The sequence below is a fragment of the Lissotriton helveticus genome, chromosome 12, assembly GCF_964261635.1.
Source record: "Lissotriton helveticus chromosome 12, aLisHel1.1, whole genome shotgun sequence".
Taxonomy (NCBI): Eukaryota; Metazoa; Chordata; class Amphibia; order Caudata; family Salamandridae; genus Lissotriton; species Lissotriton helveticus.
The window spans coordinates 25,882,444-25,954,532 of NC_136073.1; the positions used below are offsets into that span (position 1 = coordinate 25,882,444).

General features: G+C 45.7%; 1 protein-coding gene across 1 annotated transcript; it reads left to right on the plus strand.

Moving 5' to 3' along the window:
• The first annotated feature begins 6,751 nt into the window (after positions 1-6,751).
• LOC144799138 (SURP and G-patch domain-containing protein 2-like) lies at positions 6,752-46,122 on the plus strand. The gene is made up of 11 exons (XM_078670348.1): positions 6,752-6,917; positions 23,633-23,761; positions 24,168-25,670; positions 26,336-26,441; positions 26,535-26,842; positions 27,574-27,685; positions 28,469-28,764; positions 32,815-32,873; positions 33,486-33,628; positions 34,026-34,140; positions 44,925-46,122. The coding sequence occupies exons 2-10, from the start codon at positions 23,641-23,643 to the stop codon at positions 34,138-34,140; spliced, it is 2,763 nt and encodes a 920-aa protein (XP_078526474.1). The 5' UTR covers positions 6,752-6,917; positions 23,633-23,640; the 3' UTR covers positions 44,925-46,122.
• The last annotated feature ends 25,967 nt before the right edge of the window (positions 46,123-72,089 follow it).

Sequence of the window (72,089 nt, forward strand, 5' to 3'; positions counted from 1 at the left end):
TGAGTTACCTTTCCGCAAAGCGTTGAAAACTTTCCTCTTTTGTTAACCACCCTTGGACAAGATCTAGTATGGGAGCAGGAGCGCCGGGACACCCCGTTGGGGTAGCTGCGCGTTATACAAAACACACAAAATAAATAAATAAATAAACAGTCCAGCCCGAACTGCCAAGCCAGATCCTCCCTGGACTGGAAACAAGCATCCTAGGACCGGTTTCGGGGTTTCACCCCTCCTCAGCCAGGATAGCTTGATTCCAATGGCATGGAGAGCACCGGACCCACGTCTGGGCATACCTGTCCCACTCGGGGTGACACATGCAAAAACAACAGTTGATGGACAGAATGCAGAACAATGTCACACATTCACCCCAGTACAGACGTGGATCCCTTGCTCACTTTGCCACTGAATTCAAGCTAGCCTGCCTGATGACAGCTGATTAGCCAAAAACCGGTCCCAGGATGCTTGTTTCCGGTCCGGGGAAGACATGGCTTGGCAGTTCGGGCTGGACTGTTCCCATGAGGCACAGGGTCAGACTGATTTGCATATGGCCATGTCTGAACTGGGGTGGCGGAGTGAGTTAAAGAATGATGATGGATTAAACCCAGATCAGTTGACTGGGGGTGAGTGTTTGATTTGCTCAAGCGCTCCGTGCATCATCCCCCTTTGGTATCGCTTTGTTTGCCTTAAGTTGGCAGTGTATGCCCAGACGTGGGTCCCTTGCTCACTTTGCCACTGGATTCAAGCTCGCCTGGCTGATGACGGCTGATTAGCCACAAACCTGTCCCAGGCTGCTTCTTTACGGTCCAGGGAAGACATGGCTTGGCAGTTCGGGCTGGACTGTTCCCATGAGACACAGAGTCAGATTGATTTGCATATGGCCATGTCTGAACTGGGGTGGCAGAGTGAGCTAAAGAATGATGATGGATTAAACCCAGATCAGTTGACTGGGGGCGAGTGTTTGATTTGCTCAAGCGCTCCGTCTATCATCCCTCTTTGGTAACATACACATACATGTCTGCAGTCAGCATGTATTAATCTTTACTTTGAAACAATGAGAATGATTGCAGCAGAGTATACGTTTCCCTTTGCTCTTATAGGGAGCGAGATTTTCATTAGGTTGCGTTTCAGAAATGCACCACTATTGTTTCTGGTGAAAACTTAACTTTCTTTCCGGAACTCCCCTTTTTTGCAGGGCCACTGCGTGTTAAAGCAGTATTATTAAAGGTTTAGGGCCGGCTCCAATGGGGAGAAACAGGGGAGGCCATGTTTATTCTGAATCAAAGGCCAATCAAGTCCGGGGTTGGCAGCGTGGCACTTAGGAACATGTGCATCATTATAAATTGTAATTAAATGGATTCCCGCTGCACCAGTAATGATGCTTTAATGAAGTTTTCTGCAAGAGCAATCGGTTTGAAAGGCAGGCTGCAGATGAATACGAAATTATAATATTTTTGATACGCCGTTCGGAGGTTGCTGTTTGTGGCGCACTGAAGGATGGCGCTCGCTGGCAGGCAGTGGTGCCCGTCTGCGAGGATATACTGTGGCTGAACTAGAAGGATGCTCTTACAGTGCTGGCACTAAATATGTGTTGCGTTATGTCAAAAAGAGCCTGGCCAATTCGATTCATGCAAGGGTTAACATATCTATGAAGAGTATGTAAAAACGATTCTGTTGAGACCGCGGTTCCATATCAGTCATTAGATAAAATACCAAACTATAAAGTAAAAAAAACTATCACAAGTGACTAAATAGGAACACAAAAAGCAGAAATTGTGAAATCATGCTGATCTTTGAAAAGAAAATGCAATGAGAAAATGTCACGTTGTTGTACAAGCGTGTGTGCCCCCAAATTGACATTGGTCGATGTGAGGGTAAATGGTGTCCTTTAAGGGTGGTGAATTATCTAATTCAGTTTTGAAGCACCAACCCATATGAGATGTCATTTTGAAAGCGAGCTATCTCGAGAACTCAGAGGAGATGGTTTGGGGGCGCGAGGTCTGGAGTGCTGGCGTGTCGCGTCATTGCTCATTTGCATGCAGCCCTTGTAAGAGCGGGAATGGAAAATTGGTCTGTGACTGCTTTAAAAGAGAAATGAATTACAATCTAGCTAGCATGTGTTGCAATCCCAGTCAACACTAGTCATTAATACCATGTAGAAAGACAACTACGTTCCAAAGTAGCAAGATACGAGTTTTTAAAGCATACAGTAAATGTAAAAAATGGAAATGTGCCAAAAGTAATTAGTTATAGTATATTTATTTCATATACTTGAAATAAATAACAATTTATGCATTTGAAAAGATACAAGGTTACATGAAAGGGGGAAATGAGGGATGTGTGTGCTTGTGATGGATAGGTAGAAGTCACTGGTTGAAGAATACACACTATTTCAATTATTACAAAAACAAACTAGTAAGAAAGACCAGTATAGAGGGAACTGTCCTTGCGAAAATATTTACATCATATTATACAGTTTTTAATGTATCAATGCAACTTCAGAAGATGGGGGAGGAATGCGTTACAGGCCTCGTGTTGGTGGAGAGCGTCGACATTTCGACTCACCTAGTGCATAGACGGTGACTTAAACCTCTGCTGTGAGTCTTCTTCTGGACGGAAAATGGGCAACCTAGGGGTAGAGAATTGTGTGTTACTTGGGCGCTAAAGAACCCGAAGACGGGATTGGAGATGAACGTAGTGGTAGTACTGACCTAATCCTGGTGCAGCCTAGGCACCATAGGTATGTCAAGGAGGAGTGAAAGATCCAAACCAGGTCGGTAATGTCTGTGGAAAACCGTACCAAAGGTTAGTGCAATTAAGACTTAAAATTGAAGCTACAGTGTGTAGTGTGGTTAGTGGAACACTCATCCCCAGGTTAAAGTTGAATTCCACTTAAGCGACCCTTGTAAGAGCGGAAGGTTCATGGTTGTTTTAAAAGTTGCCTCCCCTGTTCAGTAAAATTGTTATTCTCCTGTTTTCCTTCACTTTTGCCCTGAGAGTGCAATTAAGGAAACAAACGATTTGTCGAGATTAGCTGGCTGGCAGCTTTGCATATTAATGGAATAACACTTTGACTACTACTGGAGCGCCTTCTAATTAATGAAGCCTTCTACTTTCTGCATGCAGTGCCTGATTTCGGGGATTAGACCTCTGTGGATTGAAAAAATGCTTCCCGACATGGAAGGGAAAGAAACATTCAGTGTGATTCAAGTCCCGGCAGCTCTCCCCGCCTGTTAGGAATCAATAGCCTTGACATGCGAGGTTGTTGGGCTGTGGTCTTTTACCCAGGTCCCTACAAACAAACAGCCTGTTCTTTTTAGACGCTCCCTAACCAGTGAAAAGAGGCACAGCAGAACGTAGCCTTTGCTTGGCTTACTGTTCCGGTACCATGCCCCCTCTTCACTTCCTGGTTCCTAGCTCGAGGTTCGGTGGCGTCTTGGGGAACCTGCGAGTCTCCTTGGACCCTTCCCCGCTTCCTTGCCTTCATTCCCCTGTCCCTGCAGCCGCTGGATGGTTGTTTGAGAGTGAGAGCTTCTTTGCCGAGCTTCGGCATTTCTTGAATTCCTACGCGAGAGTTTTCTCGCGACTACCCTTGTTTTTCTCACGCATTTTGCGGGCGTCATTTCGCTCGGATTCTTTTTCTCGCTTCTGTTGTATGAATGAAATACATGGCGAGTTCTTTGTTTGTTTAAACCCCTTCCTGTGAGAGTGAGCGCTCCGCCCTTGTCTCCTTTGAGGGCCGGGTGTCTCTCCTCGTGTGTGTGTGTACTGCTCCGCTGTTTCAGTCCTCAACAGCCGGCCGGTGCTCCTCACATACACACCAGACCAACACAAAAACAAAAATGGGGTATGTCCCTCGAGAGCTCTATTCCTCATAGCCAGTGGCTCATTATCCTGGCTACCATTCCTAGAACTCCTCGAGAAAGCCTGCCTACTCTACAATTGGGGTAAGCACACCTGAATAATCACGCATGTCAATGACTCCTGCTTGAAGGTTAGTGAAGGAATGATATATTATGTGTACTGCCTATTTTGTTTTCTAGCCTGGACATCCACCTACGACTACTCCTGCTATACCCTGTTTACCCCCTCGTATGAGGAGAGTGGTGGACACCCCTAGGGTAATTCCCTCATACTTTTAGGGGACAGTAGACAGGAGTGTGTATTTTATTCGCATTCTTGCTTCTGTGCCTTGGAGGTGTGGGGATTCTTCTTCGCTCCCGTGGAACATTGGTTACTAACCTGACACCGCCGCTGCGCCGGCCATTGCCTGGTGCACAATGCCTGCTGAGCAGTCTGCGCTCGGGGGATGTCGACACCCTAGCGGCGGTGGAGAAAGACAGGGGAGGAAGGAGCGAAGGTGCCGCCTCCCGTACGCACCTCGCCTCCCTCTGGTCTGTCGGGGGTGGGTGAGGGGGTTCCCAGGGTGTGACTCTGCTGGCAGAGGATGAAGATGTGGCTTTCATGTGTTGCTGGTAACGGTCATTGTTGGTTGTCAGTAGTGTGTGTTGGTAGTACCTGTGTTCTCGAGTGGTTGTAGCTTGGCTGCCTGTGCACAAGTGTGGGTATGTGTGCACAGCGAGGGGCGTCTTTATGGATGGTAACTGAGTTGTTGTGTTTGGGTCGGCAGAGAACAAGTGTTCTCACATGTGTGTTTGGGTGTGTGAATGTCTATGTGTGGACATCCTTTGTAAAAAAAAATGTAGAGTTTGTATCTCGTGTGAAGTTGGGTTTGCATGTTGAAAGTAGCCGTAGTCAGGGCGTTATACATATTTGTTGTTCATGGCAACTATGCATGGCTTCGATATGCAGCTGCGCAAACTGTTCCTATAAATGTGGTCTGGTATGATTGGAGTTTTTCAGCTAGAGTTTTTTAGCTGTTGCACCCAAGGCCACACCTGTCTCTGGTCTACTGAGACAATGATGTGGGTGCTTGTGTGCAGTGCATTATCAGTTCGATTTTAAGCCATAAAGTGTTTTGTTTGTATTTATTGGCCATTCTCTTTCGCATGTCATTCTTTCATATTAACCTGTTGTTTTAATCAGGGTGCAGCTGATTTGCTTTGCACATTTCCCCCTTACCAAGTGTGTCAGTGTTTCCGAACGACACCATTTTATAAATACTAAAGAGAATAAGTAGAGGCCTGTCCAGGTATGTGAGAAAGGGCCCTCGTCACGACAGGTTGAAGGTATTTTGGCAGTTTTAATATTGTAGTTTCAGTCAGTGGCTTTGCAAGCGGATACTTTTCTGACGCCCTCTGGGCCACTGTGCCTTAAGCAAGACGCCAAGGCTGCGCGGATGTGTGCACGGGTCTCCGTGAGCGCATGAGGCCAGTTCAAGGATTTGCAACCCTCACACATCTTCTGCTTCCACATCAATGCCCCTTGGTTCGGCCCCCCCACTCCCCAGGGGGAGGGGTGATAGGGGCTGGACCTGGGGTCTCAGTGGAGGCCACCCCCAGGGAGCAGAGCCCGAACGCCACTGTACAGGATTGATTAGACATAAAGGAAGGGAGGCAAGGAAAGAGCGGTACCACCAGATAATAGGGCTGGGCCAGCTCAGCCGTAAATCTAGGGTTAGGAATTTGGTAGGGAGATAGGGGTATTTAAAGGTGGGCACCGGGCACAAGGCCCTCTTTCTCCTGGGAATTTTGTCCGGAGAAGACCCGCCCACCCACCCGCTTAGGAACAAGATTTGGGGGGGTTTGGACAAGGAGGGGACATTTGTCGCAGAGGCATTGCGACTTGCAAAAGGTCCATTTGTGTCGGAAGAAGGGACAGCAACCGATCCGAGAAATTACAAAGCGATCCTAGATGAATACAAAAACAGGTTGCGAAGTGGGCACAGACCGCAAACGGGCAGTCAGGACCCTGTGGGCACAGGCTCGCCGGACAAAATCATGGTGTGTAAAGGATCGCTTGTAAGTTGGAAATGCCTAATACACTGCAGCCTCAATTCTTCCATAAAACACAAATTTGTTGTGGTCTGAATTTATTGAGATCCGGGTGGTGCGGCCATGTGGGGGGGGTGGGGTTCCTCTGCTGAGCCTGCTAGTGATTTCCAGGGCGCGATGAGCCAGATGGTGCAGAGCCAGTAACTGTTCGACCCACGGTGGGGGAAGCTGCACGCCTATTGAACTTAATTTCACCAATGCCCACCGCACGACAGGCACTTCTTCAAAGAGCTCCGCTTCTTGTGGATGACTGAAATGTAAATATGATAATTAACAAGCGTTTGCAATGCAATAGGTTTTGCTTTCACACGAGTTTGAGCTATTGACATTGCAAATAACAATGCTTTTTATTTTTGTTATCGTTTTAGAAACATAAATAGAAGGCATTGTCATTTACAATGCCAATAGCTAAAACTTGCGTAAATACCAGACCTATTGCATTGCAAATGCTTGTTTAATCTCCCACTTTCCTCTTCCAAAACGTTGGCATATATGGCCATATGTGATATAGTTTCAGGTAATGTTCATGGTTATTGCAGTTTCTGATTCTGACTGATGTTTCAATGAAGAATGACAAGCAGATTTTCGCCTCGGTGCCCTTCAAGGAAATTAGACTTTTCTTCACCTTAGGTAGAACACTTTACATCCACATTGGTGTACATGATTGATTAATGAAAGGCATTGTATCCGCAACCATTTTAAAATGTCGACCGGCGTGCCTGGCTCCAGGCAGCCATTGAGAATCAGTCCTCTTTCTATGCACATAGATATTCGAGCAGGGGCTGCAGACAGAGAGCCGATTGGTTGAGGTGAGGCTGTTGGCGCAGGGGGGGGGAGAGGTGGCACGAGGAAGGACAGTGCGCAGCGTAAACCGTGACGCCGTGCGCGTGCCCTCTACCAGTTCGTCGTGAAGGGATTCCATCAAGCGGCCGCGCGGAGAAAGGGGGGCAGTTGAGGCACTGTTAAACGGTAAGCTTTCAATTTCGCGCGGGTGGGAGTGTGTGAGTCAGTCTTCGATGTATACTACTGCACTGTCCCGTTGACTGGGGCCCCTTCGGTCTCTTAATCCATTGTTAGGGTCTTGAGCGGGCCAGGCGCTCTCACCTGACCTTGTAACTGGCGCCTGGCTCACCGCGGTTCCGTTGGCGCGTGGATATGGACGTCGCTCGAGCTCGTAGCCTATGGCGCGCGCGACCTCGCCATTGTTTCAAATAGGGTCGGCCTAGAGTTGCGGCGCGCGCCTCTTGGCCGGCAAATTCCCCCGTGGCCGTTTCAGTTGCTCCCGCGCGTGCAGCGGCGCGCGACTTTTCGCGCCACGCGCACCCCGGACGCACGTTCCACGCAGAGGCTGGTTGCACGCCCTGGCAAAATGGCGGCGGCCTGTCCCGCAGAGAAAATGGTTTCCGGCGCAGGAGGGCTCGCTCGTTTTTCTTGCCCTGCGCAGTGCGCCCTCAGCGGGCGTGGCAGCCACTGGAGGGTCAAAATTGCTATTTTTATTGCATTCCTTGAATGTTTGGCGAAAGAGCTTCTTGTTCACTAATTTTCTAAGAGGCTTAATTAGTATTCCTACTTAAGTCCACTAATTTTCTAAGAGGCTTAATTAGTATTCCTACTTAAGTCCACTAATTTTCTAAGAGGCTTAATTAGTATTCCTACTTAAGTCCTGGAATATTTTGTGGAAAGTTATACATTCCCAAAATCCTTCTTCTCTCTTTTTTTTTTTCTTCAATGTATATATTTTTATCTAGGAATGGTTGAAAAGTAGTAATTTTGATTGTCAGATAGTGAGGGTGCATTGGGGCAAAAAAATTCGGAATACAGTAGGAGAGCCTCTGCCTAGCAATTGCTACATATGTTGGACCTGCCAACATGCTAGTTACTGCCTCTGTAGAATGAACAACACCCAATGCACTTATAGGCTAAAAGAGTGTCGTCATTCTCCAATATTATCCGCTATCTTCCAAACTCCACATTCAAGCTTTCAGAAGTGAAGACATGTAAGCCTTTTAATTTATGATTGTAAACGGTCTTAGCTGGCATGTTTAATTAAACACACCACTGTTGATTTGTAAACGGTCTTAGCTGGCACGTTTAAACACACCACTGTTGAACAAAGGTTAGAGGTAGTGGCTTTCTTAGTGATTTATAGACCTGCTGCACAGCATCAGTATTTTTGTTTTATTGCATTTTCTGTTTAAAACCTCATTACAATTGCTAAGCAAGCAAATTCAGTGTAAGTATCACAGTATATATCATCGGCAACACTTGTTACATTTACATAGTGCAGAAAAACTGAATGACAATTTTAATCTCGCAGCTATTGTATGCCCTGGCTGTGAGTCCGCAACCGGAAAGGGGGCAACCCATGACCTATTGCTGATCGTCGTGGAGAGGTTTTCCTACTGATGGAGCATGTATGTCACTATTCTATGATAGTGGGGGAACTGGGACTAACTGGGGAAAGCAGCGCGCATGCGCTGCTCTCGGCATTCAAGAGCTTCTTGGAATCAATACAGATTCCGACGCTCTTGGAGGCAGAGTTGAAGCCCGCCCATCTTTTTAATTGGGTAGCGTCCTCTTCCATGCAAAACGCTGGCTTCTGATTGTAAAGGAGGCTACTTGGTTCCTCCCTGTTGCCGCCTTGTCTCCTTTTGGCCCCGCCCACTGGGATTGGATCGTTTACTGGCGGCGTGACACACCCTCCTTCATTAGTCCCCACACACTTTTTTTTCTTCACATTAAGCTTTGGCAAAGTCAGCAGCGTGTTTATTTTCCCATCGCGCTTTCACATTCACAAGTGAAAGCGGGATGCGAAAATAAACACACAGCTAACTTTGCTGTACTGTGATTGCCTCTTCATATTTACACGTGCCAGGTTAAAGAACAAAATCTTCCTCCCAACGAGTTAAATTATAAAGGGTAACTACTCCACACAATAATCAGTTGTCCCGCATATTATAAAACATTACCACATGATGTAATATCGCATTTTATTAGTATCAAAAGATTACATAAAGAAACACTTGAAAACACGTTAAAATCGCATAAACTATACAAAAACAGTGGCCCATGGAAGAAACCCTAGTACAAGAACAAACCTCTTCAATGGTATCTATTCAATATCTAGGTAATATGTCCATTATACAAGCACTATATCAACATTGTCCCAACACAAAGGTTATTTAGAAAACATTTTCTTATTTATTCATTGCATGTCCACAAAATTCATAACCCCCAAAAATGTTTCCCCCAACATAATATGTAGTAAAATCAATTATATACAGAGTTATTTACAAAAAAAACAACAAAAGAATAAATACCATATGTAATGCATACATTCAATCACCACAGTCATCCAACCATTCATTCAACCTTTTCAACCACAACACAACTCGCATAACATAAGACAAACATTAAATGAGAGAAGTACATCAGGTCATACACATAACAAAACAGCAAAAGAAGAGGCAAAGTGTGTATGGCCTGATGATAAAACTTTTTTCGCCGACTGGACATTTTCGCCATTGTCTAAAATGGCGGGGGCCATAACGGGAGCAATAAATTACACCACCGCCCCCAGATGACTGTGAGGCTGCATTCCAACTAGATCAAGGGTCGCCTAAACGGAGATAAGTCTCTCTCCTCCCCACCAAGCAGCAACTAGGAAGCACCAACATAGAAGCAGGACTAACTCGACCTGCCCTCAGTAGAAAGGGAAACTGATCTCTCCAAATAAAGACAGCAACAGACAAAGGACTACTACTCCTGCCTTATATACTCTATTTTGGCAGACATCTTGACCAGCTTGCTGAGCATAAATTGCAAAAAGGTATTTGCATCACCCCACTCGATCACATTTGTTATACCTCCTCTGTTCAAAATTGGCTGGGGACATAAAACTGTAGCAATAAATCCCCTCCTGTACCTCCTTTATGGACCAGTCATTTTCACTTTAAAGTGACCTTACCCTAAGAACTGGACTCTTTTAGACTAATCTCACCTACAGCGCACTTTACATAGCTATGTATCTACACCTCCTGTGATAGTGTCTGCCTTTATTGCAGTATTATACTTCTACTTGTACCTTGGATATTTTTAACGTGCACCCAATTCACTTTGCACCGATCGCTACCTCATATATTTCTGTCTGCTCATTAGTGTCACTTGACGCATTTACTTGTTGTTGGCATCTGTATTTTGTTCCAGTATTTCATCAGTATTATACTCATATCTGGTTATTGTATATTTGTGGATGCTGCACCCATTTCACTTTTTATTCCTGTAATGCACTTATTGCTACCACATATATTTTGATCTCTCACTAGTGTCTCTTTTGACCCATGTAATTTATTGTCTGCGTTTATCTGTGCTCTTGTATATCTCTTCTGTTCACTCTCCCACACCCACCTTTACGCCATCCTAACATGGATCACAGCGGCAAGCACACATATGAAATAAACTACCCACCCGCACTCACCAAAAAAGCCGCTAAACGCTTTAAACACAACTTCCTGAGGTCCCACCCTGAAACACCCTTTGCCGACACCTACTTCTCACCGGTAAATGGATCCCTGAACACCGATATCATCTTCCACACCACACGCAGAGCTCAATGGAGAAAAGCGTTCCTTACCTTACTCAACGTCTCCACCACCAGGAAATCCGCTCATGGCCTAACACTCTCCATCGCACCATCCCAACTCTTCCCAGGCAGAACAGCCATTACTATCTACAATTACGGGATTGTCCTAATTCGATCCACAGACAGGAACCTGGAACTACTGGACAACCTGTTCCCCACTTTCAAAGAGCACCTCTCCAACCGTCAGACCTCCACACATACTCCACTCCAACTGAACCAGAACTCCACACTTCCAACTAACGTCTCAGACCGACCCACCGCTTCTGACCCTCACAACTCGACTCTCTCCCATCCCAACTCCCCCCCACTTTCTCCACCCCCGCCACTCCTTGCACTCCCGCCTCTCCTAGCTCCCCCTCCTGCCTTGACCTCTCTCCCCCCACTCCCTGCTCTCTCGCCACTCCTGACCCACACTCCTCCCTCAACATCTCCCCCCCCACTCTTTGCACTCAACCCACTCCTGACATACACCCCTCCCTCAACATCTCCCCCCATTCCCTGCACTCCCGCCACTCCTAGCCTTCACTCCTCCCTCAACAGCTCCCCCCCATTCTCTGCACTCAACCCATTCCTGACCTACACCCCTCCCTCAACATCTCCCCCCCCACTCCCTGCACTCCCGCCACTCCTAGCCTTCACTCCTCTCTCAATCGTTCCCCCCCACTCTTTGCACTCCCGCCACTCCTGGCCCCCACTCCTCCTTCAACATCTCCCCCCCCCCACTCCCTTTTACTACACTTGCACCCCCGCAACGACCAGTCTCCACACGTCTCGCAATTGCCTCACTCCTCCTGTCATTGACTAACCTTCCAATAACACCAACCCCATACCCAACTGCACGCTGGACACAATCATGACCACCCTCCTCCAAGTGAAAGAAGATCTTCACACGCTCGGAGTTACTCCTCACGCACCCCCCTCTCACCACCACTTTTCAACGAATCAACAACTCCCCCTCACATCCTACTCACCCCTTACATGGGACTTCTATCCCCTCTCGCAATACCTCCAACCGGCCCCAGCGCACTATCAAGACACATCCTACTCCCTTACATTGGACCTCTATCCCCTTTCGCAATACCTCCAACTGCCCCCAGTGCGCTATCAAGACTCTCTCGGACCTCGACATACGTACCCTACTCAGCACAAATGTCCCGGCAACCCAAAACATCTTAGCCACCACACACCTGTCCATTCCTACGATTCTCTCCAACCCTATCAGGCACCCCACGCATAGCAACAGAGGCTCCGTTCCCAACAACCTCACTAAAGTCCCTCTCACTATAGACCCCTCCACCTCCCCTTGCACCCCCAGACTCAAATGCACACTTCTCAACTGTAGATCGGCCCATAAACACTCGTCGGAGGTCGCTGACCTCATCATGTCTAGGAACCTTGACCTGGCCATACTAAAAGAAACATGGTTAACTGAATCCTCAAATCCTATCATAGATATCCTAGTCCCCCCCCCCCCCCCCCCCCCCCCCCAACTACTGCATCACTAGACTTGACAGGTCCAACAAGACAGGTGGCGGAATCGCATGCATTTACAAGAGCAACCTCTCAATTAATAAAGTCACCGCCCCTTCTCTTACCTCGAACAAACCTGTATGTTCACTACACATCATATACCACCCTCCGGGGGACAACCTCGTCTTCTCCCAACAACTCATGGACACAATGTCAATCAACTCAGGACGGCAAAACACACAAATCTACCTTGGAGACTACAATCTCCACTGGAATGACTGCAGTGACGCAGTAGTTAATAGCCTCAAAAATGTCCTTAACGCTTCTGACCTCACTCAAATATGCAACAGCCCGACACATGACAAAGGCTCTATCCTCGACCTTGTCATCTCCAAAGAAGGCACCATTCAACTTGACTCTATCCAACCTTGTGACTGGTCAGACCACCATATTATCACATTCCTCATCAAGGAAAAAGTTAAATGCATCCCGGTGCAATACTCCATGCCCAAAGTTTGGAAAAGAGACATGAGGAAACTCAATCCAAACTCTCTACCCCCTAACAGCTGCAATCTCCTACTCCCCCTACCGACGTTACTGATGTTCAGTACCTAACTGACCACTATCTCAACTCCATGGCCTCAATAATCAATGAGGCCGCTCCAATGCAATTGAAAAGAGTATCCACCAAGATATCCAACCCTTGGTACAATGGGAGTCTCAATGAAGACAGACGGGCTATGCGAACGGCAGAGCGCACCTGGAGATCAGCTCCCTCGACATTGCACCTAAAAACTCTGAGGAAAAAGAGAAACGCATACTTCAGGAAAATAAAACGCTCAGAGTTCTTCAGACTCCAGCTAGACCAAGCAAAAAACCGTCCAAGTAAACTGTTAGAGCTAATCCGATCTCAATCTAAGGAACAACCCCCAGCTGTCGACATTATGAGCATTACTCCTTCCTGTGAAGATTTCGCGGCTTTCTTTAACAAAAAAACTGACAATATAAGGAGCGACCTCCTCAATGACGCAAGCCTTTACTCAATACCCAACTGCATAACACCCAATAAACTAAAAAACAATGCGACATGGTCATCCTTTGACACCTACTCTGAAGAAGAAATTGACAGAATACTCAGCACCCTAAAACCATCCAATCACCTCACTGACACTCTTCCTGCTATCGCCGTAAAAGACTTCACCCCTTTGCTCCTCCCACTCTGGACTAAAATTATCAATAGCTCACTTCAACAAGGAACCATCCCTGACTCCCTCAAAGTTGGACAAGTTACACCTTTACTGAAGAAACCAACAGCCGACCCCACTGATCTAAACAATTACCGTCCGATTACCGACATTCCCACTCTCGCCAAACTTTTAGAAAAATGCGTCCAACTACAACTGACAAAGCACATAGAACAGTTTGATCTCCTCAACCCACATCAATCAGGCTTCCGAGCAGGGCACAGCACTGAAACAGCTATGACTCACATAATTGACAACGCCCTCCAAATTTTAGATCAAAATGATACCTGCCTCCTCATCCTCCTTGATCTCTCTTCAGCATTCGACACAGTGAAACATGAGAACTTACTCGAACTCTTAAACACAAGAATGGGCTTCTCTGGGACTGTTCTTCGTTGGTTCACTTCCTTTCTACACAACCGGTTTCAAAAATTCAAGAGCAAAAACTTGATGTCCTCCCCAGTACCGGTATCGTTAGGTGTCCCTCAAGGATCCTGCCTATCCCCTACTTTGTTCAACCTAGTTATGGAACCTCTCACCACCCTGCTTCAAGCATCCTATGTACACTTTCACATGTACGCCGATGACACTCAACTATATCTCAAGTTACAATCCCCCAAAGATATCTTGCGTCTGAACTCAACGATCAGAAGCACCCAATCTTGGCTGGCCGATAACCACCTCAAACTCAATGCTATGAAAACTGAGTTCCTCCTAATCTCGCCTCCCACGATCTTGTTCGCGCTATATAAAACTTTCAAAATAAATAAATCTTGATGTGAAGTAAACCGGCACATGGACCCCATCCCTTCTACGGGCATGTGCCCTTTAGAAACGTGGCGAGAGAACGAATCCGAGAGGTGCAAATGGGCAATTCAAACAAGTGCGAGACGTGAAGAAGCGAACGATGGACCCGGATTCCGAGGGGGCGAACAACGCACTTTCAGATTCTAACGGTACACATAATGCCGCAGGTCTGGATCGGGCACTTAATACATGTGGGGGGCCGCCAAGGTGCAATAACTATAGGCGTGAATTCTGATATCCATAACACATATGATGGCAGATATTAATGGGTCACTGAATGCTGGTAGATAACCCAGTAGGGCCATCGGTACTAACAAAGATTCTTGCATTCAGTGCTATGGTGGCAATACAAATTGTCAGAGATTCTGATTAGGGCAATGCAGACTGGCATGGACATAGGAAGGAAAGTGAATGCTGGCATGAGTCACGGAGGAAATAAACACTACCACACATCATGATGTGGGCAAGTATGGCTCCTACTCTGAAGTGGGCAATTAATACTATCATAACATAAGTGTGGTGGGGCAATTATTACTGACATGGGTTCTAAAAAGCTTTTAACACAGCCATGGACCTTGAGAGGGCAAATAATAATAACAATCACAACAAGGTTGCATATGGTACAATTACTAATTGAGATCCTATGGGGTAAATAAAACAAGCATTTACAATGCAATGATCTCGGCATTGTTAAAGTTAGAGCTATTGGCTTTGCTCATGACATTATTTTTACACACAGCCACACACACCCAGAGCCACACACACACACACCCAGAGCCACACACACACACCCAGAGCCACACACACACACCCAGAGCCACACACACACACACCCAGAGCCACACACACACACCCAGAGCCACACACACACACCCAGAGCCACACACACACACCCAGAGCCACACACACACACCCAGAGCCACACACACACACCCAGAGCCACACACACACACCCAGAGCCAAACACACACACCCAGAGCCACACACACACCCCCCCAGAGCCACACACCCCCCCAGAGCCACACACACCCCCAGAGCCACACACACCCCCAGAGCCACACACACACACACCCAGAGCCACACACACACACACACACCCAGAGCCACACACACCCAGAGCCACACACACACACCCAGAGCCACACACACGCAGAGCCACACACACACACGCAGAGCCACACACACGCAGAGCCACACACACACACGCAGAGCCACACACACGCAGAGCCACAGACAGGCAGAGCCACACCCACACACAGACAGGCAGAGCCACACCCACACACAGACAGACAGAGCCACACCCACACACAGACAGACAGAGCCACACACACACACAGACAGACAGAGCCACACACACACACAGACAGACAGAGCCACACACACAGACAGACAGAGCCACACACACACACACAGACAGACAGAGCCACACACACACAGACAGACAGAGCCACACACACACACAGACAGACAGAGCCACACACACACACAGACAGACAGAGCCACACACACACACACACAGACAGACAGAGCCACACACACACAGACAGACAGAGCCACACACACCCAGAGCGAGCCACACACACACACAGACTGAGCCACACACACACAGACTGAGCCACACACACACACAGACAGAGCCACACACACACACAGACAGAGCCACACACACAGACAGAGCCACACACACACAGACAGAGCCACACACACACAGACAGAGCCACACACACACAGACAGAGCCACACACAGACAGACAGAGCCACACACAGACAGACAGAGCCACACACAGACAGACAGAGCCACACACAGACAGACAGAGCCACACACAGACAGACAGAGCCACACACAGACAGACATAGCCACACACAGACAGAGCGAGACACAGACAGACAGAGCCACAGACAGAGCCACACACAGACAGAGGCACGAAAAAACCGGATCACAAGCAGGAGGGAACAGAGGCACGAAAAAAACGGATCACAAGCAGGAGGGAACAGAGGCACAGAAAACGGGCATAGGCGCGTCTACGGAGGGGAGTGAATTGAAGCAGGGAACAGAGGCACAGAAAAACCGGATCACAAGGAGGGAACAGAGGCACAGAAAAACCGGATCACAAGGAGGGAACAGAGGCACAAAAAACCGGATCACAAGGAGGGAACAGAGGCACAAAAAACCGGATCACAAGCAGGGAACAGAGGCTGGATAAACTACTCGCACACCACATACTGAATTTACATGTTAAAGAGTGCTAGAGGGGATGTACAATTATAGTATTATACTGAGTGGAAGCGCCTTACAAGCCTCCTCTCACACTGCCCAGTACACGCACAAGATTTCCGCGTGAATCCGTCCACCTTCTCCGCTGCAGAGATAGCCGACATGGCTACGGCTATGCTGGCGGCTCAGTCACCGGCAGGGGGCGGCGCTCAAAAGCTGCTGTCCGTCCCGTTCTCTCGGTCACTTCTCGTCCCGCACGTGCCGCGGGGTACGTTCATGTCCGCCCGAAGGCTGCTGGCTCTGGCCCCCTTGAAACAGACGCCGCTTGTAAGTGCGGAGTGGCCCACTCCCCCGGGCGTCCACTCCTGCCCTCTCCCGTTAGTCCCCGACCCCTTGCACAATTCGCAACCACCACAGACAGCTCCCAGCGCTCGAGCACACCCCCATCCGACAACACTTCGAGTAGAGCCCGCGATGTAGACATAGAGAGCGGATTAGAGCCTTGTCTGAAGCCACTGCTCTCCCCTGCGAAGGCGCCATTTTTGACAAGTCAATGATCGACAACAGGCGCAAACGAAACATTTTATTAAATTACAATTCAAATTAAATGTAAACTGAACTTCAATTAACTAGTTATATTCAGGTATAAATAACAATTCGACATTGATATATTTTGAAAGGTTCCACATTTTTAAAATAGGTAGCTGCTACTTATTAACGCATGTTGATATGTATACATTGGCTAAATTCTGTTTTCTAAACGACGTTCTGTTTTTTTTGTGCAACTACTGTTGCGCATTTCCAGTCACGTTCTGACATGCCCGCCTAGCATCCACAGTTCTGAAACCACTCTACAGCAAGCGTCTGAGATAACGAGTCCCTTTTCTAGATCCCAGTGAGGCCCCATGATGACGTGGTGGGAGTCCCTGCAGGCGGGAGGCAATCCCAGCGCTGCAAACCGATGATGTAAGCCCCGTCCTTTTCAGACTGAGGGGCGTGTTTTTTTTAGGTTTGAGTGACTGAAGACTTCACAGAGAGAGAGAACCTAAAAAACACATCGAGTCCCAAAAAGACGGGGCTTAAATGGAGTGACGCCCCTCTCCTCCAATGGCTGGCCAGCATTTACGAGGCCAGCCAATGGAGAAGAGGGGCGAGTTTAAGCCCCTATACTGTAAGACATAAAATCTCGGCTGCGCGACACTGCTGCAGTGTACGCTAGGCCGAGACCTAAAAATGGCATGCGTTCCGATGGGTGTAATAGATATTGGCACAGATACTGATAGGAAAAATATCTACATATCCAGTTTTTTTGGGAGGGGCACAGTGCTGGAGTAGGGCACATCGCGATGGGGCATTACCACTGCCATAAACCCCAGCCCAGCGCCCTGCAATCACTGAATGGTCACAGCAGGAAGTCAGGACGATCCAATCCAATGTCAGCATCCCTCCCGTGGCTCCTCTTCTCATCACGCAGCGCCTCTGCCCAGCTACGACCCTTTCTGCACTAGACGACCACCTGGCTGGCAGCAAACGAGAATAATTATTATTGAAGGATAAGCGACGTATATGTACGTGTGTGGTGGCTGCACAGCTGTCCCTTGATGGCACCAGCAGGGTGTGGGTGCTCAAGGGTTAACCTGTATTTCTGTGTTTATTTTATTTATTTATTTATTTAAAGTTTTATATAGCGCGAACACGATCTTAATAGATATCAGAGCGCTTCACAGGGGGGTAGTGGGCAACAGGAGGGTGAATAAACATAATAATTGGGTACATTATAGTAAACGATAGTATAATAGGATAGCAGTCATGTGCAGATAAGATAACAGTAGCACTCAGGTAGACAATCATATAAGGCGGCGCAGAGTCTTTGATCCAGCTATAATATAGATCAGTAGATACCAATAAACAATCAAAATAGACAATAATATAGGACGGTGCAGAGTCTTTGATCCAGCTGCATAAGGAATCAGAAGGGCTCAGGCTATAAGGATATCTATATCACTTACTTCGAGGTCCAGAGACCAAGGGGTAGGGGCATCAAGGAGGACATTCAACAAACTGATGTGCACCGTATAATAATGGGTAGTAGAGGAGTAGCATAATAGGATCACAATCATGCATGAGTATGGAGTTATTGGACCATCAAGTAACCAATGTTACAAAATCGGTGCAAAGTTCCAGTGGAGATTGAAGTCACCCAGGTAGATTTGCGTGATCTGCCGACCAGCGTTGGATGAGATCGTGTCCATGAGTTGTTGGGTGAAGATGTTGTTGAAATGGCATTCTTCTGAGATGAAGTGGGTCTTAGAAGCTGGGCTGTTGGAGATGGGGGAGGGTGTGAAACAGTGTAAAGCTGTACCACATACAGAAAACAATAGAAATCCGGAGGCAGACCAATATTTCCTAGTTTGTTGGAAGTATCACAGCAAGTTTTATTCCTTGTTATTGCTACTGATTTAACCCCATCCATGCTGCCATTGGACGACGGCAGCACTACGCCGCCCCGCCCGTTTTTCGTAAGTGCAGCACTGCCGCGAAATCGCGGCAGCAGCCAACGGGTTAAATTAAATGGTATTTTTGTTGTTGTAGTTGAGTACACCATGTAATCAAGTCTAAAAAAAGAATAATTTTATTTACGCTTGAAGCACTGTAAACTGGAAAGCTTGCTCGACTGTTCCTGTTGCAGCCGGATGGGTGGTCCAGCAGAGTCTGGGTGAACAGTCATGAATGAGGAATGTTTTATCCCTTGCTGCCCCATCCCACACATATTAATTGATTGCACGTTTCACTCTTGCCATGTCAGTGCTAGGATGTCCTTATTTTACATGTTATTGGAGAGGGAGGGGAAAGTGGGGGAAGTCTTTGAAGGTCTGTAGGAACAGATATTTAAAGGGCCCAGTCGATTCATTCATAACCAGCTTGGTAAATAGTTTGACAGCAGCACTGGTGTTTGAACACATTCATTCAAAATAGATTCTCTTTACTGGGAAAGCAGTAAGCGATGAGACCATACTTTCCATTTTCACATCGCCCATAAACACGACTTGGCGCTCGCTATTTGATCGCCAGGTTTACTGTTACATACTGTCGAAAAGCTGCCATCGAATTAAGCTAAAGCCATTTGCTTTGCTATACAATATCATTAGCAAAGCAGATGGCTTTAACTTAATCAAAGGCGAGACCTATTGCAATTTCAATGCTTGTTTTTCTTGTTTGCTTCAGCTTTTGTATCCGCACAGCGTGCTAGTCACAGACTTTGCTTCATATTTCGGTCGGCATTTGCATTATTGGTTTTAATGCTTTTCTTTTTAGGCGTGCACCTTTTAAACAACGTTCCCACTTTCATATCGGCCAGTGTCTTGCTTCCTTCCGTGGCAGCCTGCTTGCCCTGTGCCTTCTCTCCCTTCACCCAGCCCCCCACTTCCGCTCCGAGTTTGTTTCTTATATTTTAAGTGATTTGCCCAAAATTACGGAATGTTGAGCCGAGACTCGAACTCCCGAGTTGGAAGCTCTGGCCGCACGCCCTTCACATCATATTTGATGCTGTTTCATTGCTGTTTTTAGGTCTCGCGACCTGCGTTGCACTGGGAAGCAGTGCTGCGCAGCGCGAGGCATTTTGTAATCGAAAAACGGGGTTTTAGTACTGACCTAGGAATTGCACACGCTTGTGCGCTTGCGATTCCTTTTGTGCTACCCCATTGGCCTTTGCCTGCTTCTTTTTTATAAAAGACTGCACGCAATTGGCCAAAGCCGGGCGTGTTGCTCCGCCCACGGCCTAATGGTGTCTATTACGCGCTTGGTGCACGCAATAGACACCAATAGGCCATCACGTGGTTTCGGGCAAGCACGTCTCCTGTGGCGCGCGCACACCACTCGCGGGATTGTTCATTATTTTTTTGGGATCCATTTCACGGGGCGAAGCAACTAAACACGGACATCTTATTTTATGAGGGGACGGAATTTCACTGTATTTTAGAAAATAGTTTCACACCGAATTTTACGTAATTTGATCCTACTGGCTCGATTAGAGAGGCTTTCATCCTGCCGCACCATTTTATTGAGAGCACAATCTTTCATTCTGTTTGCAAGCCTAAGCAGCGATAAGCGCACAATCTTGTTTTTTTAGCCGTTTTGAATGTTCTCACGAAGCCTGCTGTGTCCCTTACATTTGCATGCAGGTGACGTGATTGCAGACTCGTTCATCTCAAGACCATACATCGGCACAGTCAGTCTAAGAATACTGACATCTCCCTCTGCTAGTGCCCACCCACCCCACCGGTGCTCCTTGGACAGAGAAGGTTGTGGGTGTAAGTGCTGTGTTGGTACTTTTAACCACGCTTGCACCTAGTTCCTATATGAGGATGGCATCAGCGGTGACCTCCAGCTCACGAGGTCGAATCTTTTACAGGGCCAACTTATCCGCTTATGCTTCAGAGGTCGATAAACTGAATAGCTTTAAATCTGATAATATTACATTGGCCAGCACACAGCACTTGTAAATGTGTTATTAAAAGGCTACATAAACAAATTATTGTGTGCTTATAGAGCGTACCACAGTCAGTCTAAAAAATCTCTGGCTTTACCACTGCTACTGGAGCACACGTTTATTTTTATTCAGTTTTCTATAGGGCGGACACTATATCGCGGAAAAAGTGCTTGTCTCTCCTGGTGCACCGGAAGAGACAAAACTGCACCGGACGAGGTTACCCAGCTTCATATGAGCCACAAACTAGGTAGTTCCACGCACTAAAAAAAAAGGCAAAAGCGTCTGCCTTTCTGCACTGGAAGAAATAATACTGCTTCAGATGACGTTACCTAGCCGTGGGCCGAAGCATCATTCTCCCACATTCTTACTTGGATTCAGCAGTTGCACTGCATGGTGTCTGATTAACATTTAAATATGCAACTTGATATTGTGATGGTGAGTGTTCTAATTTGTTTGGTTATTTTGGGAGTACAGTACATCATGGATGGAAACGAACGGAGACAAGAAAGATCATTTGGGGCAAAATGAATTATACATGCAGCAGCAATCTCTGAGGCAGATCATTTCCTAATCGACCTTTTTGTCACTTGGCGGGATTTTTCTCGGCATCCAGAAATTAGCTCATAAATTAAACAGCTGAACAGGGCATCTGCTGGGCACATATGGCATCAAATATTATTGAGGAATTCAGTGAAATGAGTACGCTGACACACGGGTATACTAAACTGTAACCACCTTGCTTCAGGGATATTGTCCATTAATGATGCGTCGTTCTTTACAATAGCCTGAATTTAAATAGTATTTATATATTTGAGCCCAACTATTGTATAATTTCAGCCCTGTATTACTGGACAAAAAATGTTTTCCCTAAAGCCTCATTTAAGGCTTAAGTTCATCTCTGTCGTTGCCTTTTACCGCATCAACAAACACTGCTGCCTCACAAGCGTTTTATATGCTCCACAAATTACTTTTGAGCTCTGTCATTGCCATGTTCTATTTTATCAGCGAATCTGAACAGTTATCTGTACAAAATACAGAAAGTAACATTGCATGCGTTGGATGCTTCTTTTACGTTCAGTACATTACTCATCTAATCGGCTATGCCTGAAAGGAGCAAAAGGACTGAAAAAACCTGTTCACAAATTAAATTCTTGGGAGTTATGCACGTACTTTACCAAGCATCAGTCGAATATCTTGCTGAAAGTAATGGCCATTGTTTACTTCAGGTTTTTTTTTTTAATAGCGCAAACAGCCTGGGTTTGCCTCCGAGTGCTAAACAATGTAAAAAGAGAAAAAAAAAACATCACAAGGTTAAAATTGCCATAAGGTATCTCTCCCAAGAGCAGAGACCGAATATTCAATGTCAACAAAGACATAAGTTGTCATTAATTCCAAAATCAGGTACAGCTGTGTAAATGTCAGGAAGTTACTGTGGTATCAGGAGGCAAAGGAAATTGACATTAATATCCGGAATCGGGGTCACTTAAGAAATATGGAGTAAAATATGGTTGGACGGTTATAGAGAGCTCAGTCTTCAACATTTTGGGTTATGGTAGCTTATAAGAGCTGTTTTATGGGAGACATTAAATGCAACCTGATTAGCATGCTTTTGTTACCTGTGAGTTACCATCATTGACCCCCGATCTTCACCCCCAACCTCGGTCATCATACAGCAACCGCACATTGAAAAATAATAGACAGATTCCCTGTTACTTGGAGATAAAGTGTGCAGACAATGCCCTATAGTAACAGACTCAAAGGAGGCGATCTGCATAACCATGCTGTGTATGGGGAACTTAAGTCGCATAATTAACTGTGGAATGGACACATGCTGCTAGGTAAGAAGAAGGCTGATTTGTCATCCATACTTATGCCAATGATTGCGAATCTAAATAGGAAAATAACAGACATATGACGCATTTAAAAAAAACATTTTCTTATGATAATGAATCAGCTCATGCTGTAATCAGAAACTTAATTCACGTTCAATGTCAGGGCTCAGTACAATCAAACGTTTCACATCATATTTTTTCAGTCGACACTCGTTAATTTCCCTATCACTTAGTCTCTTACAACAGAGTCTAAAAATTGTGCCACATTGTGACTAACTCTGGGACGGCGGTGGCATGTGTGTGTGTGTGTGTGTGTATATATATATATATATCTATCACGTTGGTACCACAAATTAATTTCACCACCACTCAATACAACAAACAATACCACCCCACACAATTCCACAACTAACCGTTCCAATCCAACTCGCATAATTCCACTCCACACCACATACATCCACAAGTATCCAAACAAAAACACTTGGGTAAAAACATTATCATTTACAACACCGATAGCTCTAACTCTCACAAATGCGAGACCTATTGCATTGCAAATGCTTGTTTAAAATGTTGCCAGATGAAGGCATTTATAAGGTCAAATGCTGTTCAAGTCAGATTGCATGCTGTCTCTCCTCGCCGATTTCATTTTCACCATCTTGTTTCGTTTTCTTGCTCATAGCGGCCTGCTCTCCCTGTGCCATCTCTCCCTGCCCCCACCACCACTCCGAGATCGCTACTTTTATTGTAAGTGATTTGCCCAAATTCACAGGACACCACTTCCTCATCTGAGACTCGGCTCCCTGAAAGTTCCGGGGCCACACAATATGCTGCATTACTAAATCCTTTTATGGTCCCAAAGGCGAGAGCTATTGCATTTAAGGGAGCCTTGCATTAGTTTCTGGGATCAGGGCGTCGTATGTAAAACTAAAAATGGTAGTTGTATTTTTTCCCAAAGCTTATGCAAACTGTCTCTTCTTTTGTGTAGGTCCAGAAATGGCAGCTAAACGAATGACAAGGGAGATATTTGATGCCGTCGTGCAGGAAAAAGCCCGTAAATATCGGCTCACCAGAGATGAAGCCATTGAAGAAACACTGCATGAGTTGAAATTACAAGGTGACTTTAGTATAATTTGTATTTTTGAAAAGTGAGCTTGTTATTGGTGTAAAAACAAAGTGAGGGTATGTATATGTATATATATATATATATATATATATATATATATATATATATATATACTCTAAAGAAGTGACACATTTGCAGCAACAGAGTAGCTTTTAAGTACTGTATCATGTCAACATGTTATAACAAACCTGCACTGCTAGAATCTTGTCCCAGTGTTGGGAATTAAATAGTCCTCACTGTAGCCCAGTATTCTTACCACTGTGGTGACACATTACAATATACATTATAATATACAAAAGCATGCATATTATAGTCCGAAACTATGTGCGTTTATAGAAACAAACTATTTTCTGTGCATTGAAAAAAACATTCTTTTTTTTCCCTTTTCTTTTTTTAGCTGGTGTCACTAGACCGAGTTCTAGGACGGAGAGGTATGATGATTATCTGGAAGCTGAAAGATATGGCCGTGACGGACCAGGACGCATCGGGCATGAAGATCCAATTCGTGATGTTCCTATGCGCAGTCCACTTGATGCTCCCCTACGAAGTCCTCGTGATAGTGGGAGCTGGAGAGAAGATTCTAGAAGGGACCCATTCACCAGTCCTCCTGTGCGAGAATATGAAAGCAGCCCATTTGATCCTTTCACTGAACGCAGGAGATCTAGAAGCCCTCCACCAATAGCTAAGGATTACTTAACAGACCGTGCAGTTCGTTCTAAGTTTGACAGAGATGACCTTCCCAGATCTCGAGATGCATCCTATTCTCGTGAACCGGAGTTTCGCGAACCTCATGCCCCCCCTCCACGTCGTGAGTATAGCCCGCGAAGGTCACCTCCGCGTGATTTTGTGCCACCTCCAGTGTTTGATGAATTTCGCCCCCGGGGTCCCAGAGAAGAATTTGTTAATAGAGGACCTGAGCGGTTTGATCACCCGGGGCCTATCGCTCACGAATTCAGATCTCCAAGAGATGAGGTACCAATGCGGGGACGTGGGGCACCACGGGGTAGAGGTCCTCTACGTGGAGAGGGAATAACCCCACGTGGGCGGGGGTCCAAGATTGGACCACCGGGTCGAGGGGGAACCTTGGGATTCACAAGAGGCAGGGGAGCAGCTGGTGCAGCTAGTGCTAAAAGACCCCTTATAAAAGACCCTATAATCGATTTCAATGACAACCACAACATTTTTCACAGGCTTGGTAATCAGTTGATACGATGGGCTGGGTTTGACTCTATTCGAATGAGCCTTCATTACACGGATGAACAGGAACTTATGTTTCAACATGAGACAGAAGCATGTTCAAAAGCAGTTGTAGCTTTCAAACTCTTTCTCACACAAACGTACAGAGATTACTGCTTCTTCTTGGCAAAGGATTTGAAACACCCAGCGCTAAAAAGTCCTAGAATAGACAACGAACTGCTAAACATGCTGATAGACAAAAATGCTGTGAAAACAAAGAACTGCTTTTTCGAAATAATAAAGCCCTATGATGCAGGAATGAGGAAGATGCAAACTGGGATTCTGAAGAGCATTATACCTCTGCTAATGGCTTGCAACAACTATGAGCTGAGACAAAAAGTGGGCTATGCTGGAGCAGGAGATATGTCGGCTGCCTTTGAGAAGAATGTTTCTTTATGCCGCCAGTCCCTTGTCCTCCTTGGGCAAACATTTGCTCTAGCAACATCAATCCGGCAGGAAAAAATTTTGGAATCAATGGGTCTCCAGGGCGTGGCACCAAATCCCAGCGATCATCCAAACCTCAAGGACTCGTTCCTGTTTGGGAAGGAGTATATGTCCCATTTGAAAGGTTGGCTATCAAAGAGTAGTTATCCAATCAGCATGGCTCCTTTACCTGTGAAAGAAGTGAAAGCCCCAGAAGTTAAGACTAAAAAGGAAAACAAAGGTAAATAACTTGATTTAAAATATGAGTTTTCATTTGTAATCTGTCTGAATTTTTTTGCACAGGAGCTGGATCCAGATGTTTGTATGTGTGTTTATTTGGCTGGTAACGCACCTAAGATCTATAGAATCCCCGCATTGTTTGAAGTATGCAAGGACACTTTCAGTATGACAGTGTGTAGTTCTTTCATTTTAGCCAGATCCACTGGGATTGTGTGATGTTGCAGTATTTCTGTATTTTTATGTATTTGCTGCATTTGCCAGATAAGCCATTTGTTGCACAAACTTCAGATCTTTAAAAAAAAAAGTAGTATGTAAAACGGATCCTAATTTTGTTAAAACTCAGCAATGCATGTTGCTGTGCAGTGGAAGGGCCTTGGCAAAGGGTGACAAATCTTTCGCTCATTGATGTATTTGGCTGCTCAACTGGTACTAACTAGATAAAACCTTTCCTCATTCAAGTGATCACTTGTAAAAATGACAAAAATGAACCAATACTATCAAAATGTGCAGCATCATTTGCCCTTTCTTGTCACATAAGTTAGTGAAACCTGCCACATCATTTGGTCCTGCCCGCTGCGTAATTCCAGTAGGACTGGACTTAGAAATGTGTAGCAAGACAACTAATTGTAAGATCTCAAATGCTAACAGTTCTTTGTTCTGCGTTAGATAAAAAACCTGCAGATCCCAAAATTGTTGAGACCATTGACAAGCTTGCGGAACACTGTATAAATCTATTTAAAGGGAAAAAGACTGAAAAGCAACCCGAGTTATGGTAAGTTACGGAGTCCAATTAGTATAAGCCAAAGAGATTACAGTATGCGCAAGTAACTCTGATGACATTGGTAATTATCAATTTGTGTTGCAGGTTCTTTTTCGATGAGAAGAGCCCAGAGTACCAGTATTATCGTACAAAACTGGTAGAGACCCAGAAGGTGCGCCAAATTGTAAAGGATGGAAGACAACAGACAGCCAAACCAACCGCAGAAGAAGCTGCTGCCGAGTCTGTGAAACGTATAGAGTTTTCACGGAGAGTAAGAGAATTCAAGACCAAGCTGTTCAAGAATGTAGCACTTGCGAAGCGCCGGAGGCTGAGGGCAGCTACTGAGCCGCTGCAAGCACCCAAAGTCGCAAAGCGTGCTGCCCCTCAGGAAACAAGTCGTCCGAGCACAGAAGGTAGGCGATCATTGGACTTCATCCTATTGCGGTTGTACCGTAAAGGCTTAGTCTTTAAACTACCTGTGTATATGAGCCTCACAATCCGTTGTGTATAGGACAACCATGGCTGATAGATTTTAGTTCATGATATTGTGAGATGAAAACCTGTGCATTCTTACTCTACAACTACAGAACAACTTACATTGTTGTGTTTAGCAGCGTCCACGAAGGGGCCTTTGTCATGGCGCTGAGTCGTGCTTGCACTATTCTATGCAGTTGGTGTAGTTCTAGTGCCCATCACTGGAAGCGATAATCTTTTGCTTTAGTGGACTGTTGCTGCCTTGACGTAAAACTTCTAATGTTATCTATTCACTTTCATAATTGGTCAGCGCAGACTCCTGCTTCCTTGTGCACGGCTGCATAGGCGGGCAAGCGTCTCATAGTCCTAAAATTTCATGTTGCAGTGTAGCCCACTTTCTTGTTTTGCTTTTGTTCAGTTACTTCACCTATTGTCCCACATAATATAAGGCACGAGAACAAACTTTTCATTTCTGGTCCTTGAGATTAGAACTGTTCTGAATTGCCTGCTGGGCCACATGAGCCTAGTGGTTGACGGTTTAATGATTTAAATCCGTGTCCTCGGTGAGCATGCAGCTTCTTCCTGGTTGTAATGGGCATGTTTGCCCATAAGATGTCTAAGCTGACCTCTTCTGCTGTTTCAGTTGAACTCTGCTTAATTTTGTACTTAGTTGATGCAAAAACGAAGGATACAGCTGAGAAACTCGCCAAATTTGTTGTTCAGATGGGACCTGAAGTTGAGCAGTTCAGCAAGGAGAACAGTGAGAGCAATCCAGAGTTTTGGTATGCTTTTTATTTTGGCTATGCTTGATATGGTGATTGTGAAAATGTATCTACTTTTTTAAACAGATATGGCCATTCAGTAATTGGTGTATATACCTTAATATGCCCTAAAACAAGGTGAAGAATTCCTATCAGGCAACACCCAGGATATTGTTTGTCATCAAGACCAAAACTTTTCAGGTTTTTGTCCACTGTTAAAGTAGGCCCAGTCACCAGCATACCACTTGGCTGCCATTGTGCAATACCACATTATGGGTCTGCGAAAGGCAGATTCTTGCTTCTACGGAAAAATGTCTGTCCATTTGTGTATGTTGCTAAGAAATGTACACACGGTTCAATAATGCAAAAGTCTTTGCTGTCCGGTTGAGCGCACTAAGGAAATGCAGGGAGCGCTGCTTGTGGCATTGGCAGTAGTTCACCATACCAGTGTGTACAAACGTTTGCAAAATGTTACTATTTGGGGGTGCTTAACCTCCAGGAGGCTTTCTTTTTATATAACAATATTTGTAGAAGCTGACCATAATAGTGGCACATGTGCTTCCGAAAAGCACAAGTGCCAAAGGGCCTCATTAACCGTCTGTCAAAGGCCACAATGCATTGACTTAGTGACCTAGGTGCGGTGATTTTAGCTTCATTGTGAAGAAAATTATGCCATCATTTCTCACCTCACTGCATGGAACCCAAAGGGGGCATTCCGTCCCTTGGAAAGATGTTGAATAGCCCCCCAGGACTACCAACTTTCACAAATAATGCTGTTCGAACAACTTTTTTCTTTATATTTAGGTTCTTAAAAGAAAAAGACAGCGCTGCTTACAAATATTATCAGGGAAAGGTAGCTGAATTGCGGAAAACTGAAACAAAAGAAAAAGCAAGTGACTCCAAGAAGGACCAACAACCTCTAGTGGAAGCTGGCGACAGTGCTGAGGCTGTAATGGAATGTGAAATTTTACCCGAGGCAGCAAGCCAAGATGAGGTCGCAAAGAAAGCTCCTGTCCGTACACTCCCTCGTAAAAGAGTCACTGCTCTAAAAGTTGGGATGCTTCCCGCCAAGAGAGTATGTCATGTAGAAGACCCTAAAGGTGGGTGAATTTTTAATCTTAGCAATTTGTTTTGCTCTTGGCATTTTATACCCTTTACATTCTCTGGTTGCATTTAGTGTTGGCAGCTGGTTACTTTCCAGAGGACGGGGGGAATACTATTCCAGCAAACCCCACTTCTTCTGGAAGAGTTTCAGTGTATTATTTCTTCCCTCACCCTTTGAAAAACTGTTGGTGGGGAAAATGTTTAAATAACGCTTTTTTTTTTTGTTAAATATTTTTTATTGCAGACTTATATATTGTACAACCATTCCGTGCAAGATTCCGGCTGCCAGCATTAGCAACCCATAGGTTTCAAAAGAAAGCATCACACGGCCATTTAGACCACACCCTGGAGGTCGAGCTAAAAAGCGCATTTTAAAGCATAATGTTCACAGATTTCCTCAAGTCATAGGATTTGAAAGAGCTGTCCTTAAATATCCAAGTACCTCATTGATGTGTAAGCCAATGAAACCTCCCATAGGGTTGGTTGGTACCCCTCTGCCCTTTAGCCCCCCCTCCCCCCCACACACACTCACACACTTGTTTCAAAGCAAATTATGGGCACACCCATGTGCTAAACATTGTCCCCGGGATAGCATTGCCATGGGTGCCCCTGTATGCTATATGCCAAAAATGACATGCAATAGTCCAGTAGCAGGCTTGTAATTGATGCTCTCCATATACCATGGCGACCATTGCTACCAGCATTTTGTCATGGTTGCCTTCTTCCCATATGTAATGATCGTATGCCTTAAACTATGTACAATGTGACCCCACCTGCATTTTGTCAAAGATGCCCCATATCCAAAGAACTATCTAGTGTCTGTTCCAATTTGTTTTCCATGGATAAGGCTCCATAAGGCACAAAGTATCTCCAGTATTTCAGAGTCAATGTTTTGCCACGGGTGTCCATATGACAAGTTTTATATGTACCAAGCATAACTTCTACTGTGCCAGTTTTTTTTTCCTGTGCTGTTATGCTACGAATTACCTCGGATATACCAGCACCAGGATTCAGCAGTCTTTGTCTCTAAACCCCCAAATTGCCTTTAGTAGGCCAGGAACAACTGTAAACTTAATACATTCTCTCACTCGTGCCTGCTTACATTTCCGCACTCATAGACATTGTCTTACTTCACTCATGGTTACTCTGCACTCTACAATCCTCCCTTACTTGCTCTCATTCACCTTTGAACTCACTATTACTCATACTTTGTCTTTAAGTTTTACTCATTTATACTCTTGCTTATGCTGCCACTTTCTCGCTCTCTCACACGTATACACTCACACTCTGAGACCACATTTGTAGGTCTCGCCTAGTGTTGCTGCGCACATGCTCAGCGAGATTTTTTGCTAATGAGGAGTTTCAGTAGACGGCTTGAAGCCCCGCCCCTCATTTCCATTGGCCGACGTCACTGTTTATGCTAAACGGTGGCCTGCCATTGGAAATTAGGGTTTTTGGTTGCCGCCCTTTGACCTGTGATCCGGTTTGGTCCCCTGCTTCACGGTTGTTGTGAAGAACTTTATCTTTATGGGGCCATGTGTTTAAAACACATGGCCCCATAAAGACAAATCCCCATGCTCCGCCTGCAGCGTGGTCCTCTTTCAGTTTCGGCACCGCAAAGAGGACTGCGCTTGTTTAATATGCTCGCTGCAAGCTGAGCACTGTCAGCTGTAGCATCGAGGTCCATCATATCTGATAGACTACTAGCTGCAGATTCCTTCACGTAGAATTATCCCCAGACGTGAGACTGGATCCGGAAACTTTTTTGCCCAAGCATGCCTGCACGCGGGGGGCTGGGCGACATCACGCAACTCCGCCCAGGCGTCCGTGTACGTGACGTCAGCGAGGTCACATAAGACCCGGCTCGCCGCGCCTATGTCAGTTTTTTTTCCTTTTCCGCGTGCAACGCGGATCCGGTCCTTTGGGCCTGTTTGGGGCCCCGTTTTTCCCTGTTTCTTTTTGGTGAAACGGTGTGCGAATGCCTTCGGGCTTAAAAATTTGCACTTTTTGTGGGCGTCTTATGTCTTCGACGGATCCTCACCTCATTTGTATGTGGATTTGGGGGTGGATCACTGCGCCACTGATTGTGCAGAGTGTCGACAGTTGAAGCCGAAGTCGCGGCGGGAGCACCGGATGAAATTTCTCTCTGCGCGTCCTCCCCCCGGTCTACTTCAGCGGACTGCTTCAGATACGGCCGTGGTCGTCGTCCTCGCCCTTCTTCGATGTCACATGAGCGTCGCTCCCCGGTGGGTAAGTGTCACAGTTTGTCCCCGGGGGCTGGTTTCCGGCCTGCTGGGGGCGTGGACTCACTGTGGGTGATGGGGCCCGCGTGCCGTCTTATCCACTGTTTCCTGGTGTTGGTGCGTCGAGAGTCCAAGTGGAGACCTACGCGGCGGCTTTGCAGGCCTCGCTGGCGTCTCCTCCTTTCCCTCCTGGGGCGTTGGCGGATCCCTTGCTTTGCGCGGGGCCCTCCCCGGCGCCGGCACCGACTGGTTCGGATCCAGGCTTGGAGGATGTGGTGCTGTTGGGGTGCGGCTCCTCTGGGACACCTCCTTCACGCCACTGCGGGAGTCCCTGTGGTGTCGTGGGAGGTGGCCGGGCTCTGGTCGCATCTGCGAGCCCCTCTCGGTCCTTTGACAAGGTGGTCCTGTCTAAGGCCGAGGTGATGCCGCTAAGGCACCGGCAGCAGCTGGTCCGTGCAGAGCCACCGGGGTCGGTGGCCCCTTCTCGTCCCGATCCGGGTCGAGGCTGGATGACGTCGCAAAGAAAGCTCCTGTCCGTACAAACCTCTCGTAAAAGAGTCGCTGCTCTTAAAGTTGGGATGCTTCCCGCCAAGAGAGTATGTCATGTAGAAGACCCTAAAGGTGGGTGAGTGCATACAAGAAATCTAATGGATATTACCCAGCACTGTTCAGTCTCAAAGATGATTCACAGCCCATACTGCGCCCTCCACTGCCACAGTGACACCCATACCACCATTCCAGTCAGCAGACATCCGACTGGAACCACAGGGTGCAGAACAGGAAACAGCAACTGCAGTGCACCTCAGCTCTCACCACAGCTACTGCTCCCTAGAACAATGCACTTCTTTTGGAAGTGTATAAACTGCCTGTTCACTGCACTAGGAGCATTCTTTAGGCAAATGTTCTGCTCATAGTCATTGGAATATCACACATATTTACATTGAAATTAGGAAAATATGACACATGGCAATCGGAAACCTTGGCAGCTACGAGTCACTAGTGCTTGCACCGCTGCAGTGCACCCGAGTGTTTGCTTTTTAGAGGAAGCGCGCGATCAGCAGCTGGCACTTATAAGGTCCAAAAGGCGAGACCTATTGGCTATGCCAATGCTTGTTTGTTTTGTACCTTGCTGCCTGCTCAGTTATCCTTTTGGGTTCTGCTGCGCCATTTATCCTTGTTGTGGCCACACAGTTCCTTTCCTTTTCAGGCAGCACCGTAGTATGAAACTGAAACCTCAAACCTGTGCATTCTCTAGTTGTAACTAGTTGGGAAGTGGTGGGGTTACAGACTGCCATTTTTCCTGGGCCCTGAAAGCAATCTGATTGGTGTAGGCACCTTTGGTGTGCCTGCAGTCAGTTCCTGCTGCTGGGTCTCTGGCTGCTGCTGAACCCAAAGATCTGCTTTTTTTTCTGTCGTACTAATAATCAAGAATAAAGGAATTATTATTCACTCTGTGTAATAATTATAACTGTGAACCCACATAAGTGTGATCCGCCATTGACTAGCAGCATCTCTGTAGTCTGAAGATTTGCAATACGCGTTCTATGCGGTCTGTAATACCCTGCCTCACTATAACCTGAGATAACCATGGAGTATATTGTGCTCACCTGTTTCTAGAGTGCTGCGAAGGTGTTAGATCAAAGGCGCTGTAGCTCAGTCTTGGGTTTTTAATTCTCTTGGTCTAAAGTAATCTGGCCCCACAACTGAAGTGTATTCTGATTTGCTTATGGGATAATGTAAATGGCATCTGCGTTAGTGATTCCGCAGTAGGAGAATAATGGCTTCATGTTTTCTTTCCCCTAGTTCATGATCCTGTTAGGATTGCCTATGAAAGGCCAAAAGGAAGGCCAGTACAAAAGAAGGTAATGCCTGCTTCTCCTTATGTTCAATATATTATTAGGCTAATGTCAAAGAACACAGCACAAAGTAAACGCAGATTTGAGTCTCTTTTTTTTTTCTTGGTTATTGTTTGATCACTTGCGTAAAATATAAATGACAAACGGAGAGGAAGGAGATGCGTTGTTCATTTTCTGCATGTTATCATTCCCCTCCCGTTCAGAATTGTTTACTTCTGTAGTGATGTGTGATGCCACTGCTCTGAGCCATGCCACAGGCTTGGCCAAATACACCTTTCAATGGCCATATCCCTCGCACTCCCTTTTAAGCCCTTAAATGAAAACAGGTTTTGGGAAACTTCAATAGTTTTTTTTTTTTTCTTTTTTTCTTCCATCCCACCTACTAGAACTATTTAATATAACTAACTCAAGGTGATGATTTGTTTGCTTATTTTGAGCTATGGTCATTCGTCTGCTGGGGTTTTATTTTTGTTTTGTTACAGGATGGCTGTTTCAGGCTTCATTTGTGAATATGAAAACGGGAGTGGTTGCCTGTTTTTATAATCTGTAGATTTCTTTCGAGGGTTTTAGGTAATGTGTTTTCTAAGCGATTACCAATTATTTTTTTCTGCAATGTAGAAACCAGAAAAAAGAGACTTGGAGTACGCCAACAAGAAACTAACAGAAAAGAATGTGGGCTTCCAGATGCTGAGTAAAATGGGCTGGAAGGAGGGCGAAGGCCTTGGATCTGAAGGCGCTGGGATCAAAGATCCGGTCAAAGTGTATGTTGTGCCAATGTATTGATGTCGCTCTGGGTTTCTGTGTGTTCTTTGGGGGACATGGTACGCTTTTGGAGGATATTAAGGAAAGTGATTGCTGCATAGTTTGGGTTTTCCACTTAAAGGTAAGTCGGATTGTGTTCCTGTGTTCAGGAAACTACTTTATACAATATGGTGTTGCATGCAGTGCTCTTTCATGAGTCAAGTTGTCTCTAGAACTGCTTCTTGGAGGGGGTGTAAATTTGCCTCTTCCCTTTGGGTGGGTATGTTAGGAGGGTGCCAGGTTTAGGGGGCGTCGGGGTTATATTGACTGTATTACTTTCCCTCCTCTCTTCATAGTTGCTCATGTCTAAGAATGTGATTATAAATTGCCTAATTCTTTCTTCAATTTATTCTGCAGGGGAACAACTTCAAGAGGGGAGGGCTTGGGTGAAGCGCGTGTAAAGAAGGAAGATACGTTTGATTCTTTCCGTCAAAGAATGATGCAGATGTACAAGCAGAAACAAACTAATTAGGTAGGTTCAAAGGTGGTAGAAGTAGTCTTCTAAATTTCTTCCTACTTCAGTTGAGTTTTCTGACATGGCTGAAAGGTGGGGCCAAAATGAGCAGATTCTGCCATCTGTGTTTCAGTTGCAGGACATTTTGCTCCTCACCAAAAATGGATTATGCTTGAAAATCATGTTTTTCTACTTCCGCCCCAGCTCCTGTGACTTTAATCCTGCCTATAACTTTACTGGGAGTTGTCAATTTTGAGCAGCAAGCTTGATAATTAAGGCAGTCCACATTTGTCTCTGTGTTAGAATTGTGGATTTAAAAAAAGAGGATAATTCCTAGGCCATACTTTATTTACTTTTTTCTACACTTACTTGCTGATATCCCTGTTAGCATAAATTATGCTAAAGGCATTAGCTTTGCCAGTAGAGCGTACACTGCTCTGCTGGAGCCTCTTCTTACAACACTAGATGCAAACTCTGTCTTCGACAAACGTTTTGCAGGCTACTAACTAGAGTTGTAGCTCAGATTGGTTGGCTTTCCACTAGACTGCGTGTTTGGAATACGAGTCACCCTCTTCCCTTTTTGATTCAGCCAGGGACTCTGACGCAGGAGCCATAAGTGCTCTTTATCTTGTCAGCTGAACGATCAAGATGCTGCAGAAGGTAAATGACTGTGCCAAACATGGTCATGCTCATAAACTTTGGAGGCTACTTGCTTCATTTGTTTCGACTACTTCAGCAAATAAGAAATTCTTACCTGGGCAGAGAATGTTGCAATCTTGGAAGTAGTGAGTTTGTGCCTCTGGTGATTACTAGACCGACTTGGTGTCTCAAGAACCAGAAATATCAATCATTGTTGAGGGATGGGTAGGGATGCTGTGCTGCAGTTGTGTGTGTGTTTTACACACACAGACTGATGAGCAGGTGAGATTAATAAGTTATCAAGAGGTAGAAGGTAATGCTCAATTTACGGTACTACAGTCTTCGAGGAAAGCGGAATGGTCCTAATCCGACCAGATGCAAGATTTCTCTTGAAGCAGTGGAGGTGCCTTCTGCAGGGTCGGGTTGGGACAGAAAATGGAGCCAAGTACCAAAATAAGTGGCAAACGCTTGATAATAGGGGCAGTTTTGAACTGGTAAAGATACGCTGTCTAGGTGTTTGCCCGGGATGTAAGACTAGGTATACTGCAGGCAATGAATGATATGGGGAAATCGGCAATGAAGTCTGGCCCACCAGACTATTCAGCGGGTCCCAAAGCATTCCTAAAACTCACACACTGACCTGTCGGACCAGCTGTCTGACACTACCTGATTACCTTGTAAACCATTCCAACCCATGACTCTATAATAAAGTGGCTTGTTGCAGGTTATTTAATTTTCCAAACAGTTTTCCCTGGGGCATACTTCTCCACTGACCGCATAAGAGAGACAAATCAGTATATCTTGTCACTGCCATTACTTTCTGACATTTTACTAGGGTAAGACCAGTCTTAACCCTTGTTGTGGGAGAGGCAGCTACAGTCATCTAGTGCCCCCTTCATGGTGCAAATTTAGCACAGTTGACTAGTTTTTGGAGGGAGTCCCACTCTTCTGTGTACTCGTACCTTTTACCAATGTCCATGAAGGAAATGTGACTACCTGAACAGGTACATTGTGCGGACATTGCCCTGTGTGTAACTAACCCATGCCTGGGAACACACTTTCATTGTTGTTTGAGGTTTAAAAGCTGTCTTGACTGGGGCGTTTTGAAGCTTTGGATCGGGAATTAGGCTTTGGCGGGACTGGCCTTGATTAATAGTGAAGGTGTTGACTAGACCAGACCTAGCTGCATTACTATTAAAGGCGACACCCTACATCCCTGTACCTTAAGTCCAGGTTGGTTTGCTGAGCCACTGTATATACCACTATGAGCTGTTCAGATTTTGGGTTTTTCACTTGACGGCAAGCTGTCAAACACCCAGATCATTATGGTAGTGGCTCCCTGCTTTGGAGTTCTCAGATGGCTGAGAGATTTTTTAGGTTGCCTTTCAATGCCAGCACAAAGAACATCAATGCAGGCTATGCTCCAGTCACGACTAGTATGGCAACATTCTGTATCTGGGTGTTAAGGGTTCTCTCAAGCGACTGCAGCTAGTACAAAAAGCTGTCACAAGGCTGCTTCTTAAGTCATCTCAATTCACCACTACAACTAAGCTTTTGCACGAGCTCCACTGCTGCCTGTGGAAAAAAGAATGAATTTTGCAGCACCAATCTTTCTGGGTTCACTATGCTCTCTACATTATTCCCTCGTTTAGTTGTTGGGGCCAAAATTATGGTCTTTTCTCTTTTTTTTTTTTTCGTGGCCCAGGTGGGCGTCGACATACCACCATTTGGTGTCCTTCGTAACGCCGAGGCGCTTCCTCCAGAAGCTCCCACCTTTGGTCGCCATCTTTACATTCTTTTTCCGCCATTTGCCCAGGATCGTTACCGAAGAGTTCCAGAGAATTGGAGAGCGAATCGACAAAAATAGCTGCAAATCAGATTTCAACACACCTGACTACTAGTCAAGTAACCGGGACGACGAAGGAGAAGCTTTTTCAACCGAGATCTTGACGTTCAACGGAAAATGCGCACACATGGGGCTTCCTGAGCGCGGAGATGGATAAAACCCCTTTCAAGTTATGCACCAATTGCCACCACAAATATGCCCAGAAGGACCAGCATCCTGTCTACAAACTGCCTGACGCTCGGCCACAAAAGCGAGGACTGCAACGCGTGTTCGGCGTTCACACACAAGACCCTAAGAGTAGGAGAGAGGTAGAGAAGGGCGTACTTCACTATGCAGGGGCAAGGGCCACCTCCATCCCTCTGAGACTTGGGCCTCTCCAGTGGAGAGGATGTCAACATCGCCGAAGAACCAGAGGACTGCAGTGTCGTTTAAGTCCAAAAGAAACCGTTGAAGGTAAGAGTTGCCGACCCCCAAACACTCGACCGACACTCGTAAGAGAAACAAAGTCCTTGAAAGGAGCTTTGCCGTCAAAACACTCACCGAAAGCAACAGCATCCCAGGACAAGCAGCCCAGCGTATCCTTAGAAATAGGCTCCCAGGCGGCGAAGCCCAGGAAAAATCAAGGTCTTTGAAGGAAGCCCCTGAAAAGGACTCCTCGATGCAGAGAAAAGAAGGGTCAAAACGAATTTGACTACCTCGAAGCAAAGCGCACAAAATCTAAAGGCCGAACAAGCTGCAGAGATGGAGAGGAAGAAAAGGAGGCTCGAGACCGAAATGGCGAGTATCCTGCAACGGAAAAAGGACTTCGAAAAGATGAGCCAGTACACCATCCCACCGAGGGGCGACGAAGACCCTGAACCGGTCTAGAAACAGGAAGAAGAGGCCCTGTATTACTTCGAGGGCAAAGGTGAGGAGGAGCAGCAAACCTACCAGGACTCGACGTCCTCTGAGGCGCAAGACTTAGAATAGCATGACCTTTATGCTGAAATACAAGAAAAAGGAGTAGACACTTGCCCTTCAAGGCCTTCACCACCAGACGATATAGGGATCTATAATATGGTGGTTATTAATGCTGCAGAGACACATGGAGTGAAATTGGAGGAAAAGCCCAAAGCTTGCTTTCTCCTGGAAACTTTTACCTACACAAGCAGGGAGGTCATTCCTGCCCATGCTCCAAAGTGTGCTGCACCAGGGCAGGGAGGCTTTCAGGGAGCCAGCTGTATGGAAAAAGTACAAGCTCTCCTCAAGGGCCCTGCTTATATTAAGGGATCTGTGCCAGCTGATTCAATTATAACAGCAACGACTCTGAAAAGGGTCAATGGACCCACAAATGCCGGACCCCCTCCAGACAAAGAGCAGAAGGATGGACTTCATGGGGAGGAAAGTAGAACGGAGTGCAGCGATTCAATGGCGCATTGCAAACTCAAACGCCCTAATCAACAGGCACGCATACCAGAACTGGGAGGAAGTGGGGCCACTCCTGAAACCTCTACCAGAACAGTACCAGCAATGGGCAGCCCACCTGGTAGAGGAAGGGGAAAAACGTGGCTTACACATGTTTGATGTCTGCCTTGGATGCTGCGGAGACTACCAGCAGACAAATGATGATTGGGGTGACGAGAGAAGACCCGCATGGCTTAGGATTTCAAGCCTGTGGTACAGAACAACATCTTGAATACACCCTTCAACAGAGATCAGCTTTTTGGAATGCCAGTTGACAAGTTAATTCAGCTCAAAAAGGACAAAGACAGCAAGGTCCATGGGAGCTCTGCAGTTCAGAGGGATGAGAAGGGGTACACCCTCAAGAAGCCCAAATGGTACGGGAGGCCACTTACCTAGTACATCGCACCAAACCTTCCAACAAGGTTACCAAGGAAATGGCCAGGGAAAGCTGCAGCAGCAGAACTGGCAGTACCAGCCACGAGGCCAGTCCTTTCGATGGGCGCTCAAATGGACCAGGACCGGACGGAGAGGAAGGCAACAACCCACACCCAAGTGACTTCACCTTAAGACAAACGCCCACCCTAACAACACCTCTAGGGGGGCATCAAGACATAAGACAAAACCTAAACCTGATTTTACAAGACAAACAGTTCCTCGAACATTTAACAACCGTAGGAGGCAGAATAAGGGACTTCCACCAGTAATGGAAGATTACAACAGACAAATGGATACTGAAAATCATACAATACGGCTACTGTATAGAGCTAGAAAAACAACCTCCAAACAACAAGGTGCACTCGGCAAAGGAATTTTCGCTCTTGCTACTAGAAGCACAGGAACTGCTTAGCAAAAAGGCAATAGAGATAGTGCCGCACAAAGAGAGGAACAAGGGAGTTTATTCCCTATACCTCCTTGTACCAAAAGTGGACAAAACACTAAGACCTATTCTAGATCTAAGGTTCCTAAACAAGTTCATAAGGACACAAAGATTCAAGATGTCATCTCTGCAAGAGGTAATACCACAAATACAAGAGGGGGTTTACATGGCAACTATAGCATTCGGACTAAAATCTGCACCAAGGATGTCTACAAAATGCCTAGCAGTGGTTTGTAGCGCAGCTAAGAAGGTAAGGGATACGCGTATACCCCTACCTCGACGACTGGCTCGTAAAAGCAAGCTTTTACAAGCAATGCGAACAACACATCCGGCTGGTCATAAACGCTGATCCAACTGGGTTTCTCAATCCATTGGGGGAAAGTCTTCAATAGAACCGGAACAGGTGAAGATATTATTAGGAGCAGAGATCAACACCATACAGGGGAAGGTGTTCCCCAGCACAAAGAGAACTTTGGCGATATGAAGGAGACATGTCTTTACCACAAGGGGCAAGCTCTGACAGTGAGCAAACTAATGGAAATGCTGGCATCATGCATACACCTGGTCCCGAATATTAGCCTCCACGTGAAACCATTCCAATAATGGATACCGCAGCAATGGTCACCGGCAACAGGAAGTTGGGAAGATCTAGTGATTGTCACACACGCAGTGCAGCAGGAAATAGCATGGTGGAACAAGAAACACATATAACAGGGGAAACCATTCACACAGCCAATTCCAACAGTGACCATCATGACAGACTCCTCGCAAATCGGGTGGGGCGCACACATGAACATGCTCATGGTAAGGGGGTTATGGTCGCAGCAGGATGCGGTCAAAAAATCAACTACCTAGAGCTAAAGACAGTGTCCCTAGCCTTAAAAGCCTTTCAAAAGGAGCTGTACGGGAACAGGGTGTTGATCCAAACAGACAACACTACCACCATGGTCTATGTCAACAAACAAGGAGGAACGCAATCAGTCGCACCATCATGGCTAGCATAGGAAATATGGAGATGGGCCATTCCACTGAGAATAGACCTACTAGCAATACATTTTCCAGGGAAGGACAATGTGGAAGCAGACAGAGCAGGCTGACCTCCGCATCCCACGAATGGAAGCTCAACCAACAGGAAATAAAGAAGCTATTCATGAAATGGGGTACACCGCAAATAGACCTATTTTCAACTCACCTAAATGCAAAATGCTAACACTTCGCTTACAGACAACCAAGCCAGCAGTCCCATGGGAATGCGCTATGGATAAGTTGGTCAAGATCATTTCCCCACGCTCCCCTCCCCCCCCCGCCCCCCCCCCCGATTCCACTGATACACAGGGTACTCAACAAATGCAGGATCAGCAACATGACTCTAATACTAATAGCACCCCACTGGGCCAGACCACAAGTACAGAAAGGGCACTATTCACATTGGACGCCAGAAGGGCGGTAATGCACAATATAAAGAGGACAAAGGAGTGCAGAAAAACAAAGCAGTTCTTTGTATCCTTTGCAAGCAGTTTTTGTGATGACCAGTTACCAGGAATACCATTGCACAATGGATTGATTGCACAAACCATACAACTCTGCCACAAATAAGCAGACAAACAGTTACACGGTGCAGCTCATGCTCCCTCAACAAGGAAAAAAGCAGCAACAATTCCGTTTCTAGCAAACATACCTATCCAAGAAGACATCTGCCAAGCCGCAACATGGTCTTCAGTGCACACGTTCACTAAGCACTAGTGTGTAGATATTCAGATAAACAAGAAAGCGCAAGTGGGACAAAAAGTCTTATATTCAGTAACCAGAGCTCATCTGCCACCCAGGCACCACAATAAGGACAAACTGCTACAAAGTCTATGCACAGCATAGTGACTCCAGAAAGATTCACGCTGCAAAACGTATAGTTTCTTATCTGTTGGTGTAGTTTTGCAGCTTGGAGACTTTCTGGATTCACTAGGGATCCCACCCTCCTCCGCCAGAAAGATGAGACAAGAGGAAGAGGATTAATACAGGAAGAAGACTGTAAGAGTTTAAAGAAGAGAAACAGTAACACAAGACGAGAAAAAAAATTAAAGATGGCGACAAAAGGTGGGAGCTTCCAGAGGACACCAAATGGTGGTATGTCGACGCCCACCTGGGCCACGAAAAAAAAAGAGAAAATACAACAATTCCGGACCCAAGCACTAGATGGCGGAAAAATGCACAGCATAGTGAATCCAGAAAGTCTTCAAGCTTCAAAACTACACCGACCGGTAAAACTATACGTTTCCAAGCATTATGTGTACAAACTGCTAATGAACACAGGCCCTCAGTATCTCAGACACCTGATATCGCTCCCTACGGTCTAGCAACTCAAACATTTCCTACATTTTTTTCTGTAAAAATAACATACCAAGGAGGTAGTGCATTCAGCTACCTAGGGCCCAAACTGGAATGAAACTTCAATGAGATCTCGTCAGTCTTTCTATTTTTCAAAAACAACTAAAAACCTGGCCGTTTTGAATGAAGGATCCCGTCATTCTCTGAGAGTCTGTGTGGAGGCAGTTAGCTGCACGTTTTTCCAAACAATAATAATAATTGCGTAGGCATTCCTTTTAAGGGAAGTAGACTTTCAAGGGATTCTTATTGGTGACTATATGTAGATCTGCATCAAATACTGTGGATCGCATCTTATCAAAAGGACTTGCATTGAAGATGGAATGGATGGGGTTTCCTTTTTTTGGGGCTGAAATAAGTTCAAGCTTGAAAGAAATAGGTTATTTTTCTTCTACTGGCAGTGTTGTTGGATCCTGCACAGCTGACCATATTCTAAAGTTCGATTATAAATTAGGAGCTATGCTGCTGAAAACGGATTGAAAGTAGTTGATCAGAGAATGTGTTCACTCTTGATGGAAGTGCAGCACAAGTGATGGTGGCAGAAATTGATGAGCTCCAGATGTAGTGGAACGGGTTGCTGCACAATTTCCCTGCCTAGCCGTTGTTTCACTAAAACAACCCTTGTTTGTGGCGGATAGAGGGGCGTGGGAATCCTATAGCCGTCACACTGGCATTAGAGTGCTAGTAAAATTCTAGCAAAGACCAAAACCCTGACGTGGCTGCATCCGGTATTCCAGCTTACAGCGAACGCCTGTGGTTCATTAGTTTGCTCTCCTTGTTTATTACAACATGGGTTCTTGTGATTTTGGAGTTCTTTGGCTGATTCTTCCTTCCGGCTTAGTTTGGACAGGACGTTAAAGGTGAGTAACTTGCACTGGTATTTGGCTTTCAATTAAGCAGCAAAGCTCAAGCTTGTGACCCCTTGTTGGGGAGTTGATTTGTCTTCTTTTAGTAACTGAACACAGGCAAAATACTTGATATGGAAGATTACCACTGTTTGCACTGAACACTCCTCATTTCACATTATTTTGCATCCCTAGAAACCAGAGTACAAAAGATTTATGGATTACTTTTCATCTCCTGCATCACAATAAATAGGGTTCCGTCTTTGGTCTTCTAATATCACTCCTGTTGGCAAATTACAGCAAATTTCAATATTGGCATCGCACCGTGTGTCTTTCATGTAGTCTATAGAGGGTACATGCACCAAAACAGCTTCTTTGGTGCTGCCATGACCTGAAGCAGTGTACTTCTAAAGAGCCAGGTTTTTTTGCTTTTTGGGAAATATGAAGCTCTAATTAACGCTTCTGATGAATACAGGGGCTTGTGCAAAAAAAGATACTGTCTTTTAATGATACCACATGTGCTAATTGAGTGGAAGGATGTGCAGAGTGACTTCCCTTTGCAAACCGGAAAAGACGGCATGCTGGGTTAGACCCACGACTGGTCACTAAAAGCAGAAATGAACTGGTGCAGTTGTGGAGTCCTTGAGATGACTGGAATTGTTTGATTAATTGGCAGTCTACCAACTACGCTTTCGTATCTGCGACCAGGGTATGCTGAACACTGAAAAAGTAGTGCAAAACCCTATTTACCTGAGGGCAGACTTTTAAAACTTTAAATATGTGTGCTAAGTTTCTTGCATTTAAAATGTGTTGCCACCTTTCTATAGGCACGGAACATAAAGGCCTTCTTTGGTGTCTTAGAGTATCCATGTTTTAATAAATGCGCAAGAAATTACTGTGCCCATCTTGGCGTTAAAGTAGTGACATGCAAAGCAATTTGTTCTTTAAATGTGAAAGAGAACACCGCATCATAGATTGTTTGATTCCTGCTGCCAAAGCAGGCCGCCAGTGATGTAAGCCTAGCACCCTTGAACTCGTTCTTTCACCGTTATTATGAGGGATTTTTAAATTGGATCAGATGCTTTAAACTTGAATTTGGTGCCATTAGCTGCTTGCATATCTAAAAGCGCACACATCTCAGTGTAGTCCTGCCAACTCTCGTTAAGAGCCTCATAATTGAGGTTTAAGCCAGTACAAGTGATAGTCGATTTTTCTAAAACTTAAATTAAAAAAGGTCCAATTTTAATGTCTCCGCCTAGAAAACCTTTCCTGGGTTAACCTTAAAACTGTCAAGTCCCGGCCTTTAAAATCATGTGGTACGTACAGTGTTGTGATTGCTTCTCCAATTTGGTGATTCTTTCACCGTGGCAAAATTTGGACTGCAGTCTTCTAGCTCTCGTGCCCGGTATGAACGCCTCTTCAGCAAATTTGCGATGATTAGGGCTGTGACCATTGCCTCAATTACAGTTGTTTGGTCTAACTCAGTAAGGCCTTTTAATTTGAGACTGCTTTGTGGCATTGCTGCAGTACTTGATACTAGGCGTGACAATTTGGATACCTAGTAGTTTCCTGGGCAACCTGTAGACTTCTAGCCAAGAGTGGAGGACAGCCCTTTTGATATTTATCTGAAGCAGCCACTTGTACCGGTCTCTCACTGTTACATTCATTTAGAGTTTTTTTACCCTTTCACTGGCTCTTCTAACCTTTGCTCCAAATGTGCTCCGACATGCAACTGCAAATGTTTGGAAAAGTCTTCAGTGAATGCAGTTCCTCAATCCATTTGTTTTGTGCTGTTCACCATTCCTATAACTTGGTACTTCTAATACGTTGCTCTGTAGAAGTGCCACCATGGTTTCTAGTAACCCCCTGGAGTAAATGTTTGATCTTTTCGTTTTAGCCACGTTTTACAGGCACAATGGGGCCTTCTAAATTGCTAGGCAATTCTGGCATTTACTAATTGAATAGTGGGTACCTTCACCCCCTAAAAAAATAATCCTCGTGCTGCCACATGCCCAAAACTTGGCTCTTCAGATTGGCCCAGTGTTACAAACTTTCCGTTCACTGTTAGTTCTAGTGGATCCTCTTGTTGGAGGGTGTTGGGGGCCTGATTGCCATGGGCTTGCACATAGAGGATGGTCCTGGGGAGATAGAAGGCCAGTTTACTACTATGTCATTTCCAGCAGAGCACATCTTCATCCCTGTAGCTGGTTTCTGTTCGTAGAGCAACCGTTAATTGGTGGCTTCAGTTTATTTTTAACTTGCATGCCAGTTAAACATAAAGCACAGGTTCCAGATTTTTGCCAAGACCTTTGGATATACTGGCTGTTGAATTAGTTGAATTTGACATGCATATTCTTCTAATTTTGAAATGCTGGGAACAGGCTGAATCGGCAGTTGCGCCCAGGTCGTGGGATTTCCACCCTCCGCAGCTGAATTTATTCAATTTGGGTATTCTTTGAGTCAGTGAGGCTATCCTGATGTGAATTTGCTCTAGGCATAACCATTTCGCGCCCTACATTGGAAGAATTCAAGATGTGCTGCACCATTACATGTTTTAATACCAAGCAATAGGCTAGGGTATCTGCACTGTACCAGTGGGGCGACAAAAGGCTTCCTATTTGCCATGTAACCCCTTTCGTTCTGAAGAAAAAAACAGTTTCCTGCGTTTGCAGGTACTGGAGCACCAGTTTGAATTTTAAATACATGTACGTCCATGAAATATTAATGCAAATCTGATGTCTTGATACAAAATGACAGGCTTCTTTTATCTTAGTTTGCAGGTTTCCTGACTTGACGACTTCAAGCATCCGTGTTGTATTAAGTCTGTTTTTAAAGTCTGTTTCCAGGTCAAGTTTTATACATTTTGGTTGCTCAATGTTTAGTGTTAGCCGTGGACGGATTCTACATGTTTTCCATGCATCTACTACAAGAAATAGTTTGTGCAAAGTTGTATTTGTAATCATTCTATATGATTTTAATAAAATGTTATTGGACACTGGTTCAGTTGTCTGTCTAGTTTAAACTTTGGGCACCAAGTTGTGCTGAAGATTAAAGGACTTTGGACAGTTTACATGTTACCTGGTAAAAAGTGAGTCAACGCTATTTTGTTTGGCTCTCAAATAAGCACAGATTATACCCGAGCTTTTCCAACAACAGAGTGAAAACACAGATTTTCTGTGTAGAAACTTGGCTGCATAACTACTGGGCCGTAAAGCCATTTTGTCCAGTTTGTACTTGGACTTTACGAAATGTTTGGCTAGACTTGTGCACAAAATGACTTGTATCAAACTCAAATAGTGCACTGGTGAAAAAATTCTTCTTTTCAACCCATCAGTACCTGAGTTTATGGAACCATAAGCGGGGCCTCTTAATATACATGGTTTGTGTTTTATTACACCATAAAACCATAAAGCACTCTTACTTGAAACTGCTGCAGTTTGTAGTAATTGCTTGTCTTCGAGTGGAAATAATCTCGTGGACCCCACGCTGGTTTTAGTATGCAGTCTAGGCAATTCCCCTTTGTGGCGTGCACTGGCAATTGCTTCTAACATGGTTTAGTTTTCTCTTACGTGACTCGTTAAAACAATTCTGCTTCCTGTTAAGTCAGGCATTCCCTAACATAAGGTCTTCCTTTGGAGTACTGGGAACCTGTCGGGGAGTTGAAAAGTATGCATGGGAACATTTAAAGAACTGTAGTAGTATTGCTAGGTACTTGGATTCCAGTTCTTTTGCATTTTCCTGAGACAGAAAATCAGTTTTGGTCGCCAGACTCAGGAACACCGTGAGTTAAATAATTTGCTGGGAGCAGAGTCTTGAGGTGTCTCTTAACATGGGTGTCCAAACAGTAATGTCCTTGTTTAGCTGTAAATGTTCCTACTGTAAATGAGCAAACAAGCTTTGTATTCCACGGGAGACCATATTTGAAATATTTGTAACAACCTGTGGTATTTGAATAAACAATTTAATTGCAATGGATTCCTGTTTTTATTTTTAAACCTTTATTAAATGTCTTAATCTGGAGTGTCCTGAGACCTTTCAGTTTGATTCTGACCCTTGTGCCCAGCAGGAATGTTCTGTGCTTCTGAAACATGCACTATATAATCGTGTCCACATACAGGTTTGCGGGTGTCGATGAACTCACTAGAACTACAAATAACCATATTTCCACACAAACCATCATTCACTGTTGTAAAGCAAAAGACCTGCTAATTTGATTCATGAATGTAGAAAAAGTGATGGACTGTGTTAAACAAAAAAAATCCGTCATCTGACAGATTTTGTAGCAGTGCAGAATATACTCCAAGCAAGTTGGCCTTTCACCTAGTTATGCTTGCAAGAACAACATTTTCATCTGTACTTCAGGTGTGTGATAAATGTAACAAGGATGTAAGGAAAATTTTCTGCGAATCATCCAATTTGGCTCAACTTAAAACCTATTTTGTAAATTCACAACACAATTGTTTTGGTTTTACTTGATAATTTTGCTAGTGAGGAGTTTTAGCCCACCCACATGTCTGAACAAGCTTTTCCAAAGTAATCCTTCCATTAGTGAAAATTAGGGCTATTGGCCTTGCTATGACACTGCTTTGGGATCTTATTAGTATTTTGCGATGCAGCACATTATTGCACACTACTGCTTATTAAAAGCTATGTTTTTGGAGTTGGTAGCTTAGGTTTAGATACACTGAATGGTGGAGCCCAAACGCGCACAGACAAGATTGTTGTCAGTAACGCACTGTTGGTCTGCACGAGCTAGTCTATAAAATTGCTCAAAGAACTATGCGATGTTGATAACGTTTGTACAAGTTATGCCCTGGCGAATCACCTGTAGAAAAGGCTTCAATGTAGAACCCCACCCCTCCAGATAATGACACTGATAGTGCCTCACTTGATACAGAGGGAAAGCAATAAAGCATAGCATGAGATTGACAGATTTTGAAGTTCCGAGGTGGCCTAATAAAAATGTTGAAGCAGCACAAACTGAAGGAAAGGCAGCCATCCGATGAGGGCGAGTGCTTGGCCATCATGTTTAAATGGTTAAAGTGAGGTCATAAATGAAAACTCCTTTGGATTAATTTATGTTCGTCACACCATTCACACACAGCTCATTCAGAACAAGATTAGTTAACAGTGGACAAGAGGGATGTAAACAAAAAATATAACAAATCTAAAAAAAATATACACATTCATAATTTAAAAACATAGATCGTAGTGCATACAGTACATAATTTTCAAATATCCTAGCTAAACAATATTTAAATCTAAGCACACACCAATGTTCCTATATAAAAACACAAACATGCATAGGGACCTAAAGGAAAAACTATTTCCTATTGATTAAGAAAACCAATAACCCATATAGGGATCAATTGTAGCTGCTAGGAGTAATTCATACATGTACTAGAATTTCATACAATTGTCACCACAGATTTTATACAGTTTTCTTAATTGTGCATCGACGCGTTTCGGTGGGAACTAATCTTATGACCAACACCTTCTTCAGGAAGATTTGGATAAAAGTCCCAATTCACATCAACATCTGAAAAATATGAATATAACAATCAATAGCTAAAAATACAATAATCCTAAAACCTAGGTTAACCTTTTTGGTCACGCACCCCTCTGTCCACCACACAACCCATTCATTCATTTTAACCAGACAATTTATGAAATTCAGCATATTGATTAGCTGAAACGTGAATTTAAATATTCTCTTCACTGTACATTGATGTAAATTAAACTGTCCTCCACTACTATTGGGAATAAGTCTCACATATAGCGAGATTACGTGGAGACAATATCACGTACCAAAATCATACGAACGAGTATCCAGATATATGGTATACTATATGGTACTACTAGCAAAAGCAAAGATTTACATTGATTTACCTATTTTTTGGGCACAAAGCGATCTCCAAAAAATACTACCCTTCAGGTTAAAAAACTCAGCCGACAGTTCCTCAGGCTCATAAATACCTATAATAAAGGTTCATGGTATTAGTTGCACTGCCGCTTCAAAATAATTGTTCTCCTCATGTATAAATAAGCAGCTGCTATTACCTTATATCAAAGGTGTTTTTTCGTGTGTATTTCCACGGATAACTGCATGTACATCCTAGTATCTTTGAGTAGTCCGATCTTTAAGTTCTAGACACTTTTAATATATTCTACAAAAAAATATAATACAATAGTAAACAAGCATTTACAATGCAATGGTCTCGGCTTTGTTAAAGGTAGAGCAATTGGCATTGCAAATGGCGTTTTTTTCATTTTTTTTTTTAATTAAAACAAATAAATGGTATTGTCATTTACAATGGCAATAGGTGAGCCTTGGAGAGTATTAGAGAGCCACACACACACACAGAGCCACACACACACACACACAGAGAGCCACACACAAAGCCACAGAGAGACACACACACCCTCACCCCGGGGTTGCTCTCATACTTTCCTCCCCTCTCAGGCGGCAGAAAAAAAATCCCCTCTTCAGAAAAGAAGGCCTGACTGAAGATCAGGACAATTGTGAAGAACAAAAACAAATTGCAGAGGCTAGGACAGAGCACAGGCCAAGATTCTTTCAAGGCAGAGCTCTCAACAGAGGGGTGATTCCACTCTGCACCTCAAACGTTCACCCTGCCTCGTGGGCCTCAGAGGGACTGTGCCCACGAGTTTGTGATTACTGACTTTCAGCAGGCTCCCTCACAGTAAACTCAAACCATAATGAAACAATATTTCAAACAATAGATGAGAACACGCTCTCTCCAGAAGTCCACCACACCCATCCTATCAACTTTTATGACTTGAAAACCTCCCTGGGGCAGCTGGACAAACCTGCTGATGAGGCTGGTGGTCGGGTGCCCTAAGGGACCCTCTCCAACAATGTATGTTTGGGCTCGTGGTAGCGGGTTTGAATCCCATGGACTACTACAGCTTTTCATCCTTCAGAGGTCGATAACATGAGCACCATAGCGTTGAGGGACAAACACATTTTATCGCCCTAGGGTGTGAATGCACCTCCATCCTATGTCTAATGTGATCTTGTTCCTTGCCCACTTACATGGAACACATACAATGCTGCAACCAGATAGTGGCGTTTGCTTGCCTTCTAGGTTCAGTGACGAGATCATACTTTTCCTACTATTGTAAATTGCATAAGATACATCGGTGATAACCAATGTTCCCTCTAATTTTTTTCCTCTGTGTGCGGCAGTGTAGGGTCTCTGTGCGCTACAGCCGTGGCTATGTGCGCCAGGAACCACACCGCGCGTGTGTGCAGCGCCAAATATCACTACAAACGTTTGCTTAAAACCCTAGCAGCCCAGCTCTGTTGAGAAAATACATTTTATTCCTCTCTCTGCTGTAACATTTCCTATACATGGCTTTACACAGTATGATTCTGTCTAATGTGTATGCGATGTAAAGTGCTTAACACCTTACACTGGTATGATTAGCGCTATTAAACAAAATAAATATGAAAGAGAGAGGGGTTTTGGAGACTTGAGGGTCACTGTTAAAGGTTGGTAATGAGAGTATCCGTGGCTGAGGTGGTCATTGGGGCGCCAATAAACACAGCCACAGCAGGCCCACCAGCACTAAATGGCACTAATTACAGTGAAATTACGAAAACATCCCACATTGCAATTTGAAACCTTGGCAACTATGTTGCTGCATTTCTTTTCTTAATACGGTTGGGGCTGCGGGGTGATTGTGTGCATTTGTTAAGGTTTTCGTGTGAATTGCAGCTCATGATGGGTGCTGCGATTAACATGAAAACTTTAACAAATGCACAGGGACATCCTAAGGATTTTGAGTGCCAGGGCCAAACTTATTTCAGGGGCCCCTGATTTGAACAGCTTTGGATTTATGATCCAATTTCAGCTTTTTTATGTCCTTTTTGGCCAGGTCACCAACACTGCAGAGGCACACTGGTCCAAATTCTAAATGTACTTCCATTTAATATTCAGAGATAGTTGGATGTAAGTAAGTAAGTAAACTGAGCTTATAAAGCGCATGGTTATACTGACCAGTGTGTCCCCGCCCTGTAGTACCAGCCTAGCACAGACTCCCTTGCCATCATATATCTCATTCCCCCGGACAAACCTCTCTGGCCTACCCCCTAGGGAATAAGTAGGTTTTCAGCTCTTTGCGAAAAGCCAGCTCTGAGGTTTCCAACTAAAGCGTCGGAGGTAATCTGTTTCATTGTGCTGTCATAAAGCGAAACAAGAGCCCTCCCATTCTCGCTCTTCTGATCTTAAGGTCCTTAACCTGTCCCATCCCGCTAGATCGCAATTGCTGGGTCGGATTGTATAGGGTTAGCAGGTTCTAGAGATAACGGAGCCCTTTCCCCTGTGTGATCAGATGACTCACACATAGGGCTTTGAACTGCACCCGTTCTTTCACTGCCAGCAGCCAGTGTAGCGTCTCCAGAGCTTTCTTAGAGGGAGCTCTCTTTGGCAGCATCAAAACCAGACGAGCTGCCGCATTCTGTATGCACTGAAGCCTCTGGATACACCTCACATTTGCTCCCAAATAGAGGGCATTACCATAGTCCAGCCTCGAAGTGACCAATGCATGGACTAAGGATTTTCTAGCTATTGATCCAGAGTCTTCCTGAGGCCCTGCAAGATGCCTAAACAGGTGCCTGCAACTCGTCTAGTGTGGTACTCGAACGAGGTTTTAGAGTTATCCATAACCCCTGATTCCTGACTTGTTCACTGGGTGAGGGTAGAGGGCCAAGCGTCTGAGGCCACCATGCCGAAGTCCGTACTGACAACGCCTTCCCAACAATCAGCACCTCGGTTTTTATCACCGGTCAATCTGAGACCGTTGCTAGCCATCCTGACCGCCAGTTCTTGTAAACAAGATGTGAAATTACTGGCTGCACTCTCAGCTGACTGTGCCAAAGCCACAACCAGCTGAGTGTCGTCTGCATACGCCACAACTTCCACCCCATATTTATCGGTAATCAAAGGGTCGGGCTAAGGCTGGACCCTTGAGGGACCCCTTGCTTCAGGCTTGTAGCTTTTGACCTTTATGGTCCCTGTGCTACTTGGAAACTACGATCATGAAGAAAGGATTCCAGCCATTTCCACGCCGTACCAGCCACTCCTCCCCTATTCAGACACTGCAGCAAAGTGTGATGCGCTACTGTGTCAAATGCGGCACTTAAGTCAAGTAAAATAAGTGCCGCCGTTTGACCCTCTAACTGTCTACGTTGAGTCTCTGTGGAGAAGAGTGGAGCTGACTCCAAGTGGAATGCATGGAAGCTAGCTGCATGGGATGGAGCAGCTTATGAGTGTCAATATGGGTTGTCAGTTGTTGATTAACAGCCTTCTCCGCAATCTTGGCGAAGTAGGGTAAAAGCGAGATGGGGCGCAGGTTGTTTAACTGCTCCATACTGATGTTCGGCTTTCTTTTCAAAGTGAGCACCACTGCCTCCTTCCATGTTTTTGGCACCCTACCTGAGCTATAAGAGAGTTCTAACAAGTGTCTGATATATGGCTCCAAAGTCTCAGTGCTACCCCTTAAAACTTTGGCCGGCGCAGTGTCTTTAGGTAAGCCAGATTTAATACTAGTCGCTATCTTGCTCAGCGTGTCCCAAGCCGGGTCCCTATAGGCCACCAGACAGTCTGTGTATTTAAAATTGTAACATAGCCTGAAGAAAAAGGAGAAATAGGATTTAGTGGCAGAGAATGGGAGAGAGAGGAACAAAGTAGAAAAAAAGTCAGGGTGCAAAGATGAGAAATGGGGAAGGGGTAATGAAGAAATTGGTAAGAGAGGGACAGAAAGAAAGGCAGCCAGATGCTTTGGAGAACTGGGAGGGAGAATGGAGAATGGAAAACTGGTAAGAGAGAAAGCAAATAACAGTGAGAGGGAAATGGAGACAAGAATGGGATGGGGAGAAGGAAAGTGGGTAAATGTGGAGCGGGATTGATATGAGGAAGAAGAAAAAGAAGAGAAGGAGACGGCGAGAGCAGCTGGGGAGTGGAAGAAAAAAGGCCAAAAGATATGTCAGAGAAGACAGCAAGCGTGGTATGGCAATGCTTCAGAAGTAGCGTCTCTGCATATCGAGGTTGGGGTGTTCTATAAGGAGTATTTCATCAAAATGAGGGAAGAGGAATGGGTGTCCTATCTGTTCCCCATAACTAGGTAAGTTTCATCAAAAAGGATAGGACACTTGTAACCACTTACTCCAAGAGATATATTGAAATATGATGAAAAACCCTCATAAACGTTGTGTTTTACGAGAAGCGGTATATGTTGTTCTCCGCCCCACACAAACGTTATGGCAACAGTCATTGGGTTTTTGCATTCAGTATCTTGCCAGCCTCACCCGAGGCGATCTCTGGTTTTTTCGTGGCAGTGTCCAGAGAAAGTTTGAGTGACCCCACTGAAGCTGAAAAAGTGAGTAAAATAGTTTCCAGGCGATACTGTATTTTATTCAAATCGCTGGTCCACTAATTAAAATATAAGGGTATGCTCTGGGGATAATTAGGAATCCTTAGCATAGGTCATTAGGACAGAAAAAAACGTCAACATGTTTCTGCTCTCTTGGCCCGTGGGTCTAAGAGCATTCGTCAGGACAACAATAAACACACACAGTTAAAAGTATATTGTCACTATTTTGTGACAATAGTGGGTCTATACAACATAATAGTCTTACCCATGTAGGTTCTGAATAGTCACCTAGAGGATTAGAAAGGAAAAAGGGGGGGGTGACAGGTGGCATTTTAACAGTTTTCTGTTAAAAAACGTGGTCATTAAGAACATGCATTGTGTTTTTTCAAAAGTTATACGCTCATGTTAGAGACATATGCAAGTTTTAGGAAACAAAACAACATAAATGACATCATGGCGAGTTAAATCAAGGAGTGGTGTATCAGCGGTACGTAGTGCACAAAAAGCTAAATCATTTGTGACATTGTATAACTATTTTTAAATCATACCTCTATTTAGGGTGTACACAGAATGAACCTGGATAGGGAAAACGGAAGTATTATGAAAATACTACTCGTACCGAGTGTTTGGTGCTCAATTACCTCATGTGAGGTCTTACCTTTAGGTAATTGTTACCAGGTCCCGTCAGGAGGTACGGACTTTAAGTCCCAGGCTATAAAGATACCAAGAGGGGGGTAATTGTGAGGTTGCTGTCTGCCGGTGGCATTGGGGCAGCGAGCGGTAGGGGAAACACTCACCCGTGTTGGAAGCGTGTTCCACGTCTTGTGCTGGCTCTGCCTCCTGGACGCTGGGAGCACGCTTCCGATGGCGTTTTCTTCGTTATCGGCCATTGCGCTAGAAAGAGGACTGCTTTGCAAATGATCGAGTGACCTGATTAAACTCAAAATTAAGCAGTTTAACTTTCTTCAAGTGCAATAATTTTCATTTTAGCGTTAATAGGGGAAAGTGTTTGTAATTACCATAACGCTAGATGGGAAGCACAAAATTTGGAATTTTTTTTTGAAAAAATGTGCAACAAATGTAAAGAAACGTTATCTCGTGTTGGACTTGCACTTAGATGTTGTATTTCAACGTGCAAAGTGGTGCCATGAGATTTCATCATTTAAACCATACTGATTCGTTTTCAGACGGTCAACCCAACGTTGTTCCTTTTCATACAGTACCTTTTCAACATTGGGTGTCCCTTCTGGTATTTTTTCGATGACAGTCCATCTCAAGTCCTCAATGCTGTGATTTTGCTCAACGAAATGGGAACAGAGTTTAGTGGTGTTCTTTTTTTAGGCGAATATTACTTTTATGTTCCCCTATTCGTAATTTCACCTTCCTGCAAGTCATCCCGATGTATTTCTTTTCACATGGACAGGTGACCATATAGATCACATGGGATGAATTGCAGTTGCTATGTTGTCTCTGTGTCCAATTCAATGTGGGGGAAAGTTGTAATGTTTTTGAGCTGGTGGTTGATTTGCAGGCCAAACATGAACCACATGGGTAATGTCCTGTTACAGGGGCCATGTGGGCATTCCTAATTGGTTTGGTTAGGATGGCTTGTCTGGGGCGAGTATGGACCAACATATCACGTAAGTTCTTGGTTCGTTTATTGGCAAAGCGTGGTTTTGGCCAGTTGAATTGTCCTGTATTTACAATGTGCCAGTTCTTCTGAATGAGTTTGTTTACTTGGTATGATGCTGGACCAAACGTAGTCACACAGGTCATGAGGTCCGCATTTTCTCTTTTTTCAAATGTAGTCAGTAGATTTTCTCTCGGTTGATTCAGGGCTCTTTTTTGGCACTTTTTTATGGTTGATGTTTTATACTCCCTTTGTTGTAATCTGATGCTGAGATCCTTTGACTGGACAAGATAGTCAGTTTTTTGGCTACAATTTCTTTTGAGACGTAAAAACTGACTGTATGGTAAATTGTCCCTTAATGGTTGGGGATGGTAACTTTTATAAGACAATAAACTGTTCTTGGCTGTACTTTTAACTGTGTGTGTTTATTGTTGTCCTGACGAATGCTCTTAGACCCACGGGCCAAGAGAGCAGAAACATGTTGACGTTTTTTTCTGTCCTAATGACCTATGCTAAGGATTCCTAATTATCCCCAGAGCATACCCTTATATTTTAATTAGTGGACCAGCGATTTGAATAAAATACAGTATCGCCTGGAAACTATTTTACTCACTTTTTCAGCTTCAGTGGGGTCACTCAAACTTTCTCTGGACACTGCCACGAAAAAACCAGAGATCGCCTCGGGTGAGGCTGGCAAGATACTGAATGCAAAAACCCAATGACTGTTGCCATAACGTTTGTGTGGGGCGGAGAACAACATATACCGCTTCTCGTAAAACACAACGTTTATGAGGGTTTTTCATCATATTTCAATATATCTCTTGGAGTAAGTGGTTACATGTGTTCTATAAGGAGCCTTTTTCGCCATCTTGTTGTTTCTAAACGCTGGCTCTATGTAACCGTGCTCACCTGAACAAACTAAGAAGGGTGGAAGGTTGGTTAGGCCTTGCCAAGATTTTTAATCTTGCCAAGATGCAGGTCTGAGCAGATGGCAGCTGCAAGTGTGTAAATGACTGATCCATCTGTCAGGAGTATTCTCTTCACTAACACTTGCTTCCCTTCTCTTTTTGAAACTCCGGGGCAGCAACATTGTTGTGGTGCCACCAGGGCTTTAAGTTGAAGCCTTTTCAATATTACACACAGGCCATAGTTGCTGCTTATTAATCTTATGCAACTAACAACCATTGACAAAGCCAATAGTCCTTACTTGTATGTATGATTTATTTATTTTAAGAGTTTTATATAGCGCGAACTAGACCCGAGACATTAGGTATCAGAGCGCTTTACATGAGCACCAGTTTTGTTACAGGACACATTTTTGTTAGGCATGGGGAGATGAAGTGATTTGCCCATCATCGTTGTTTAGACTCGAACCCGGTTCCCCAGCTTCGAAGTCGACCGCTCTAGCCATAAGGCTACATCCTCTCCGCCCTAGCAGTCTAAAGGCAGTTTGACCAAGATATCTTCACTTGAACATTTTACTAATTTTTATGACATCAAAAGCTCAATCGAAACAGCAAGAAAATGCACAAGGTTAAGAGAAATTCTATAGAAGGGTCAGAGAAATTCATTCATATGGGAGCACTCCCAGGGAAAAAAAATATACTATCTCCCTGCAGATCACCAAGGGCCTGATCTACTAATCAATTCTCGTAAGCAACTGCATTTTATTACCGACTCTGATTGGGTCATAATCTCGAAAGCCCAGTTATAACACACACTTGTGATAAAAATCTGTCTATCGTGCTCCACACACACAAACATTACAGAGTTATTTCACCAATGTTGGTCCCGGTTTGCAAGGTATATGCTTTGCTAAAATAAATTCTTGAAACATGAGCCAATATACACAAATATTACGAGTGGGCTCTTACGTAATTTTTTACAGGAGACAGAACACCAGGGGGCATATTTACAATTATTGGCGCATCCCTGCATATCCGCAAGGATGCGCCAGTAATTGTGCGCCGCAGCTCCGCCGCCCTGGATGCGCCGCATTTACAATGCGGCGCACCATGGGGCAAAACAGCACAGATGCGTCACGCATCTGTGCCATGAAAGCGGCGCATTGCTGGAGTTGCGCCGCAAGCGCGACGCAGCTCCAGCAATGCTCTCGGGGGGCCCTATCTTGTGAATGCTGCGTCAATACTTACGCCTGCCTCAAGCAGGGGCAGGGCTTTGACGCAGCATGGGGCACAAAGTGCCTGAGTGAAATCTTGTAGATTTCACTCAGCCACTTTTAGGAGGCGTTCTTGCGCCGGAACCCCTCCCCTTCCTCCCCTCCCCCAAGCACAGAAACGCCTCCTTCTGGCGCAGGGCTTTAGAACATGACGCATCTCCCAGATGTGTCATGTTGTAAATACCCCACACCATGGCGCATCTTTTGCGCCGCCGCGTCACAAGTGACGCAACAGCAGTGTAAAACAGGCGCAAGGGGCTTGTAAATCTGCCCCAAGATGTTTTCCCGTTCTTTCACAACAGGTTGCTCAACAGGCGGTGGGAGGAGCAGAAACAATTAACACGTGGAACTGAGTGTACTAGGCAAATGTATTACTGTCAATGGAACTCGAGGCAAATCTGACTGTCAGCATTAATAATAAAATGTAACTTGGACCTCTTCCCAGCCCTTTATTGTTAACAAATAACATTTCAACAAGTGCATGGTGAGAAAATTGTAAACAAAAGAATGCAGCTTGTTGGTTACCTGTGCAAATTATTAACTGGATTTCTTCTCTGGGAAGCATGATGCACAAGATTAATACAGGCACACTGATCTGTGGCCCATTAATTGGTGCTTATCACCTGTCCATGATATTTGAGAGAAAAGCCAAGAGCCAAACTGGGTAAGAAACCAGCACCGATAGGCTGGTCTTTGATGGCATGCTGTCCTGTGAGCCCATATGTGCACGATGTTACTTGTGCCATATATCTGGATGCAATGACAGCAACGGAAAAATACGAGTAGGGTGGCACGCTACGCTAAGCACAGAAGTGTATAAATCACCCCTCAGCTGCGCTCTATTAAGTAGAGAAATGCAGCAACTCTACAAACACAGCGTGTGCTTTTCACATGTTTGTAGAGTTGCTGTATTTCTTTTCTTAACCGAGCTGGGCTGCGGGGCTTTGTTAAAGCGTGAGGGTAGACCGCTTGCAGCGCCGTCAGTATACGGCCAAGGCAGCCATTTGGTCGCTCTCTTGCTCTCTCAGGCGCGGGAGCACTCGACGAAAAGCAGCCGTAACTTCACTTCTCGGCCACCTCCAGACGTGATCGACCACTCGTTGTGTTCTCCTCACGTTCCGATTACCAGTTCTTGTGGTGGCATTGGAACGGTCGAATGGGTCCCAAATTCGTAGTTAGGCCTGCACCACGGGAGGAGGAAATCACGGAGCCGCCATTCCTCTCGGCGTCCAAACCACGCCCCCTCAAGTTCTGATTCTTTTTGAAAGCAAAAAGAGGTTTTTCCATTTTTATCTCTTCATCATGATTTAGAATATGCCAGTTCTTGTTGACAATATTCTTGATTTTATTGCTCATGTCAGAGAATTTGCTAACAAATACGACCTTCTTTGGTACTTCTTTGCTGTGTGCTGGCTTATTGACCAGTGCCTCACGGTCATAGAATCTTGCTCGTTTCAGCGAATGTGACAGGAGTTTCTTGGGATATCCTCTTTCTTTGAACTTACGCTTAAGCTCCTCTGCGTGTCTATAGAAGTAATTAAGATCAGAACAATTCCTCCTCAAGCGGAGGAATTGGCTGAAAGGGATACTATCCCTATGAGATTTTGGATGGAAGTTTGAGAAATGGAGGAGTGTGTTCTTTGCCATAGGCTTGGTGTATAACTCTACCTCCAGTACCCCACTCACTGACTTAATTGAAATATCCAAAAAGTCTACTTTGGTTTTGCTATAGTAGGATGTAATTTTTAAGTTAGGGTCTCCAAGATTTAACCAGTTTATAAATTCATCTAGTTCATTGGTAGTTCCTTCCCAAATAAACAAAATATCGTCAATGTATCTACCAGCCCGCTACATTTTCGAAGAAAGGAGCTACCTCATTGTAGATATGTTTCTCTTCAAATTGTCCTACATAAAGACAGGCCAGACTAGGGGCACAAGTGGCCCCCATGCTGGTCCCCTTGAGTTGTTTGTAGTAATCCATTCTTAAATAAAAAGATGTTATTTTTAAGGATCAATTCAACACATCTTACCATGAAATCACAATTTACATCACCCAGACCATGATCCACCAGCACGTCTCGAATACCGGAGGCTGTATCATCTTGTGGTATGTTTGTATAAAGCGACTCAACGTCTAGGGCAGAGGTCTTCAAACTTTTGTAGGTTGAGCCCCCCAGCTGATGTTGGGCCCCCCCACCACCTGACAGAAATTTCTGGAATCTGGTACACTACATAATCCTTGATGGGGCACGACATGCCCATACTTGTGTACAGGGGCGCAACTAGACCCGAACTTCGGGGGGCTAACACTTCCATCCAGGGCTGGCCCTAGCACTGGACGCACAGTGCAACGGTCTGTTTTGGCCCCCCTACCCATTTCCTCCGCCCTGAATTTCCTCACTACCACTCACCAACAATGCACCCCATCTCTCTATAGCACCTTTCTGGCAAACATTTCATTTTGTTTTTATAGCGCTACTCATAGTTTACCCACACTCAGTTCTTTGATCTGCATGGTACACATTCTTCATAGCAGGCACATTAACCCTCTGCACTTTTTGGGTGGTAGGAGTGCCCATGTGAGTGCACAGTGAGTTATGCGACAGTGTGAGGGAAGAGTAAGAGGAGTGACTGCAGGGTGAGAGAGGTGACCATATGAATTTGGGTGCGGATGTAAGTGCAGAGTGGGACAAATGAATGTATGGTTAGTGATGGTCTTATTTGAGTATGCACATTGAGTAGAAAGGGAGTCGTGTGAGTGAAGTGTTTCATGAGTGCAGGGTGAGTAGTCTGCTTGTGTGACTGCAGGGTGTGGTACAGGATGAACAGCACAAGTGCATTGTGAGTGCCGAGTGATCACTGAGTTCAGGGTGAGCGAGTGATCAGTGCGAGTGCCTGGTGAGCAGTGTGAGTGCATTGTGATTGCTGTGAGTGCAGGGTGAATGGTGTGGGTGCATGGTGATCACTGTGAGTGCATGGAGATCACTGTGAGTGCATGGAGATCACTGTGCGTGCAGGGTGAGCATGAAAGTGAAGGGCGAGCATGAGAGCGAGTTGTCTGAATGCAGGGTGCATTCCCAGACACTTGAACTAACTCAGCAGGTTATTGACGGCAGCGTAGGGTTTCAGATATGTTAAACTATTGCAATTATGGCATTAACAAGGGATCAGGGTGGACAAAATAAATGTGCTGATCTTCCAACAAACTTCCAGTTTTATGGTTACGGTTGCCAGGTCATTATTTTGATGGCCCGGTTGGTACAAAAATAAGTCACCTAAAGCTGTATTGTCAGCACTTGTCTGTGCATACCTTGAGCAGCAAATATAAATAGTAGCACTTTTAATTGTGTTCTATAGCTACCTGAATGGTCCATGACTGATAATAAAATGGAACAAAGAAAGAAACATCATATTACAAATGTTTTTTATAAGCATATTTGGTGTCAAGACAAGCTGTTTAAAAAACACATGGCCTATTTTTCTGTTGGTAACTTGAAACCCTGTTGGTGTTGCAGTGCCTGCCTGTGTAAATTCCACATTTGTAAAGCGCACAATCACCCGTAAGGGTCTCTAGGCGCTGGGGGCCGTCGGGAAGATTAAGCGAGCTATTGCCCAGAGTCACATGGTGCTGGGCTAACCTGCCGCCGGAGCCGGGGATCGAACCGTGGTCCCCAGATTCCAGCGCCAGTCGCCGTGGCTGCGGCGCCACACCTCTTCCAAATGTAAAAGAAACTTTGTCTCCTTTCTACTAAGAGCTTCCTCCCAGGACGGGGTTAAACTGGTAGAGCTAAAATGCTTCAGCTGCTTTGGGAGGCAGGATGTCTCCTTTGCTAAAACTGAAAGCAAAGGAAAGACCATCCTTTCACCTGCAGTGGGAGGCAAGGAGTCTCTGCTTTGAAATCGCACGCAAAGGAACAGGACTGTCTGTTCGTTTTTTTAGCAGAGGAGACCCTGCCTCCCACTGCAGCTGAAGCATCAAGCTCTACCAATTAACCTCCTCCTGGGAAGGTTAACTGTTAGCTCAACGTGACAAAAGCACACGTCCGGCCTTTTCTATTTCCCCTCCCTCCCCCCTCCAGCCCTCACTTACAGGAAAATTCCCATTTGAACTTGTGACGCCTCGAGACAATAAAAGACTATGAGAGGGAAGATCTTCCTGTGGAGTGCGCGCCACCCCTGAGATGGTGTCGCGCCCCCCACAGTTTGAAGACCTCTAGTCTAGGGTAACCAGACATTGAGTCTCCCCACAAAACAACCTCCCTTCGATAAGAGAAATAATGTGGGCAGAGTCCCTCACATATGATTTCAACTGACAAACAATGGGGCGCAAAAAATGGTCCACCTATTTACTCATCGGTTCCAGGAGGGAGTCAATACTGCTAACTATTAGTCTCATTGATGGATCAGTGTGGTTTTTATGGATCTTGGGTAAACCGTATATTGCAGGGGTCCTGGGGTCTAACTTATTCAGAAATTTGAATTCATCCTCACATATCCCGAGGTTTTCTTTAGCCTCTGTGACAAGTTTGAGACCATCCCTAGACACTGTGTGCAGATTATTAACATTAGTACGCACATAGTGTTCTTTTACATTAAGCATCTCAAGCAGCCTATTTTCATAGTCCAAAGTATCAAAGACCACCACCCCACCACCTTTATCAGCAGGCTTTATTGTTAGGCTACTATCTGCTTTCGAAGAGTTAAGAGCCAACCTTTCTTCTCTGCTCATATTTTGGGTGGTATATTTACTTGTTTTACAAAGAACAGTATGAATTTCACTTTCCACTTCTCTTTCAAATACCTCTTTGTTTTTTACCAACCATAGCTAAAGAGGGGGGTAAATGATGGCTTAGGCTTGAGACCAGACAAGTTTGTAGTCGCCCTGCTATCACGATTCTCAAAAAATCTTCTCAGTCTTACCTTATGGAAAAATAGACGTAGATCTTTCTCTAACTGAAATTTATCAACTAGCGTAGCAGGGACAAAACTAAAACCCCTGCTAAGAATGTTCATTTTGATATCCGTGAGGGGTCTATTGGATAGGTTAACTTATCGGTCGCCAATAGCGCTGACTTCTCGTGCGCATATACTCCTGATGTTGAGGGGGACCCCTGTTCAACTGGCCCCTCCCTGTGTTCCCATTTTACCGTTGGGGTCTCCTTGGGCGCGCATCTAAAAAAGGAACACGATCCCTCATGATACCTCTATTCCCTGATTCTTCCCTTGTATTTTCCTCCTCACTACTCGATCTTGATGTTTCCGAAAAGATAATCTGTTTTCTCCCTCCTCTAGTGTAGACCTGTTTATTGGATGGTCTATACCAGTGTCTCATTTCTTCGTTGATAGTAGTCCTCTCTAAGTAATGGGTATGCCTTTTCTTGAGAAAACCTCTCCGTATCTTTCCTTAATGTGTTGTTTTTTTTTGTTTATGAGATAATCCCTATATCCTTCTTCATCCCTGTTGATGTACTCAAGTTTTTTCTTTGCTTCATCTAATGCTGAGCAGTTTTTTTAATTCAAGCTCCAATTTTTCAATGGCTTCCTTCTCAATCACAATTAGTTCATGAGCGGTCTCAATGATCAGTAGCATCCAATCTCGGCTGCATCTATTCCTGATCAGAGTCCAAGTCTCAAGGAATTTTCTGTTCTCTATAAATAGTCCTGGCTCATTTCGGACTTGTAGTCCTATGGGGATCGTTCCTGACTTAACATACTCAATTAAAAAATCGACATGAGCCTCAGTGCGAATTAATTTCTTTTTTAGATTCACCAATTTTCCCCAATTCTCGCCTTTCCCTGAAACAATGGTAATTTTATTTCCATTTTTAGTGTTAATTCTATTTAATTGGTCCTCATTGAAAGTGCACATAGTTGATAAGCCAACAAAAATATAATAATCAACAAAAGATAAAAAATACGGATTGACCATATAGAAAAGATGGACTTCCTACAGATATTCAAAAGAAATGCCAATAAAGAACATGGTCGCTCACTATAAGTATAACATTTAAATATTCTCCTAATACACTTAACAGTAAACCAGTTCATAATCCAAGAGTTTGCCAGGTATGTGTTTAAAAGGTGAACTGTTGGCACCATGATAATCTTCCGGTTTATTCAGCTCCAAAAAACGTTGCTAGCATAGAACCTGTTAATCCGATTCGATATTCCCTGTACATCATCATACATCACTTGAAACCACTCTCCTGCCTAAAACTTTTTTTTCCTTATCGTTAATCCAATGGCATCCTTAGTTACTTTGTTAAATTTTTCTGTTTGGCCATTGGCCTTGAGATGGAACACAGATACCCTCTTGTGAATAATACCTGCTTGAGACCAATGTCTCTCCATGTGGCTATTGGTGAACGGTGGGCCATTCTCGAACACAATGTTCTCTTGCAAATGCATCTTCCAGAAATTCGATTACCACTTCAGAAGTCACTTTTTTCAACATCATTGCTACAGGCCATTTTGTAAAATAATCCCGTAAAAACTGTACCAAAAACTTTGTGATGCAAAACCGCAGACTGCCCTAAAATATCCATACCAAGTTGCCTCGAAGGACCTAATGGAACTTCCACTGGTCTCCCTTTGCTAACTTCTGTAGGAAGCTGGGTTTCTGTTTCAGTACACTCCCCCCAACACTTTTCTCTATATTTCTGATGCACTTTGACTTGATGTGCCAGTCAGGATCCCAGGGCCTGTGTGTCCCAAAACTATGCCTTGTACCCCCAATTGGCTTGGAAAAGATACCAAGGGCACTGTGACCAGGGAATTCCTCAAAGGGTTGCAGCACATATTAAGCTACCCTTGGAGGTCCTGTACCTTAAAACGCACACCCTGCCATTGCAGGCTGTGTGCTTTGGTGCAGAGAAAAGTGAAGATTCGACATGACACTGTTTGCCATGCCTGCAACCAACAGCCTATGGTATAGGTAAGACAGCCCTTTAGCTGGGTGCACTATACCAGAGGCATCCAGCTTGCAATGAGAAATGCTTAGCTCAGGTTTCAGCATCCTAATAAACAAGCATTGGCATAGCCAATAGGTCTTGCTTTATAAGTATTCAGGTTCGAGGCATGTGGGCTGCTAAATTCATATCTTAGCATTAGATCGCCGCCTAGTGTTGGGCTCGGATGATCGCACATTGTTGTCCTGGAAGAGTCTTCGAAGTATCCTGAGATAGGTGGCTCCTCCCCTGGACTACAGTGCGCATGGGCATCGGCTCCATCCCCAGATTGTTTTTTTCCGCCATTGGGTTCGGATGTGGTCTCGACGTCTTACTGTCGGAACCAAGAAAAACTAACTTTTAGCGGCCAAAAGGCCTCGATTTTCTTGCGTCGGTATTGTCTGCGCACGGTCTCGAGTCTTCCGTCTCTTTGAGCCGGAATAAGCGGAGTTTTCTTCGCTCTCGGAACTTTGAGGCCTTCTCATCGCGACACGACTGCAAAACTTTTCGGACATGGAGCGGAGCCCGTTTAAGTACTGCCCGCTCTGTGGGTCCAAGTACCCACACATCGATCTACACCCCGTGTGTAACAAATGCCTTTCGCCTGACCACGACGACGGCAAGTGCAAGTTGTGTGCACAGTTCCGCTCAAAGAAGACTCTCAAGCTTCGGCGCGCGGTGCGCATGGAAGCTAAACAAGCGGCCCCGGATCCGGAGAACATCTTCGGCGACCAGGACGAAGAGGACCAGGGTCATCATCTCCAAATCTCCCCACCCGAGACGGAGGTCGAGGCGGATCCGGGAGACGACGACGGAGTCGCGGGTCAAGGCCTTGAATACGTCGACGAGGTAGGGGACGACGATGAGATTTATGGGGCCGCGGCAGACAGCTCGGGGGACGAGCTCTGCCCCGAAGGTTACGAGGATACCGACCGGGACACGGGATCGCCTGTCGGCCTTACCCAAGACCCGTTGCCGCAAGCCACAGCCCCGCCTTCGGGCCCGGCCACGGACTTACTTGCTGGGCAGACTGTTTCGAAACCGAAACCGAAACCATCGGGATCGACAACACCTAAAATGGCCGACCCGAAAACAAAACCGAAACTTAAGGACTTGAGTGTCCCTAAGATGGCTGCCGTGCCGGTGAAAACGACGGTGCCCGCTACCCCATCGACTCCGTTGACCTCCGGTCCGCAGAAGTCGAAGAAGTCCGTCGATTCCGATGCTGCAAAATCGAAACCGACGCCAGAGGAGGGGTCCTCCAAAAAAGATGGTCGGCACGGGTCAGCGGCTACGACGCCGTCCAAGCCCGCCAAAGTCGGCTCCAAGGAGGCTACGCAGGCACACGGAAAGAAGTCTGCGCCCCGAACACAGGAATCGGAGGCGGTAAAGACAGGATCCGCGCCCAAAGCGCACAAGGCCCACAAGGACGTCGGCTCCGAGGGAAAGATCAGACCATCCTCGTCAGCGCCGAAACAAACTGTGAGTGAGCCGTCCCTCATAGCCGAATCACTGCAAAGAATCAGGGAGAAGGCCTTTGCCCCGTCGGCTCCGATACCATTGCCGCAGCCGCAAAAGGACACTCCAGCGAAGCCTTCTGGGAAACTTCTCTTTATTTTGCCGCCGAAGGAGGCGCCGAAAGCATTTTCAACCAAATCGGCACCGAAACAGGTGATTTCTTCACCGACTGGCCCGCTTCCACGTCGGGTACTCGAATCAGAGGACGATTCAGAGCATTTCATCGACGCTGACACAGGCAAACTGACCCTCTATAAGAGGAAAATCACTTCGGAGCCAGTGGACTCCTATGTCATCCCACTAAAGAAGAAGAGGGTGCCCCTTGACGCCTCAGGCCTCACGGAACCAATCCAGCCTCCTCCGAGACGGAGCCCTACTCCCTCCCCAGAACACTCTGTGGGTGAGGGGCATGATGAAGACGAGCAGTACAATTTCCCTATCAATGAACCTGATGCACAACCGGATTCATATGATGACACTGGTGACCAGAACACCCAGGGTGTGGGGCAGGACCCGCAGCTTTTTAATGCACGTGCATCCCCGACTGAGGATTCAGCAGGTTTTCATGCACTACTCGAAAGGGCGGCAGCCAATCATGATGTGGACATGCATGCCGACCCGGTTGAGGAAGACTTCCTTTTCGACACTTTTTCAGTCTCTGAAAGGACAGTAAAGACACTGCCTATGCTTAAAGGAGTCCTCAAGCATGCTGGGGACATATTTAAGGAGCCTACAAGAGCGAGAGTGGTCAACCCTCGCATTGAAAAAAAGTACAGACCTGCACCTGCGGACCCCGCATACATCCGGGGACAATTGCCACTGGACTCTCTTGTGGTCGCCAATACCAGGAAACGTGCCAACTCCCAGACAACGGGTGAAGCTCCTCCCCCGGATAAGGAGTCCAAAGTGCTAGAGGCAGGGGGCAAAAGAGTAGCTGCACAGGCATCAAACTTTTGGCGCATCGCCAATACACAGGCACTCTTGGCGCGTTACGATAGGGCGCACTACGACACCCTAGAACAGATTGTACAACACCTGCCTCCACAGTTCCAAGAAGCCACCCAACTGCTCATTGAGGAAGGAAAGCTAATCTCAAACGCAGCCATCAAGTGTGCACTTGACGCTGCGGACACAGCTGCTAGAGCTATCAACACTAGCGTTATGCTGAGACGACAAGCGTGGCTCCGCATCTCAGGGTTTAAACCGGATATTCAGACAACAATCCTTAATCAGCCAGTCAATCCTGATAGTCTGTTTGGTCCAGATGTTGACACCACCCTAGAGAAAATAAAGAAGGACACAGAAACTGCTAAGTCCATGGGGGCCCTGCAGTCACAACAGTTTCGTGGCAGCAATTTTCGTCGCTCAGGTGCACGTGGAGTCACCAGAGGACAAATGGGTCAACAATCCCAGTTCTCTAAAGGTGGGGCACAATCCTCGTTCACAAAACAGAACAAGGGAGGTTACAGAAATAACAGCAACAGAGGTCGCGGCAGAGGAAACAACAGCTCCCGCTCCTCTGCTCCAAGCAAACAGTGACTCTCTGTCACTGCCCCCCGACCACCTAACACCTGTCGGGGGGAGACTACAGCAGTTCCTGCCCGTCTGGAGAAACATCACCACAGACAGGTGGGTGCGACAACTAGTCCAGTATGGTTATTGCCTAGAGTTGAGGTCCACTCCACCCAACATCCCGCCAAGGCAAAGGCCTATGTCCGCAGAGCACTTGCTCTTATTGCAGCAGGAAGTAGTGGTGATGCTGCAAAAGGGAGCAATCGAGCTTGTGCCGGTGGGAGAGGAAGGCACAGGGGTTTATTCCCTGTACTTCCTTATTCCAAAGAAGGATGGATCTCTCAGGCCCATTCTAGTTCTACGTCCCCTCAACCTGTACATACTATCAGAACATTTCCACATGCTTACACTGCAACAGATTCTTCCATTGCTAAACCAGGGAGATTTCTTAGCAACCTTAGATCTCAAGGATGCTTATTTCCACATTCCACTACACCCGTCACACAGGAAATACCTCAGGTTCACTATTCAAGGCAGGCACTACCAGTTCAAGGTCCTACCCTTCGGAGTCACCACAGCCCCGAGGGTGTTCACCAAGTGTCTGGCGACAGTAGCGGCGCACCTCAGGAGGCAGAACATCCATGTCTACCCCTACCTAGACGACTGGCTCGTGCAAGCCAAGTCAGAGCAACAGTGCGCCGCAGACATGTCGACTACAATTCACCTTCTTCACGATCTGGGTTTCTCCCTGAACTACCCAAAATCGCATCTTCAGCCGGCACATGTCCGGCAGTTCCTAGGTGCGACGATCAACACCCTGACGGCCATGGCTCAGCCAAACCAAGTCAGGATAGACAGCATGCAGGCTCTGATCCAAAGGTTCAGGCCACAACACTCGCTTCCAGCGAGAGTGTTCATGCAGTTGATAGGCATGATGGCCTCCTGCATCTTCATAGTCCCTCACGCACGGCTACATATGCGCCCGCTCCAGGAGTGCTTAGCGAATCAGTGGACACAGGCTCGTGGGCAATTGACAGACCTAGTGTTGGTTACCAGTCGGGCATACGACTCTCTGCATTGGTGGACTCCACACAACCTTTGCAAGGGCCGACTGTTCCAAGAGCCTGTGCCGCAGATTGTCCTGACAACGGACGCATCTCTCCAGGGATGGGGAGCTCATGTGCTCACTTACACAGTGCAGGGACTATGGACGACGCAGCAACAGAAGATGCACATCAACTATCTGGAACTGATGGCAATCTTCATGGCGCTCAAGTCCTTCATTGTACATCTGTGCAACAAAGTCGTGCTAGTCCGGACGGACAACATGACCGCGATGTACTACATTCAAAGGCAGGGAGGCACCCACTCGCCACAGCTGTCTCATCTGGCTCAGAGCATGTGGAAGTGGGCCATTCAGAGGAACATTTTCCTCATGGCAGAACACCTCCCAGGAAAGGACAATCAGATGGCGGATCTGCTCAGCAGGTACAGCCATCAAATGCACGAGTGGGAGTTACACCCATCTGTCCTCCACCCGTACTTCCAGCAGTGGGGTCATCCGGAGATAGACCTGTTTGCCACAAAAGAGAACGCAAAATGCCAACACTTTGCCGCCAGGTTCCCTCACCCACAGTCGCAGGGGAATGCGATATGGATGAACTGGTCAGGCAAATTTGCGTACGCTTTTCCGCCAGCCCCTCTAATACCGCTGGTCGCAAGAAAGCTAAGGCAGCACGAGATGACTCTCATCCTAGTTGCTCCAACGTGGGCGCGCCAGGCTTGGTACACCACGTTCCTCGAACTCTCAGTGGTGCCGCATCAAAGACTGCGCCTCACGCCCAGTCTTTTGACGCAGAACCATGGAGAAATTCAGCATCCAGATCCGCAACGGCTCAACCTGGCGATCTGGCTCCTGAAGTCCTAGAGTTTGGATACCTTAACCTACCTCCGGAATGCATGAACATCATCAAGGAGGCGAGGAAACCAACTACTAGAGCATGCTATGCTGCAAAGTGGAAGCGTTTTGTCATTTACTGTACAGCCAATGACATCAACCCGCTAGATGCATCTATCCCCAACATCATCTGCTATCTGTTGCATCTTTACAAGTGCAATCTAGCGTACACTTCCATTCGGATACATCTATCCGCCATAGCGGCTTATCTCCAGAACAGGCAGCACCTCTCTGTCTTCAGAGTGCCCGCCATTAAAGCCTTCCTTGAAGGTCTGAAACGAGTCATTCCCCCAAGAACACCGCCAGCTCCGGTGTGGAACCTCAATGTCGTTCTCACCAGACTGATGGGACCACCATTTGAGCCACTGCACTCGTGTGAACTCCAGTTCCTTACGTGGAAAGTAGCTTTCCTTGTAGCTATTACGTCTCTGAGGCGTGTCAGTGAGCTGCAGGCGCTCACAATCCAAGAGCCATTCATTCAAATTCATCCAAATAGGGTAGTGCTACGCACTAACCCCAAATTCCTTCCGAAGGTGGTGTCACAGTTTCATCTAAACCAAACTATTGACTTACCAGCATTCTTTCAAAACCCGCAAACGGTGGCGGAAAGAATGCTCCATACCTTAGATGTACGGAGGGCGTTGATGTACTACATAGACAGAACACAACCCTTTAGAAAAACAAAACAACTCTTTGTTGCCTTCGCACCACAACACAAAGGCAACCCTATTTCCAAAGCAGGGATAGCCAGATGGATTGTTAAGTGCATCCAGATATGTTATCAAAAAGCCAAGCGCACTTTAACAATACCCCCCAGAGCGCACTCCACACGCAAACTGGGGGCATCCATGGCTTTCCTAGGGAACATTCCTTTAGAGGATATTTGCAGAGCAGCCACGTGGGTTACACCACATACCTTTACAAAACATTACTGTGTTGATGTGCATTCCAAGCAGCAAGCTGCTGTAGGACAGGCTGTTCTGAAGACACTTTTTCAGGTTTCTGCAGCTGGCACGGGCAACCGCCGCTGATGGAGGGACTGCTATGTATTCTATGCTAAGATATGAATTTAGCAGCCCACATGCCTCGAACTGAATATGCTACTTACCAGTATGCATCTGTTCTTGGCATGTAGGGCTGCTAACATTCATATCGCCCGCCCTCCTCCCCGGTGCCTGTCGCAGCTGCAGATATACTATTGTATTTATTCATTAGCATGGACATCCTTTACACTTTTCACTCCATCTTCTGCCACAATGGCGAAAAACAATCTGGGGGATGGAGCCGATGCCCATGTGCACTGTAGTCCAGGGGAGGAGCCACCTATCTCAGGATACTTCGAAGACTCTTCCAGGACAACAATGTGCGATCATCCGAGCCCAACACTAGGCGGCGATCTAATGCTAAGATATGAATGTTAGCAGCCCTACATGCCAAGAACAGATGCATACTGGTAAGTAGCATATTCATTATGCAGCAGAATATCCTTGGTACAACAACATCAACTGTTGCATGGCTAAACACTTAAAAGGTCACAAAGGCGAGACCAATTGGCTATGCCAATGCATGTTTTTACTCTTGATATAAAAAGTAAAACAATTAATACAAAAAGAGCAAAAATCAGTTCAAAGCAGGTTATACCTCTCAATACAATTTATAAAGGGGGTGTCTAATATGTATGTAATAGACCCACAGCTTCTGGGTGGACCTTATGCACCCTTTATTGAGGTGTAAGATACCTTTACTGAATTGAATTGGACTTTGAAAGTTTGTAGGTGCAATCCATACTTTAGTTTTCTTTTCAGCGGTGCCTCCAGATCTCCTGGAGGAGCAACCGGACTATTTACCAAGGTGTCTTGGGTTTCCTCTGTGTTGCACCTTCAGCTTTTTTTTTAAACAGATTTTATTTGTCAAAATATTACATATGACGCAGAGCTCTCTGACGCATTAATATACATAAATTGAATTTCACCATTTTTCATGAATTGTCAGAAGATGAAAGGCGATACAAATAAAATCAGATCCTCAAAACTGTAACACCCCCGCCACCGCACTGTTGTCTGTTCCAGAGCAACATATCACTTAAACTGTCATTGTATAACGTAAGATATCACCTACGAGGCAACTGTCCTGCCGATGAGCTGCAGGAAAGGGCATACATTTAAACAGAAAATAAAGGAAAATAACAGTGAAAGATATGGAGGTTAAGGCGGGAGAAGGAGTCTTGGACCGCCGAGAGATAAGTGTGGCCCTGCGTTGTACCATGTAACCTGTGCCGGGTCACCCTAGTCCAGACTCATCACTAGGGAATAAAGTTTAATAGGGTGACTGACCTCCAGCGGACCCCCCGGCCTCCACCGATTCCTGGCCATATCCATCACATCGTTCCAGTCACCACCACCAACAGCTAGGCCCTCTGGTATGTCTGCCCACAAAGTCATAATTCTTTCCACCAGCCCCCAGAACAGAGGCGTCTGGCATACATGCTCCCTAAAACTAAGGTATCTCCAACCACTGTACCCTGGACAAACCTGTACCTGCGCATCGCCCACTCCCCCCGTCTTGACGTGTGTATGCTACTCTACGACGTGTCAGAATAGCAACCCCCTGGGACCCCCTCACGAACCCTGAGTGAAAAACATGAACCAATCCAAAGCGCTGTGTCTCCTGCAACATCAACAGATCAGCGTGGGTGCGCTTGGCCTGCTTCAGAATAGCCCCACGTTTGATCTTGTCTAGAGCCCCTCTAACATTCCCGCTGAGGACCCGAAGGAACCCAGAGGCCTCTTGTGGACTGTCCAACATCACTACCCGGTACAGGCCCCATGTAGATCAATGACTTTGTCAACAAGTCTCCATACACTCTGACAGACACTGAAGCATCATAGGACCGTGCAGCTACAAGACGTAAACCCCCAAAACACAACCCAATGGTCCCCTGTACCTCAAGAACAGTGAAGTACCCGTCACAGCAGGCAGAGCAGGCTGACCCCAACAGGAGGACCCACCCCTCACCCCGCAATGGATCCCCAGTTCACAGCCCGTTGTCAGCTGGCGCACTCTCAGTTTGTAAAACCCCACAGACACCGGCCTTCATCTGTACTTCTCCGTTCAAGGCAAAAAGTTTGAGTTGATGGGATTACGTGGTCATCCTAGGGCTAATCTGCCGACACATGCTGTTGTGAAGTCGACACCTCCCATGCAGAGGCACCACATGACTAGGAGCGATGCCGGTCATGCCTGCCACCTCTACCCCTCGGCATGAGCGAATTCCGGGCAGTCTCACTCGGGGAGGAATCTGACTCCCTCCCTGGCGGTGAGTGGTGGCGCAGCCACACCGTCTCATCAGTCCACAGGAACACTTCCTCCGGTGAATCTAAGAAGTGGGTGCGGGACCAGTATGCTGCACTCAACCTAGCTGGATAAAGCAAGGCATAGAGGAGTTTGAGCTCCCGGAGGCGGGCCTTGGCAGCCAGGAAAAACTGCTGCTGTTGCTGCACCTGTTTCGTGTAGTCCGGAAAAATAAAAATGCGGGAATTGTCGAATAGCAAGGGCTCCTTGGCCTGCTTCAGGATAGCGTCCCGATCGTGGTAGTTAAGAAGCTTGGCAGTAATAGGCCTCGGGCAGGCTTCCGGTGGGGGCTTCTGCATCAAAGCCCTATGTGCAGGTTCCACCACAAAACATTTGGATTACACCCCAGGGTGAAGCCAGCCCTCTAGCCACTCTGTAAGGAACCGCTCCATGTTTCCACAATCGACCTCCAGGAAGCCAACGAAGCACAAATTGTGCACCTTCAA

What these genes read in the sequence shown, in the direction of transcription:
- LOC144799138 (XM_078670348.1), top strand. Translation starts at nt 23,641, where the DNA reads ATGGCAGCTAAACGAATGACAAGGGAGATATTTGATGCCGTCGTGCAG. An exon ending in GCATGAGTTGAAATTACAAG is followed by an intron (nt 23,762 to 24,167) that starts GTGACTTTAGTA and finishes TTCTTTTTTTAG; the next exon opens with CTGGTGTCACTAGACCGAGT. An exon ending in ATCAAAGATCCGGTCAAAGT is followed by an intron (nt 33,629 to 34,025) that starts GTATGTTGTGCC and finishes TTTATTCTGCAG; the next exon opens with GGGAACAACTTCAAGAGGGG.